Source organism: Carassius auratus, chromosome 22 (assembly GCF_003368295.1).
Source record: "Carassius auratus strain Wakin chromosome 22, ASM336829v1, whole genome shotgun sequence".
Lineage (NCBI taxonomy): Eukaryota > Metazoa > Chordata > Actinopteri > Cypriniformes > Cyprinidae > Carassius > Carassius auratus.
The window spans coordinates 14,849,308-14,899,918 of record NC_039264.1 but is presented as its reverse complement, the minus strand read 5'-3'; the positions used below and the strand labels follow the sequence as shown (position 1 = coordinate 14,899,918).

The following is a 50,611-nucleotide window of genomic DNA, read 5'->3' as shown; positions in this document are numbered from 1 at the left end:
TCAAAAGCTTGTCTCTCTATTAGAGAAAGCTGTTTCATTCAGTATTCAGTGCAAATCTTGCCAAACTGAAAGATGCTTATGCCTTATGAAATACAATGTTTTCTGCAATGCTGTAAGACAGTTTTATGTGTTAGAAGTTATATGCACAAAAACTTATGTTAGGACTTCAATGATCAAGATTGTCAGTTTACAGCTTTCTGAGTCCAGTAATGTTGAAATAGTGCCTCTGTTCAAATGAAGTGAAATCAAGCCCAAAATCTGCTCAAAAGCTTTTCTCTCTATTAGAGAAAGCTGTTTCATTCAGTATTCAGTGCAAATCTTGCCAAACTGAAACATGCTTATGCCTTATGAAATAACAATGTTTTCTGCAATGCTGTAAGACAGTTTTTAATGTGTTAGAAGTTATATGCACAAAAACTTATGTTAGGACTTCAATGATCAAGATTGTCAGTTTACAGCTTTCTGAGTCCAGTAATGTTGAAATAGTGCCTCTGTTCAAATGAAGTGAAATCTAGCCCAAATCTGCTCAAAAGCTTGTCTCTCTAATAGAGAAAGCTGTTTCATTCAGTATTCAGTGCAAATCTTGCCAAACTGAAAGATGCTTATGCCATATGAAATACAATGTTTGCTGCAATGCTGTAAGACAGTTTTTAATGTGTTAGAAGTTATATGCACAAAAACTTATGTTAGGACTTCAATGATCAAGATTGTCAGTTTACAGCTTTCTGAGTCCAGTAATGTTGAAATAGTGCCTCTGTTCAAATGAAGTGAAATATTCACTTCAGTGCAAATCTTGCCAAACTGAAACATGCTTATGCCTTATGAAATACAATGTTTCTGCAATGCTGTAAGACAGTTTTTAATGTGTTAGAAGTTATATGCACAAAAGCTTATGTTAGGACTTCAATGATCAAGATTGTCAGTTTACAGCTTTCTGAGTCCAGTAATGTTGAAATAGTGCCTCTGTTCAAATGAAGTGAAATCTAGCCCAAATCTGCTCAAAAGCTTGTCTCTCTAATAGAGAAAGATGTTTCATTCAGTATTCAGTGCAAATCTTGCCAAACTGAAAGATGCTTATGCCTTATGAAATACAATGTTTTCTGCAATGCTGTAAGACAGTTTTAATGTGTTAGAAGTTATATGCACAAAAACTTATGTTAGGACTTCAATGATCAAGATTGTCAGTTTACAGCTTTCTGAGTCCAGTAATGTTGAAATAGTGCCTCTGTTCAAATGAAGTGAAATCAAGCCCAAATCTGCTCAAAAGCTTTTCTCTCTATTAGAGAAAGCTGTTTCATTCAGTATTCAGTGCAAATCTTGCCAAACTGAAACATGCTTATGCCTTATGAAATACAATGTTTTCTGCAATGCTGTAAGACAGTTTTTAATGTGTTAGAAGTTATATGCACAAAAACTTATGTTAGGACTTCAATGATCAAGATTGTCAGTTTACAGCTTTCTGAGTCCAGTAATGTTGAAATAGTGCCTCTGTTCAAATGAAGTGAAATCTAGCCCAAATCTGCTCAAAAGCTTGTCTCTCTAATAGAGAAAGCTGTTTCATTCAGTATTCAGTGCAAATCTTGCCAAACTGAAAGATGCTTATGCCATATGAAATACAATGTTTGCTGCAATGCTGTAAGACAGTTTTTAATGTGTTAGAAGTTATATGCACAAAAACTTATGTTAGGACTTCAATGATCAAGATTGTCAGTTTACAGCTTTCTGAGTCCAGTAATGTTGAAATAGTGCCTCTGTTCAAATGAAGTGAAATCAAGCCCAAATCTGCTCAAAAGCTTTTCTCTCTATTAGAGAAAGCTGTTTCATTCAATATTCAGTGCAAATCCTGCCAAACTGAAAGATGCTTATGCCTTATGAACAACAATGTTTTCTGCAATGCTGTAAGACAGTTTTTAATGTGTTAGAAGTTATATGCATAAAAACTTATATTAGGACTTCAATGATCAAGATTGTCAGTTTACAGCTTTCTGAGTCCAGTAATGTTGAAATAGTGCCTCTGTTCAAATGAAGTTAAATCAAGCCCAAATCTGCTCAAAAGCTTTTCTCTCTATTAGAGAAAGCTGTTTCATTCAGTATTCAGTGCAAATCTTGCCAAACTGATAGATGCTTATGCCTTATGAAATACAATGTTTTCTGCAATGCTGTAAGACAGTTTTTAATGTGTTAGAAGTTATATGCACAAAAACTTATGTTAGGACTTCAATGATCAAGATTGTCAGTTTACAGCTTTCTGAGTCCAGTAATGTTGAAATAGTGCCTCTGTTCAAATGAAGTGAAATCAAGCCCAAATCTGCTCAAAAGCTTGTCTCTCTAATAGAGAAAGCTGTTTCATTCAGTATTCAGTGCAAATCTTGCCAAACTGAAAGATGCTTGTGCCTTATGAAATACAATGTTTTCTGCAATGCTGTAAGACAGTTTTTAATGTGTTAGAAGTTATATGCACAAAAACTTATGTTAGGACTTCAATGATCAAGATTGTCAGTTTACAGCTTTCTGAGTCCAGTAATGTTGAAATAGTGCCTCTGTTCAAATGAAGTGAAATCAAGCCCAAATCTGCTCAAAAGCTTTTCTCTCTATTAGAGAAAGCTGTTTCATTCAGTATTCAGTGCAAATCTTGCCAAACTGAAACATGCTTATGCCTTATGAAATACAATGTTTTCTGCAATGCTGTAAGACAGTTTTTAATGTGTTAGAAGTTATATGCACAAAAACTAATGTTAGGACTTCAATGATCAAGATTGTCAGTTTACAGCTTTCTGAGTCCAGTAATGTTGAAATAGTGCCTCTGTTCAAATGAAGTGAAATCTAGCCCAAATCTGCTCAAAAGCTTGTCTCTCTAATAGAGAAAGCTGTTTCATTCAGTATTCAGTGCAAATCTTGCCAAACTGAAAGATGCTTATGCCATATGAAATACAATGTTTGCTGCAATGCTGTAAGACAGTTTTTAATGTGTTAGAAGTTATATGCACAAAAACTTATGTTAGGACTTCAATGATCAAGATTGTCAGTTTACAGCTTTCTGAGTCCAGTAATGTTGAAATAGTGCCTCTGTTCAATTGAAGTGAAATCAAGCCCAAATCTGCTCAAAAGCTTTTCTCTCTATTAGAGAAAGCTGTTTCATTCAGTATTCAGTGCAAATCTTGCCAAACTGAAAGATGCTTATGCCATATGAAATACAATGTTTGCTGCAATGCTGTAAGACAGTTTTTAATGTGTTAGAAGTTATATGCACAAAAACTTATGTTAGGACTTCAATGATCAAGATTGTCAGTGTACAGCTTTCTGAGTCCAGTAATGTTGAAATAGTGCCTCTGTTCAAATGAAGTGAAATCTAGCCCAAATCTGCTCAAAAGCTTGTCTCTCTAATAGAGAAAGCTGTTTCATTCAGTATTCAGTGCAAATCTTGCCAAACTGAAAGATGCTTATGCCATATGAAATACAATGTTTGCTGCAATGCTGTAAGACAGTTTTTAATGTGTTAGAAGTTATATGCACAAAAACTTATGTTAGGACTTCAATGATCAAGATTGTCAGTTTACAGCTTTCTGAGTCCAGTAATGTTGAAATAGTGCCTCTGTTCAAATGAAGTGAAATCTAGCCCAAATCTGCTCAAAAGCTTGTCTCTCTAATAGAGAAAGCTGTTTCATTCAGTATTCAGTGCAAATCTTGCCAAACTGAAAGATGCTTATGCCTTATGAAATACAATGTTTTCTGCAGTGCTGTAAGACAGTTTTTAATGTGTTAGAAGTTATATGCACAAAAACTTATGTTAGGACTTCAATTATCAAGATTGTCAGTTTACAGCTTTCTGAGTCCAGTAATGTTGAAATTGTGCCTCTGTTCAAATGAAGTGAAATCAAGCCCAAATCTGCTCAAAAGCTTTTCTCTCTATTAGAGAAAGCTGTTTCATTCAATATTCAGTGCAAATCTTGCCAAACTGAAAGATGCTTATGCCTTATGAACAACAATGTTTTCTGCAATGCTGTAAGACAGTTTTTAATGTGTTAGAAGTTATATGCACAAAAACTTATGTTAGGACTTCAATGATCAAGATTGTCAGTTTACAGCTTTCTGAGTCCAGTAATGTTGAAATAGTGCCTCTGTTCAAATGAAGTGAAATCAAGCCCAAATCTGCTCAAAAGCTTTTTTCTCTATTAGAGAAAGCTGTTTCATTCAATATTCAGTGCAAATCTTGCCAAACTGAAAGATGCTTATGCCTTATGAACAACAATGTTTTCTGCAATGCTGTAAGACAGTTTTTAATGTGTTAGAAGTTATATGCACAAAAACTTATGTTAGGACTTCAAATGCTCAAGATTGTCAGTTTACCGGTTTCTGAGTCCAGTGATGTTGAAATAGTGCTTCTGTTCAAATGAAGTGAAATCTAGCCCAAATCTGCTCAAAAGCTTGTCTCTCTGTGAGTTAGAGCTGATTCATTCAATATTCAGTGCAAATCTTGCCAAACTGAAAGATGCTTATGCCTTATGAAATAAAATGTTTTCTGCAATGCTGTAAGACTGTTTTTAATGTGTTAGAAGTTATTTGCACAAAAACTAATGTTAGAGCTTCAATGCTCAAGATTGTCAGTTTACAGGTTTCTGAGTCCAGTAATGCTGAAATAGTGCTTCTGTTCAAATGAAGTGAAATCAAGCCCAAATCTGCTCAAAAGCTTGTCTCTCTGTGAGTTAGAGCTGATTCATTCAATATTCAGTGCAAATCTTGCCAAACTGAGAGATGCTTATGCCTTATGAAATAAAATGTTCTCTGCAATGCTGTAAGACAGTTTTTAATGTGTTAGAAGTTACATGCACAAAAACTAATGTTAAAGCTTCAGCAGAGCCATGTTCATTCCTCATCCCTAACAGGACTGATGTTCTTTGTGTTTTTGCTCTTCAGCTGTAAAACAAAAATATGTCTATTAACCAGGTTTAATTACTATTGCTGGTTAAACATATGAACTAAGACATGTAATTAAGTAAATTCACCAAAAGATTCAGGTTAGAGAATTAAATTAATATTGATTACAATTTTCTACAAACCTTACTTGGAGAGGGCTGATCATGACAAGAACTTGCTGAGCTTCACTAGTAGATGTTCAGTTGACAAAACTGAAAAAGGCCATCATGCAACCATCTGCTCGGTTTTTACCTTACAACAGAGCAAAAGACAATATGTAAGTGAGTGGATAGAGTAAATGAGATAAAGAAAAACAGGCAGAGAAAGGCAGAATCTTGTGTTTAAGTTTAATGCAATGAAAGGAAAGAAAGCTGTATCTTCAAGCTATATTGTTCTGAATTATTTTATACATGCAGCATGGTAGCAGGATTTCTGTAAGCAGTTTAAAGACTTCTTCACACCAAGGATGAGTCCATACCACAACTATTTAACATTTAATGACACAGATGAACAACATCATTGGAATATATTTTCCTGCTGATGAACAGTAAAAACAGCCAATCAGAATGCACCTGACTTTAAAAAGCTTGATCATTTAAAGTGGCAGACAACAATATCACTACAGTGTGTATAATAATAAACATAACCTTATCGCCTGCTGGTGTGGATGCTAAAATAGATATTGTAGTTACTATTCTTGGTGTGAACAGCATTAAATGATCTAATTTGGCCAAATTAACTGAAGATCTGATGTGTCACATGACAAGTTAAACCAGCATTTCCAGACTTGCTTTTAGACAGATGTGTTCAATTAAAATCAACATTGTAATAAAGGCTGTGAGGTGTGGACAGATACCATGTAGTGTCAGAATAGGTTAAGACAGCGCTAATAAAGAATACAGTGGACTTAATATAAACATTAGGATATAAACACTCTGACTACTTACAATGGGCACAGTCTGCATGAGAGTTGAGGCAATGGTCAATGACAGCACGATGTAGAGTACGCTTGTACAACATCATCTGAATTTGCTAAAGTTGTATGAATTACTACTACTTTGCACAGGGCTTGTACTAATGGGGTCATGGGGTATGTAAAAAAGTAAAAAAACATTTACTAAAGTTCTTTCGAGCTTTTGGTCTTCTCCGTTAACACACAAGTTAATCAAACTCATCCCTCTTCACAAACAAAAGGGGTTTGACAAGAGTTTGAAAGACCTTCCATTTTACATTTACATTTTATCCACAGCGACTTAAATTGCATTCTTGCCAACGAATTTTCTCCTAACATGCATTCCCTTCCTTTGGTCTTCCTTTTCAACTGAAATAAAGAAAAAGGAAAATTTTGTTGTTGGTTGTTTTAATACATGTATGTTTAGACAGTGTGTTAGAAATTATCTGTGAACAAAATATTTGAAAGGAAGGACTATAAGAAAGGTTATTAACACAAAGTAAGGATAAATTAATTAAAGTGAATCAGTTATAACTAAATGTCTTCAGCATTACCTGTGAAGTGTTGAACCTGTGAAGGACTTCAGCTTCCCTGATAACTTCAATTTCAGCATTGAGCTTAGTGTTCCCTGTTAATACTAGCAGCTTTTTGACAGAACTGATCAAAATCTGATTCTGAGCTTTGAAAATATGCCATGATGAACACGAGAAATGAAGTAAGAAAAATATGTGTGACTGAATTACGAATTATGATTATGAATTACTGTTCACTAAGAGAGCGAGAACTTCATAAAGAGCTGCTGGACACTGTGGACACTGAATTTTGTTGTTGTAGGAGATGTATGTGATATGAAGAAACTTCAAAACAGAAAAGAAAAAAACCCCCTCTGAATTACAATTACATTACAAAAAGGTATTAAAAGCATGGCAAATTATGTGTTTACTGTTACTTAACTAAATAGTACTCAATAAACACAGCTACTACAATAAATACAGTTGTTTATACAAATACCAAAGTAAAACTACAGTTAGGACAGGAGATACATGATATGTGTTGAGGTTACTTAGGTTTTATTACACTTGACATAGTTGAACGACATGTTACTATGGTAAAAACATTGTAAATGCGTGATCTTATACATGATCTCTTTCCATGACAGGCAAATTTCAAATGAATATCACAATGAAAGCTAACTTAATAATGCTGCCAGAGTCCGATTGAGTGATCTGAATGTCAATCAGGTTGAATAGGACAAACAGCGTCCAGTATCGATTAAAAAATAAATAAATAAAAAATATTATTCATAAACACGGGGTGATCGACTACTTTACGAGACAGATGGAAACTTTACGAGACAGATGGATTGGGCTCTCGCCTGAGCAATGGTGTGTAGCAGGTCCCCGGGGAGGCTTAAAGGCTCCCACTGAGGGACCATAGTTGCAGAGAATCATAATACAAAAATGGTGTACACATCCCAAACATCCGGATAGGACGCAGGTGCAAGACAACTGAATGATATAGACAAATATATGAGTGTGAAGTCTGCACACTGAAAATTAGTGCTCCAGAAGAATTTATTCAAGCAACGTTTTGACCCTCAGGTCTTCATCAGGCACAATATCAGTGTAAGGTGAATTCAACTGTAAATGGACACAGGTGATCACCTCAATTAGGCACACCCAAGAAATCATGTGACCTGAGGGTCGAAAAGTTGCTTGAATACATTTTGGAGCAGTGGTAAAAATCAGTGTTCAGACTTCACACTTCTTTACCAGTGGTTTTTAAACTGTGGGCCGCGGTGGTATTGCAGGTGGGCCACAAATTACTATTAAAAGAAATAATAATTTTGTAAATATATGTAAAAATGTCTAAGTCATAACATAAAATATATATATATAATTAAATAACAAAAAATTTATATTAAACCGTAACTATGCTTCCACTACACGAGCTCACTGATTAATATTTTTGCTGCATATGCTACAGAACAACAAATTCAAACATGCATAAATGGCTGTCAACAAGGTCAACATAAATGGCTGTCAACATGTTCCCTCCTGACTGCTTGCTCTTCTAACTGTCTACTCGCTGCCTAACTCTGGCTGGAACTTGTTTTGCCGTTTTGCTGAGCGGTGCCAGCCCGAGTTATTTTCGGTTCATTGTCAGTTCATTCTAGGGCTGTGCGATTAATAGAAATCATCATAAAATGACACTTTGAGTGTGCGCAATTTCTAAATTTAAATAAAGATATATATTAGAGCCCGACCGATATGGATTTTTGGTGGCCGATGCCGATATTAACTCGAAAAGAGCCGATTTTGAAAATAAACTGGATATTATACCCATTTCCTATAAACTGCACTTACACAACATTCAATAGCAAAATATCTGCCTGTTCTGTAAGTGGGCTGTATAAACCATTTTCCAGAAGGGATTTATGTTTAAAAAAAAGCCTTAGATTACAGTCTCAGTGACTAAACAATTGCACATCAAAAGTATATATTTTTTAATACTCAAAATCTGATTTTAAACATTTAACACTTTTACGTTCTTCCAGTTGATGCTGGTTTTAACAGTCTGTGTGTGTACTATAAATAAATTATAATACAAAAGATAAAGTATTTGCAGAAGTAGTCTCACACTTTGCTTCTACGGCATTCACCTTTTTCAGCCATCTGTAGGGCAGAAAGAGAGACAGAGAAAGAATAAGCATGTGTATTAATAATGTCACCATGTATCATAACTCATGTCATCATTAGAATTAGAATTATAATAAACAGGGATCTCCTACATAGTGCAAAAATGAGAAATATATATATATATATATGTATGACCTATTACCTACTTCTATTTAACCATATTATTACAACATTTTCCTGTTATGTCTGTAAAGCTGCTTTGAAACAATCTGTAAAAAAAAGAAAGAAAAAAGCGTGTGTTCAGCTCACATTTATTTACATGTCCCCTCTGGTTTAATCATTTCTGACACACCTACTGTAGTTATTGTAGCTACACTATATTAGCTCTCACAGACACATTCACAACGGACCTGTATATCTTCTCCTCTTCTCTTTGTGCAGTCTGAATCAAAACATCGTCATGCGCTGACGAACGTAAAGTTAGCCTACTGTTACCGGAAGATTACGGAATCAATTCGAAGTTGAATGGTTAACGTTAGTGTCATGAACACACCACTGTCAATTTTGAGAAGAACCACCTTCAAACAAGTTAATGCACTCTGTACATTCAATTCAATTCAATTCAAGTTTATTTGTATAGCACTTTTTACAAAACAAATCGTTACAAAGCAACTTTACAGAAAATTATGTTTCTACAATATTTAGTAGTAGCTAGTAGTTTGTGCACATTTGACAGGATTTTAGAAGAAATAATAATAATAATAATACAAGACGTAGTCAGCTAGACGATGAACTATCAATATTAATAATTGTTAGTTCTGTTTGTTGATTCAGGGTTAGCATCATCTGGGGTCCTCTGAGGGGTCAGCATCATCTCTTCTCAGGTTTTCTGGATCCAGACTGGAGCTTGTGTAAATCCTAGTTACCACAGGATGTGAATCCCGTGGCGAAACATAGAAACAAAATACAGACATCATTAGCATAGCTGCTGATCCAACAAAGTAAAATTAGTTTAACCCAAGCTAATGAATAAAAATGTACCTTTGATCAGATGCAACTACACTCACAATTAAAAAGATACATTATTTGAATGCTTGGCGAAAGAGATGTGTTTTTAATCTAGATTTAAACAGAGAGAGTGTGTCTGAACCCCGAACATTATCAGGAAGGCTATTCCAGAGTTTGGGAGCCAAATGTGAGAAAGCTCTACCTCCTTTAGTGGACTTTGCTATTCTAGGAACGACCAAAAGTCCAGCGTTTTTTGACCTTAGGGTGCGTGATTGGTTGTAAAGTGGTAGAAGGCTAGTTAGGTACGCAGGAGCTAAACCATTTAGGGCCTTATAGGTAAGTAATGATAATTTGTAACTGATAAGGAACTTAATATGTAGCCAGTGCAGAGACTGTAAAATTGGGGTAATATGATCATATTTTCTTGACCTGGTAAGGACTCTAGCTGCTGCATTTTGGACTACCTGTAGCTTGTTTATTGACGAAGCAGGACAACCACCTAGAAGTGCATAACAATAGTCCAGTCTAGAGGTCATGAATGCATGAACTAGCTTTTCTGCATCAGAAACATATAACATGTTTCGTAGCTTGGCAATGTTTCTAAGATGGAAGAATGCAGTTTTTGTAAATCGTTATTTGTACATAACTTCATAACTTCTAATCATTGACTGATTACACGTTCTCCCCTGCCACAGTTACGCGGTCATTATGTGGGAAACAATGCAGATATATTTAGAATATCTCATGTTTCTCATGTTTCATCGACCGTTATAAACGACGATGCCGATTTGAATGCAGTAAGCTCAAATCGGCCGATAATATCGGCCGGCCGATATATCGGTCGTGCTCTAATATATATATATATATATATATATATATATATACATGTATATATATATATATATATATATATATATATATATATATATATATATTTTTTTTAAATCATCGACCTGCTCTCTGTGCACGCGTTTGTGCTTCATGTGCGCTGCACACAAACATGCTATAATAAGTTTTGTGATTCTAAGCTACTTTAGTGATAAATCACAGGACAGCGCTGACAACTAGTTTCTGTGTTCCTCTGTGCACGCGATCTTCATAGCTACTGTTTATATGAGTGTTTGTGCCACAATGCAGCTGCACAAACATGGTAGCTCGATATAATAATACACATCCGTTAATCTAATCGCTTGAATGATCAGGGGGAGCACACTAGTCTACTTTATATAAAACACTGTCTTTGATTATCACTGTTTATTCAGAAGGCATATTTTCAGGAGGCATATTTTCAAACAACCAAAAAAGCAAATAGGCCTGGTCAATATTGAACATTGTAGCACTGTACATTGCAGTAACATGAATTCAGATAAAGCAAAAAAAAAAAAAAAAAAATATATATATATATATATATATATATATATATATATATATATATATATATATATATATATATATATATACATACATACATACATAAAACACTATACTGTAAACACAGAAAATGATGGCAATTGTGCATTTGTGGGCTCATGGATCCCGCCGTCTGTTGGCCTCAACGACATCGCAAGCAATGTCTTCTCCCGCTAGGCACCGGGGAAAATATCACCTTGCATGTCGAAACCATCCATGGATTGCTGTCACCTGAATGTTGTCACAGGTCTGTTCTATTGCCTGCAGAAGAGACATGCAGCATGTGGGTGGACTCTCTGCCCATCTTCCCTCACAGTCATGCCATGGTTGATGACATGGTCCACCAAAGTTGCTCTTATATCATCAGAAATAGGGGTCTGTGCATGGCCTCTTCATCCTCCTCCTCTTCATCTTCCTCCTCATCTTCCTCCTCCTCATCTTCCTCTTCATCCTCCTCATCTTCCTCCTCCTCCTCCTCATCCTCCTCCTCCTCCTCTTGCTCTCCCTCCATCCATGCCTGCAAAGTTCTTGAAATGGGTAAACTGAGGGATTTTTGTAGCTGGCTGATTGGTGTTCAGTTTTGCAAGTAAGTGTCTTCAGTTGTGTATTTGAGTGGTCAAAATTACCCAATGTGTTTTGTATTTTCGATACATGTGTTTTCCAAACGGCACCCTGAGTTTTCATTTTTGAACGAAGTGTCTTATGTATGAAATAGAGTATAGTATGCAGGACCAAGTGTGTTGCATAAAGGAGTAAGTGTGTTGCAGAATTGCAACTAGAGTGCAAAGCAGCGCTTTTGTTTAAGGTAAGGGTACATGTTTTTGAGGTATGGTAACAAAAGCTTCAAGTTGTGCTACTTTAGTCTAAGCATGGGTCTATAGTGTTCAAGCAATGGGCAAAAACTGTAATCATACCACGGATCCGTGATAGGTTTTGTGATCTGTCTCGCCACTAGTGTAGCAGTACTGATCGCTTTGAGGAGGGGATAAAAATAATTAAGCAGAGGAAGGGATACATTGACCAGAAAGTGGGAAATCCCACGCATCCAGCCAGCAGATTATTAAAAATAAAACTTTATTTTAACGGTTACTTGTTTTTAAAATTGTCATTTAAAATCTGTTAAAAACAGATATTTAGTGTATTCTGTTGATACAGATTTTCATTGTTAATTTATGTTACATATTTCAATAAAAAGTTTATTGTTGTAATTTTAATACATGGTTTCTGTAATAAAAAAAAAGTTAAAAGACTGCAAAATGTATTTGCAAAAACTGTAAAAAAAAAAAAAAAAAAATACATTTACATTGTACATTGTTGAGTTGGATCACTTAGTCAAGCTATATTTTAGACTTTCTTTCAGTAACAAATAAATACTATCAACTTAAGTTAATTATGACAGAATAATAATTAGCATACAAACCGTAAAGAGAATTTGCAAGCGGCTAGTTCTTTTTAGAATAAAAATTTGTCCAATTTGTGTGATGTAGGATATTCGCTTTTGTCCATCATGAAATGACAACCAGTGAACAAATGCAAGGTTATCGCTGGTTTTTCCCAAATGCACTCTGGCATATGGACAGCTATGATAAATTAAAACCATACGGCATTGCAATTAATGGCGTATAATGTAATGTGTTTATTTTCAAGATTGTATTTCAACTTGTACAGTGACTGTACATATTTGGACAGTTCCGAACCTTCTTCTGCATCCATGTTTAATAAATCCCTCCTAAAACGTGCTAGTTTACGCTTGTCAACATTGCATCCACGCCTCTTTTTGCCTCCAGCTAAGCCCCGCCCATCCGGAGACGTTGCAATGTTTACTAACTTTTAGGGGGTCTATTGGCAATAGGAGATATGATACATAAATTTTCGCCTAAATGCATTGTGGGTTTATTTTAACATGTTTGCGATTTGCGTTTTGAACTGTTTGTGTTTTTATCCCAGCAGCCATATCACCCTGGAGCCCAAGACCGGTTTCACACTGCAGCAAAGCAGGGCTGATCCTGGTCAGTACCTGGATGGGAGACCTCCTGAGAAAACTAGGTTGCTGCTGGAAGAGGTGCTAGTGAGGCCAGCAGGGGGTGCTCACCCTGAGGTCTGTATGGGTCCTAGTGCCCCAGTGTAGTGATGGGGACACTATACTGTCAACAAGCACCGTCCTTCGGATGAGACGTTAAACCGAGGTCCTGACACTCTGTTGTCAGTAAAAATCTCAGGATGTCTTTCAAAAAGAGTAGAGGTGTGACCTCGGCATCCTGGCTAAATTCACCCATAGGCCCCTGACCATCATGGCCTCCTAACAATCCCCATACCTGCTGATTGGCTTCATCACTCTGTCTCCTCTCCACCAGTAAGCTGGTGTGTGGTGGGTGTTCTGGTGCACTATGGCTGCCGTCGCATCATCCAGGTGGATGCTGCACATTGGTGGGGGATGAGGCGATACCCCCTGACTATGTAAGCGCTTTGAGTGTCTAGAAAAAGCGCTATATAAATGTAAGGAATTATTATTATTAAACTCTCCCAGATGTTCGAAATGTTTTGCTAAAAAGATATAGATTTTAGATGACTTCGAGACATGTACAGGTAGGGTTTTCACCCGTCTCATAAAGTAGTAGATCGTTTTTTTTCCAAATCGATACTGGATGCTGTTTTGTCCTCTTTAACCTGTTTGACGTTCAGATCATTCAGTCGGACTCCGCCAGCATTATAAAGTTAGTTTTCATTGTGATATTAGTTTAAAATTCGCCTGTGGTGGAAAGAGGTCATGTAAAAGTCATGCATTTACCATGTTTTTACCATAGTAACATGTCGCTCAACCATGTCACGTGTAATAAAACCTCAGTAACCACAACAAATATCATGTATCTCCCTTCGATTGAAGATTGAAACAACATAAGGGTAAGTTATTAATTACATAAATTTGCTATCTGGGTGAACTAACCCTTTAAAGGGTTAGTACACCCAAAAATCAAAATAATGTCATTAATAACTCACCCTCATGTTGTTCCAAACCCATAAGACCTCCATTTATCTTTGAAAAACATCATCAAAGTAATCCGTGTGACATCAGATGGTCAGTTAGAATTTGTTGAAGCATCGAAAATACATTTTGGTCCAAAAATAGCAAAAACTATGATTTTATTCAGCATGTCTTCTCTTCCATGTCTGTTGTGAGAGCGTTCACTGCAGTGTATGATATCCGGTTCATGAACGAATCACTCGATGAAACCGGATCTTCTTGAACCAGTTCACCAAATCAAACTGAATTGTTTGAAATGGTTTGCGTCTCGAGTAACCATTCATCCACAAATGACTTAAGCTTAAGCTTTTTTTAATGTGGCTGACACTCCCTCTGAGTTTAAACAAACCAATATCTCGGAGTAATTCATTTACTCAAACAGTACACTGACTGAACTGCTGTGAAGAGAGAACTGAAGATGAACATCGAGCCGAGCCAGATAACGAACAAATACCACTGTTACCATCAGGCAGTACCAGCAGACTGCAAGACAAGTTCCTTACACAGGCAATCAGACTGAACTGAACTTGTACCAGTAACACCACACACACACACACACACACACACACACATCAGCAGCCTCATCATATGCACTGCACTCTATCAGTTACGCTGACTGGACTCTGACTCACTATTATTCTTCACCCTGACATTCTGTTTGCACTAATTCATACCGTACTGCATTGCAAAGGTATATCTACAGTATATAGTGATTGTTGTTTATTATTTTTTTTTCCTTTTGTGCTCTCTGTATGTACAGTATAACATTGCACTATTGTTTCTTTTTCTACCTGTATTGAGCCCTTATGTGTACTGTGTATATTTTTAATACTGTATATTTGTTGCAAACATATTCAGTACTTGTGATACTGTCATGTTGCAGAGTTTGCACAAAAGCATTTCACTACATACACATATACATTTCACCACCATACTTGCATTCATGGTATTGTGATAATTATAGGTAAATGTATGCACATATATATGTGTAAATATATGTGTGCATATATGTACATATGTGTATAAATGTTTACATATATGTGTGCATATATGTACATATAATATAGGAAAACAGCCAATTTTATATATGTCACATATATTAAAAACCTATATCAAAACCTATATTGAAACATATATGTTTATATAGGTTTTTTTCCATGTGGGATGTTTCGAATAGATTGATTTTCATCCAGCTGTTTTTGTCATTGAGTATATTTATGGTTAGCTGTTGTTTTTGTCATTTAGTCTCAAGCTTGTACTTTGACCTGCACTTGTTATCAGACCCGGAAGACAGGAACAGGTTAGATTTCGTTGTAAAGTGAAATCCTACAAACTTCTTCCTGGTTCCATTGTAGCAACATGGAAAGAAACGTCTACATGATGAACCCTCAAAATACAGGTATCATATACTCTCTTAAAGTTTGTGATATGAAACTAAATTGTGAGGTGCAACATTAAATAATGACTAGTTCATTTATGAATGTAATAACTGCATGAGCAGCAGTTTCACTTTCATCTTCTGTCACAGAACTAAAGTAAATCTGTGTAAAACAAAATGTGTTCAGTGTTTAGAAGCAGGAACATTGTCTCTTTGAAGTGTTTTTGGTTTATGTTCACTTGACTTGATGCTGGAGCAGAATCATGCAGAACTGCTACATAAACTCTGAATGTAGAGATAAAAGTTCCATATCATGTGATTCAACATTTCAGATCGATTCAACTTCATTTATATAGTGTCGAAGCTGCTTTACAGAATTAAACGGGAAAATAGTGTCAATGCAAAAGTACAATAATTTAATACATTTAAATGTAATGGCATTCTTTCAGTCATTTGGATAATTGAGTTCAATCTGTTTTAAGTAATCCAGAATGTGTCTCATTTCTATCACATGAGTGTTATCAGAGTGTGTTTGTTCAGTGATTCACAGCAACAATTTCATGATTCAAGCTACTTTAGTTACACAGAAAACTGAACGACAAACAGCAGGCAGAAAAGCTACAGAACAGTGATGGACGAATGAACAGAGACTGTGATACTGTTTGAAAATCACTAACATCTCTTACAGGATGATGAACAGACTTACATCAAGAGTCTGAAGACTAAAGAAAGAGACCAGAATATCAACATGTCAACCTCTGAAACCACAGGTAAAAATCAAAATTATTCTAAAAGAACATCTTCATTCAATTCTGTCAATAAAAATTTAATTTCTTGAAGCACTTTATTTACATTCAGAAGCAGTGAACTTTTTTTAAATCAGTTAACTCTTTTGAAGTGAGTTTTTAGCAAAAATCAATTTTTAAAACCTAATATAACTTTTAAGTTTTTCTCACCATGAAAATAGCCAGAGAAGCTGGCGTGGAATTAAACACAAACATAAACAAACACATTTGCATATGTAATTAAAATGATCAAAATTATTTTCATCTCAACAAATTTTAAACATATTTATTCTGATGTCACTTCTAAGCATCCCAGACTGTCCCTTAGACCAGTTTTGCAGTTTTAATAATTTGTTCAAAGATGTTTTCTGTTAGGTAATGAAGGTCTTTTGTTTCATACAGTGGTTTTCATCCACAATCCTCCTCGTAGGAGAAAACAGAGCAAAGATGATCCTCCTCTGAGTAAGTGAAATTATGGACAATTTATCTCCATCAAAACACAAATTATTAAATGTATCTTCTGCTGCTGGATTCTGGTTATTTTGATCTGTGATGCTGGATTAAGATCAAGATCCTGGCATCATAACTTGTTCCATATCACATGTGTTACTGTATGATGTGAGGATTGTGGACACTGAATGTCTGATTTGACTGTTTGCAGTGAGGATTGTTGTTCTGGGTTCGAACATGTCAGAAAACAGTCTGGTGGGGAACTTCATCTTAGGATGAGCTGCGTTTGACAGTGAAGCTCCTCCAGATGTTGTTGAGAGAGTCAGAGGAAGACTGAAGGACAGAGATGTGATGGTCATCACCAGTCCTCAGCTTCTCCAGACGAACATCTCAGATCATCAGATCACACAGACAGTGAGAGAGTGAGTGTTTCTGTCTGATCCAGGACCTCATGGGATCGTTCTGCTCCTCAAACATGAGCCGTGTTCAGCAGAAGATCAGGAGCGTGTGGAGAAGGTGCTGGGATCTTTCTCTGAGTGGGTTTATCAACACACCATGGTGCTCACAACACAAGAGCCCACAGAAACCAGTGACATCCTACAGAACATCATTCAGAAATGTGGAAATAGACACTTCATTCTTCAGAGGAGCAGCTCTCCTGATGATCTTCTGCAGATGTTTGAGGACATTGTGAAGATGAATGATGGACTGTGTCTGGATTGCGCTGAAGGTTCACAGTATTTCACAATGGATGATATTGTGTGATGATACATGACGTTTGTGTAGGTACATTTTAGGTTCTCAGTTACAGAGTGTAAAAAGCTGAATCTGGTTGTCTGCGGGAGTGACAGGACATTGAAATCCTTCATATCAGATCTGATCCTGCATCAGACAGACAGAAGATCAGACGTGGAGCTTCATGTAATAGATCTTCCAGCTCTGATCCGTCTCTCAGAGGAGGAAGTGATGCGTCAGACTCACCGCTGTGTGTCTCTCTGTCATCCTGGAGTTCATGTGTTCATCCTCATCATTCCTGATGCTCCACTTAATAATGAAGACAAAGCAGAAATAGAGGAGATCCAGAGGATCTTCAGCTCAAGAATCAACAAACACATCATGATCCTCATAAAGCAGGATTCAGAGCATCAGACAGAAGAATTAAATGAAGAAACACAGTCTGTCATTGAGAGATTTGGAGGATTTTTTCATCGGCCTGAACACACAAGTGTCTGTGTTGATGGAGAAACTGGAGCAGATGGTTTAGGAAAATAGGGGTGTCTCTTTCTCCACAGAGACATTGATGGAGGCACAGATGGAAAAACTGCTGAAATTTGAAGAGATGAAAAAGAAAATTCAGTCACTAGAAACACATTTACCGTCACAAGGTAATGAGCAGTACATCAGTTTGGGCCTTGAACTACAGAGCATGTTTTAATTTAATTTAATTTAATTTAATTTAATTTAATTTAATTTAATTTAATTTAATTTAATTTAATTTAATTTTATTTTATTTTATTTTATTTTATTTTATTTTTAATTGCGGTAGAGTTTGATTAGAGCTTTATACATTTGTATTTTAGACAAAATAACTGCAAAATTCAACATTCTAAAGTCTGAAAATTCAAATATCCATTTAAAAATTCCAAAGTCAAAGCTCAGTGTTTAGTGTTCAGGAAATGATGACTATTACAAAAGTCAATCTGATAATTTTGGCCTGTCAATTAACTACTACTGGAGCAATGAAGCTAAACATTTTACTGCAATTTTACAATCTGAATCATTTGTGTTGTTAAAATAAATTCATGAAATACTACAAAATAATTCATTTTCAAAGATGTAAATCTCTGAAATGATCCATATTAAACATGCAGCTCATAGTGAATCTCATTCATACTGCTGCATATTTCCTCTGAAATATTTGCACTAAAATTTAAATTTTAAACTGTGCAGATATGAATTTGACAGAGCAACTGATGAAAATGTAGAAAAACACACTGATGTGTCTATGAACTGTGTGAATTATAGAGTAGCAGATAACAGTCCTCTTTTAAATTAAAATTAAATTAAATTAAATTTATGCATTTAGCAGACGCTTTTATCCAAAGCGACTTACAGTGTGTTCAGGCTATCAATTTTTACCTATCATGTGTTCCCGGGGGAATCAAATCCCAAACCTTGCGCTTGCTTGCTTGCTATTGCAATGCTCTATCAGTTGAGCTACAGGAACACTTCTTTTATGTTACAGAATCAAATTTTGTCTGGAAAAATAACTTTAGGCTGTAAAACTAATGCATTTCGTCTGTTACAGGTTCAGCAGAGAGAGAAAATGATCTGAGGATTGTGCTGCTGGGAAAAACTGGAGTCGGAAAAAGTGCATCTGGAAACACCATCTTAGGAAGAAAAGCATTTACAGCAGAAGCATCCCAAGTATCGATTACTAAAGAGTGTCAGAAAGAAACAGCTGAAATCAAGGGCAGACACATTACTGTGATCGACACTCCGGGACTGTTTGATACAGAACTCAGTAATGAAGAAAGACAGAGAGAAATCAGCAACAGCATCTCCATGATCCTGCCTGGACCACATGTGTTCATCATCGTGCTCAATTTAGGACAACGATTCACTAAAGAAGAAGCAACAGCTGTGGAGATCATCCAGGAGACGTTTGGAGAAAACTCTTTAATGTTCACCATGGTGCTCTTCACCAGAGGAGATGATCTGGACAACAAAACCATTGATCAGTTTCTGGAAAAACCTGGATCTGATTTGAATCATCTGATTGAAGCATGTGGAAACAGATACCATGTATTCAATAACAAAGAGACTGGAGACCGAACACAGGTGACTGATCTACTGCAGAAGATAGACGACATGCTGAAAGAGAATGGAGGGAGTTACTACTCATGTAAGATGTTCAGAGAGATTGAGAGAGAAATACAAGACAAACAGAAGAACATAATGATGGAGAAAGTGGAGCAAGTTAGAAGAGAAAAAGAAGAACTGATGAACAATCATAAAGAAGAGAAACAGATGATGAAGTTGAAGATGGAGGAAGAACAACGGAATCATGACAAAGAGGTAAAGAGGAGAGAAGAAGAATTTATAGAGAGAGAAGAACGATATAAAACACAAATAAAGGAGAAAGAGAGAGTGATGAAAGAGGAGATGAAGAGAGAACGAGAGGAATGGGAGAAACAGAAAGAAGAAGAGAGACAAAGAGCAAAAGAAGTTGAGAAAAGAGTAGAGCGAGATAAACAGATTTGTGATGAAGAAATTCAGAGACTGAAGATTGAAATGGAGAGAATAATCAGAGAGAAAGAGAGAATAGAAAGAGAGAGACGAGAACAAGTAGAGGATTCAGAGAAGAGACTGAAAGAAGAAAGGAAGATAAGAGAAGATGAACAGAAGACTCTTGAAGAACAGCATGAAGAAGAACTGAAGAGAAGACGAGTGGAATGGAGAGAAGAGTATGAAAGAGAGGAAGAGGAGAATAAGAAGAAGATCTGTTCTGAAACTGATCGTTTACTACAGGTGAGAAACATGAAGAGAACATATTAATGTTTAGACATCTCAACTTCAACATCTCTAGTTCAGTTTGCCAATTATTCGTTATTCATCTGAAATATTGTTATCTGAATAAGAATTTTCATGTATTTTAGATTCTAGAAAACATTCACTACACTTTTCTTTAATTCAGCATAATGTCACCTCATGTCAGTAATAAGTTTGATAAATAAAATATATATTTGTGGAGACAGTAATGCAGAAATGAACTGAACAATATATTATGATTGAGCTCAAAAGAAGAGGCCTTGATTATTATTATACACATAGATTTGCCAAAGCATTTCCTCTTTATTATATTTATGATTATATTCATATTTAATTATTGCATTAATAAATTCAGATATTTATTATAATATATTCATGATTAAATCATTTTAATATGTAAGTAAGGGCAGATGACATGACAAGACTATAAAAATAATTGTACTTATGTTTTTTTTTTTTTATTATTGTTTTTACACAGGGAGAAAACAAGGACATTGAACCAGCAGAAAAAATACAGAATCTATTTCACAGACTTCATCTTGAAGATAGGCAGCACAATAAACTGAGAGCTGCAGATGTTCTTCAGATAACTGAACATTCATTAAAGTCTCATGAGTCTTGTGCTGAAGAAGAGCTGATTCAGACGTTCCTACAGAAACTACTGATGAAGAACTACGGAGTGAGAAACATTCATGTTAGGGAATCCAAGAGACACAATCTCATACAGCAAAGACAATATCAATCACCTGAAGATGAGGGTGATATTTGCAATGAACTTTTCTTGTCTTATGAAGAAACCAGTCAGTCTGATCTCATTCACCCGATGGATGTCCAGATGGCTGTGTTTCATCATGCTGATGTTCTCCTGAAGCAGCTGATTGTCACTAAACTGTCCCAGTGTCAGTTCGCTCTTCCTCTGCTTGTTCCTGATCCAGACACATGACAGATTGAGTTTCCTCTCTGGACATTCAGACAAATCCACAAGAGCTGGAAGATCAGCAACACCAACAAGCCTATCTACAAGGCAGAGACTCCAATGGTGTTTTTCTTCAGGTTTGGCTCTGTGTCTTCATCAAAGTCTCAGCTGATGAACCGTCTGATCAATGAGATTCACAACACGTTCTTCCACAGGAACTGTCCCGGCAGCAGCAGATCCAGAGTCCTGATGGATGGAGTGGTGGAGATCTCCTGGTTCTGTCCATCTGGAAGAGACACAGATAAATTCACTGAGTGTGTAGCGTTCTGTAATCTACACGGTGATGCAGGAGATCATGAGAAACAGCTGGAGATCCTCACAGACATGAGCTCAGTCAATGTTGTTCTTCTGCCACGACATGACAGGAGTGATAGAAGTGCAGCAACGATACAAAACCTGTACAAGGATAGAAAGCCACTCATTTGTCTCTTTACTGAGGATCAATCTTCTGTAACTGAGATAAAGAAAGGAAAATACATGATCGGTCTGAAAGACAGAAATCAGTCGGAAGTATCTGAAGAACTCAGAAGAGCTATAAATGATTGTCTTTCAGAAACATCTTCCACTTTCAGACTTGAAGATCTGTCCAAACTCTCAGACATCAGAGTAGATGAGGATGAAGATGATGACTGCAGGAGAGGAAGAGAAGCAGCACAGCAGATGATGAGTTTACTGGAGAAAAAAGATCTGACAGAAATCAAAGAATTATTTCTGCCTCATCAGGGGAAACTGTGGCATCAGTGGAGTCAGAAGAACAGAGAACTACATCAACCTCGAGGAGATGAGACAGAAATGGACGTCCGTAGAAAACAAACAGAGATGATGATACGAGAGCAACAGCATAAATCTGACATTAGTGAGTTTATGAAGCTCTTTATTAAAGAAATGAACTCAAATACTGACCATAAAACGTTTTTCCTTCAATGGCTCAGAATCCTCCTGGATGAATATACATCAGTTGCTCTTTCTGCTCTATGTTACAAGTATGATGAAACATGGTCAACAGTCTTAGAACTGAAAGAGAATCATGATAAATATAAACAACTCTGGGTTGCACAAACAAATCTTAAGAGAATATCTAAGGATCTTCAAGCTGCAGTCTTTGGTGTGGAGCACATCATGAGGGAGATCAGTCAGATCTATGAATCATGTTCATTTGTAAAGAAGAACAAGAAAGACCTGAAAGACTTCTCTTCTCTCCCGAGTCTCGCAGCAGAGATGATGATCTCCGGATCTCCACTGGAGCTGATGGATGGAGATGCTGCTCATGTTCCTGTGATCTGGATCTCTGCTGTTCTAGATCAACTCATCCAGAAACTGGGAGACCAGAAAGTCTTTGTGCTGTCAGTTTTAGGGCTTCAAGGCTCTGGGAAATCCACAATGCTGAATGCCATGTTTGGACTTCAGTCTGCCGTCAGTGCTGGAAGAACAACCAGAGGAGCTTTCATGCAGCTGATCAGAGTCTCCAGTGAGATGAAAACACAGATGAGGTTTGATTATATTCTAGTTGTGAATACTGAGGGTCTTCGAGCTCTAGAACTGTTTGGAAGATCATTAAGACAGCATGACAATGAACTGGTCACATTTGTTGTTGGTCTTGGAAATCTGACCTTGACCAACATCTTTGGAGAAAACCCAAGTGAGATGCAGGGCATTCTTCAGATTGTTGTTCAGGCCTTCCTGAGGATGAAGAAGGTCCGACTAAATCCCAGCTGTGTGTTTGTGCATCAGAACGTCTCAGACGTCACAGCTGTAGAGAAAAACATGGAGAGAAGGAGACGTCTGCAGGAGACACTGGATGAGATGACTAAACTCGCTGCTAAAGAGGAAGTCTGTGTTGTTGAACGTTTCAGTGATGTCATTAGATTTGATGTTCAGAAAGATGTTAAGTATTTCTCTCAGCTCTGGGAGGGAAACCCACCTATGGCTCCACAAAACCCGTGCTACTGTGAGAACATTCAAGAACTGAAGAAGACTATTATATCTCATGCCTCAAAATCACATGGAATGATGCTAACACGTCTAAAAGATCGTATTAAAGATCTCTGGGAGGCTTTACTGAAGGAACGATTTGTGTTCAGCTCAAGATAAGCTCTGGAGATTTCAGCTCACAGGAAACTGGAGACAGAATACAGGAAGTGGTCCTGTAGTCTTCACAGAACCATGCTGGAAACTGAGAACAAACTACACAACCAAATAGAAAATGAAGAAATTCATGAGATTAAAGAAACGGATCTTCACAGAGAACTGAAGAAGACAAGTGAAGAAGTGGAACAATCATTGTCAGAATACTTTGAGAAAGACAGAGATAAAGATATACTGATTCAGTGGAAAACATCATTTGAAATCAAAATCAAAGATCTTCAGAAAAACATTGTGAGAGAAAAAAAGAGGAAATTAAATTAGATTCTTTAGCAGCGAGACCTGAAGAAGAAGACTGATACTCTGAGAACATAACATGAAAACACTCTCTGTGAAAAGATCAAAGAACTTACAATACAATACAATACAAAACAACTGATGAAGAAACACTGAAGAAAGAGTTTGATTTGTTCTGTGATCAGTGTGTGAAGATCATCAGCGACACTCCTCCATTCAGAACATGCACGTAATTTGCACGGATGTTGGGGTCATGACCCCCCCAAAAATCTGACCCAGCTAATATAACATTATATTGGTATTAATATAACATTATATTGGTATTACCCAACCCGCCTTTCTCTACCAAGTTTGTTCACTATTTTGTGCAGTCGCTGGGATGAATGGTTGGAGAAAGCCAACGGAAAGATGAAAAGGACACTGAAAGGCAGCCAGACAACTATTTTTCATTGTTTTTTGACACCAGCCAAAAAAAAAAGAAAAAAAAGAAAAGAAAAATCCTGACCAAATGGTTGTACCTGTTAAGTTAGCTCAGCGTTTCTCAAAGTGTGGGGAATAGAGACATGATTAACAGGTTTTGTGCCCATCTTTTTAATTCCTTTATTTATTGACCATACACTCAAAACAATACAAAGACACATTTAAATGTGAGCCTTATGTGCAACGTATTTTAGGTATGTATCTTAATAAAATACCTAAAAAAGAAAAAAAAAGAAAAACATTATTAGGAATTTACCATCTCCGGTTCAATTTGAGATTATTATTATTATTTATTTTATTTTTGCATGGAGTTTGCAAAGTGACAAAATGAATCAAAGCACAACTAAAGTTAACGTTAGTCCACACTTGTATTTTCTCAGTTTCTGAATTTGATGTTATCAGCAGCTAAATGCAAACACAATTTTTTATTTTTTACTACTTTTGAGTCTTATTTCATGCAAAGTGATAATATAATTGCACTCTTTTTAAAAGTTCATATTTCACGTGTAAAAAAACACTATTTCTCACACAATTCACTTATCTGTATACCGCTGTTTTCACTGTCATAAAAACGGGCTGATGACTTCCTTGTTCTATGAAGCCCCGCCTTCAGAAATACGTAACGAGTTCTGATTGGGCCAGCGGTTCCTGTGTTGTGATTCGGCAGCAGCTTAGAGCACGCGGCCCTCCTGGAAATGTGATTGGGCTAGTTTTGAGAAGCAATTGGGCAGGAGCATGTGCTGAAGATGTACTTATAATCACAGAAGCGTTTTTACTGACGAGATGGGCATGAAAATCGCTTTCGTTTTTTTCCACAGCCCTAACATCTAGTTAACAAAGCTAAACAGTGTTGCCCTTTGTGTAATAAGTTACAGAAACTGTTAAACGCACCAACTTAAATAATAAAATACACTTACCTGTTGTGGTCCATAAACAACGCCTTGTCCAGACAGAGAGGGAACTGCGCCATCTTTCAAGAATAATCTTTGTGCGAATCCGGCATTAAACTGATTGAGATTGAGGAAGATGTCCTCAGCAAAATGTGCTGCACATAGTTTTACATGTGGATTATAATTTTCGGGAACAGAGTTAAACATAAATTGTAACCATTAATCTCCAAGTACAGTGTCACTGGGAAGCCCAAACAAAGATGATTGGACTCAGAGATGAAAATAACAGCATTTCGACGACATGGCGACAAACACAAACACAGCTCTTACTCTTCTCCGACAGATGCGCAACAAGACCACGCCCCCTTTTTGTGAATTCATGTGGGTGGAGGTTAGTCAAAAAACTGTTTAAGTGACATCATTACTGCAGGAACTAGAGGGCTGTAGTCCAAACGGGTCGTTTTCTGTAGGTGAATTCTGTTAAATAAAATATCTCGCTTGGCATTGAACTTTGAGCTTTAGAATTTTACAGATTATTTATACTCTAACAACAACCTTACACACTAACTAAAGTTTATAACATGGGATCTTTAACATTTTGTTGGGGTGATTGTGGACAGGTTGGGCTTGTAACCCTTTCCTACCTCTGAAGTGAAGAATGGCAGAAAAAGTTTGAGAAACACTGAGTTAGCTGATGATTTGTTTTGTTGACTGGTCTTGGCTGGCTAGATGTTCATTTGCAAGTGTCCTATAGGTAAAGCCAGAGGGTGCCAGGGACTGTGTAGAATAACTTAAGTTGCTGTTTGCTCCAATACAGTCACCCGTTTTGGGGAGGATTGCATAATTAAATTATGCAAATTAGCATGTTACCTTTTACACAAGAAAATTATTCAACAAATAAATTAATGAATAAATATACCACAAATTTAACAGAGATCACTTCAAGAGTTTAATCAGAGATGAAGTCAGTCGGGACATCACTGATCAGTTCAGTGTCAGTGTTTTACGCAAGATGAAGGAGAACCAAGGTTGTAATCGTTAATGAAAATGAATGAAAAAACGAAGACTAGATGGGTAAAAAACATTGTCATTAACTGAAATAAAATAAAAAAACGCTACATTACACAAAAAAAAAAAAAAAAAAAACGATAACTAACTAAAACTGTAATGTGTGTTTGGCAAAAGTAACTAAAATAAAAGTATAGATTAAATGTCCTTAGTTTTCGTCTTTGTCAATGTCTTTCATAGATCATAACGTTCAGCTGCATCCCAGACAGCAAGCAGTTTCAGCCCAGATCCGGCCCACATGAAATCCATGCGGGACAGATGTGGGCCGGATCTGGGCCAAAACTGCTTGCTGTCTGGGATTTCCTTATCCCTGCGTCTATCACTCACGCGTCTCTCTCACTCACGCGCACACACACACATAGACACACACACACAGCCCTCCCCTCCGTGCACACCACATCTCCATGAGAACAATCAAGTGTTCGTCATTGAAAGCATATGTTCTTGAAAGGCTGGTATCTCGTGAACACCTGTACACAATCACACATTAAAAAGTGGTATAAAAATATTTATATTCTGAATATAATTTTTGTCACCCGAGAAGCGATTGCTATTTTAGAAAGTTAACTAGTCGCAAGTTTAAGGTAAATTGCACTTGAGTTATCGATGTCAAAACCCTTTATAAGCTGTGATTCAAATATTAAATAATGTCATGTGTTTACTTTTACACTGAATGTTTTCTGCTTTAATCCAGATGAGTAGGCTATTGTATAGGGTCAATTTATTATAGGGTGTGAAAATTGTACAGCTGTGGTATTGGTGTGAATTATTGCTTGACTGAAATAAAGCCCTCACTCTTATTACTTACTCTTTTGCACACTCACTCATGCACACACCCATGGCACACACACTAAAAAAATGAAAAGCTGTATTTAAAGGTTTTTTTTTGTATTTTTTTTTTCATGTTCTTTTCTCAGATTGAAACTCCCTGACAATCTGACAGAAATGTCTTGTTGTGGCTCAAAAATGGGTTGAATACATGCGGTTCATGTCTGTCTTCTTTAGTCTTAGTCTGTTTAGGTTTTTACTGGAACACATCACTTACACATTTTGCTCTTACTGCGGAGAGTCGAGACGGTTTACATATTTGTGCCCATATGTTAGGTCCCCAGCTTGTCTAGGGGTGTGGGACTAACAAAATATACCCAGGATGGAAAAACCAAAGATAACTCAAAACATGTCAAGTTCATGTATTTATTGATTTATTTAAGCCCTATATAAGGTAAATTACAAGAACAGAAGCTCAATAAAAACCATACAACACAATATACGGTGTTCACGGCTCCCACTGCGTTACTAAAACATCCGTGGAGATTGCCCACCGCTCACCACACCGACTTCCAGTTAATCAGGAACCTCGGTCCGACAGCTGCCTCCACAGAGTCCCTTGACAGACGGTAGTGGGAGAAAACTAAGATCAACGCCCAGCAGATCACGCTATAAACCAAACAGTAATCCACACAGTAGTTCACACAGAAGTTCAGGGTGAGCTCCACGGACTGTAACTAGTCTTTGCTAGTTCTTAATCTACTGAACATGTTCAAGAGAACAAAGATGGATCTACTAACTGTGTTCAAGAGAACAGAGGAGATTCTTAATTAATAAATTATGTCTAAATGAACCTTAACTTATGTTGAAAATATTTCCCACTGACCACTTTTGAACTAGTTTTTAACCTTGTAAGGAGGTTCTGTGAACGTCTAAATCTGACGTACAGAACACGTTCAAAAAACTTTCATTCTGGCTCCTCAGTGTACATCTTTTCATAGTTGACAAACCCTGTTAGCAATTCAGTTTGAGTAACTTATCCTCTCTCATTTATTTCTCTTTTGTCTGCAAAAGAGTGCCTTGAAAAAGGCATTTAGTAGATCAGCATCTAGATCCCGTGTATGCGCCGGCGACTGCTACAGTCATTTTCTTATTTTCGTTTAATATTCACTTTCAGTTTCATACATCAGAAATGTCCAACAAAACGCTACGCAGTGTTGCCAAATCTGCCTACTCAGTTGTTTTTCATGTCCGCTGGTTGAAGCAACCTCAATAACGTGATATTTTGCCCCTGGGATATGAATTTTACCAGGGTAACCCCGTCAAAACCTGTATTTTACTCCTGGAACGTGATTTTTAACCGGAAAACCTGGCAACCCTGGCAGCTAGACCCAGAGGACATGCTGTCACTGAACATCAAAATTTAATTGGCTGATGATTCTGTGATGATTCCGACCAATAGCAATAGAGAGCTTGCAGTATTTGTGGTTTCTAGATTGATACCGTCTTTCATGTCCGATGCCATCTATATACTATACTTATATTTTTGTACCAGACTTATTTCATATTTACAGTATTTTAAATAGCTGTATTTTGACGCCTAATATCTTTATAATGCATTGTATTACATGTCTGCACATCATAAGCCCCTCTGTTGATTTTTCATATTTGAGGCTGGTACCCATCATCAAATGCTAGTATTTTCATTCATGTGCTTATATTTATTCTGTTTTTTTTCTTTCTATTTTGTTTAGTTTATGCTTTTTTATGCATGCTGTCTGTTATTATCTGTCAGTATCTATCTATCATCATCAAGAACCAGCATGTGAATCTCAAAAAAAAAAAAAAAAAAAAAACTCCCATCACATATATATAAACGATTATGTAACCCACATTACTTGTAAGGCATTACCCCCAACAAGGGTCATATTTCTAGATAAATCTTAAATACAAAATGAATTGGATAATAAATATGCATTTCATATGGAATTAAAAAGCAAGCACTTTGAGTGTCTTGTTCATCATATCTCTTTCCATATAAAGCAGCAGAACTGAAATGATTAATGTTTATCAGCAGCACTGAGTGAGAATAAGGCTGTTCCACTCCGAGAGGTCATGTATCACCGTCTTGACTGCGCTCTCGCCTACATTCATGCAAATTCAGTGCATCTCAAACGAGCCTAATGTCAGCGAAGGGAACAGTGAACACTGTGTAATAGGACTTTTAATTTGTTGTGCTGCTGTTACGTCATAAAGGTTGCGCCTCGCTTCAGCGTGTGAAGAAAGGTTTGTGTTTTTAAGCGTTTAAACGCATGTTAAAGTCGATCAATCCCTTATGTTTGTTTTAAAAACAATGTTAAGCTTATTGCTAAATGTAACACTGCATTTTAGAGCATTCTGACGCAGCGAATATATCGACTTCGCGCAATATATGCACATGACCTCAAATTTATTTTGGTGATGCAATATATTGCCCATTACATTGCCTTAAAAAATAATGTCACCATGTTTTTTTTTTGCATTCCATTTGCGCCCGTGTCTTTTGCAGCTTTTACAAAACATGTTGAGTTTTTGCTAAATATAACACTGCAGTGATTTATCTTGCGTTAATGCACGTATTCTTATTTGTTTATTTATTTATTTCTTAGTGAGTAAAGCGCATCCGCACACGTTGAACAGATAAATCGCTTCTAATTTCTCAGCATATATGTTTCCTAAAGTGATCTGATTCAGCGCTCGCATTGCTGCTCGCTGAAAACACAGTGAGGAACACAAACATTAACGTGTAATGACGGGCAACTTTTAACAAACCACAACGGGTGTCGTGGACATTGCAAATATATAAAAACATAGCTTTCAATATAAATAATGTAAATAAATTTGACAAAGACATATTCGGTTTTTATTTTAATTTTTCCATTCACACCGTTATTGTTGACTGACTCCTGTTGTTCTAGGAAAATGAAAATTATGTCATTAATAACTCACCCTTATGTAGGTATGTGACAAAAAAAAAATCAATACTAGAAAATTAATATATAATCATAACCATATGATAGATAATAAAAATAACTTTAAAATGATTTTTAAATGATTAAAATCGGATAATTATTAAGAAAGTTATGGAATTTTTAAATTCGGAAATTAGGGGTCATTTTGTACCTAATTATAACAATAAAACAGTGAAAAACTGTGACCTCTTCCGCTTGATTAAACACTTCAAAATATCATAACATCCTCATTTCTTGGTCCATTTGCATAATTCAAACACCACAGTGTAGATAATAAATTGCCCAACAAGATTAAGATGACCTCTTTTTAAAAGGTAAATATAATAAATTTATTATTTCTAATTAACCACTAATTAATGAATAATCAATCCACACATATATTTCCACATGAAATCAAAATAATCAGCCTTTTAAAAATATATCATATTATATCAAAAGTATATTATATTTATTTATTTTTAAGTATATGATATTTAGATTTCAAAAAGTAATATACCCTTATGTATATTAGTCTGTTCATGTAAGCCTACAAGTACTACAGACTTTTTTTTTTTTTTTTGCTGATTTAATTTACTTTTGAAAAAAAATCTTACAAACATTTCAGCCCATGTGTGCTGTATTATTCTGCACAGAGTTGGTAAAATTTAATTATTTTCACAATGTTTGTAAGAATAATACAGCACACATGGGCTGAAATGTTTGTAAAATTCGGCTAATCAGCTTGCCATAAACGGCATTGACCTAGCAGGCAGCTAGAAGCACAGTTGTTCCTAAACAAATACATAACCATCCATGGTATTTATTTATATGTTTGACAAAATCATGCCAATAATGTAATCTAGAGATTCCAAACCTTCGTTTTGTATGATTTCTTTGAAAAATACTGCACGGATTGATGAAAACTGAGAGAAGTTTTGGAAGCCAATATGATTGAATGGCCGATTCTGCTTTTGACAACAACGTCACTTGCGGATCGTAAAAAAACACATGAGAATGTTACAATCCATCCCAAACTTCACCTAATTCAAGTTAAATGTATATTCTATCAAAAGTATTGGGTTTGAAACAAAAAAAATGATCGCCTTCATAGCGGATTTTGATGGCAAACACGAGAGAAATGTTGCTTCGCTTATAACTTTCTTCTTACGGCAGACAACTTGGAAATTTGAACATGAGAATCAATGTGAGGACGTCATTTACGTTACTAGTATATGGGCTTTAGAGGTATTCACAAAGCAAAGATAAGAAAGATTTCCTAAGTCACCGACGCGTCTGGCGCTGATTACCTGCTGGGAACACAGCCGCGGGGGAACAAAGCGCTCGTGCGTATATAGGTCAGATTGTCACATACCTACCTTATGCTGTTCCAAACATGTAAGACCTCCTTTTATCTTTGGAACACAGTTTAAAGTATTTTAGATTTAGTCCAAGAGCTCTCAGTCCCTCCATTGATGCTGTGTGTACGGTCTACTGTCCATGTCCAGAAAGGTAAGAAAAACATCATCAAAGTAGTCCATGTGACATCAGAGGGTCCGTTAGAATATTTTGAAGCATCGAAAATATATTTTAGTCCAAAAATAGCAAAAACGACGACTTTATTCATCATTGTCTTCTCTTCCATGTCTGTGTGAGAGAAAGTTCAAATCAAAGCAGTCTGGATATCCGGTTCACAAACAAATCATTCAGTTCACCAAATCGAACTGAATCGTTTTAAACGGTTCGCATCTCTAATACGCATTAGTCCACAAATGACTTAAGCTGTTAACTTTTTTTAATGTGGCTGACAATCCCTCTGAGTTCAAACAAACCAATATCCCGGAGTAATTCATGTACTCAAACAGTACACTGACTGAACTGCTGTGAAGAGAGAACTGAAGATGAACACCGAGCCAAGCCAGATAATGAGCAAAACACTGACTTGTTCACGAGTGAAGAACTGTTTCTGTCAGACGCGTCCGATTCGTGAACCGAGGAGCTGTTGATACTGTGCATGTGTGATTCAACACGTGAAGCAGACCGACACACAGAGCGTCTGAACTGAACTGATTCTTTTGGTGATTGATTCTGAACTGAATCTGTGCTAGTGTTATGAGCGCGGGTAAACCAAAGGCTTGAATCAAGGGCAATCATCGCAAATGACGCCATTACGTCGAGCACAAAAGAACTAACTAATATTGAATCGAACTGTCCGAAAGAACTACTGGTGATCCGAACACCGATGTAACCGGTTCTTCACTTGTAAACAAGTCAATGTTTTGTTCGTTATCTGGCTCGGCTCGGTGTTCATCACGGCAGTTCAGTCAGTGTACTGTTTGAGTGCATTGATTACTCCGGGATATTGGTTTGTTTGAACTCAGAGGGAGTGTCAGCCACATTAAAAAAAAAGTTAACATCTTAAGTCATTTGTGGATTAATACGTATTAGAGATGCAAACTGTTTAAAACGATTCAGTTCGATTTGGTGAACTGAATGATTAGTTCGCGAACCGGATATCCAGACTGCTTTGATTTGAACTCTCTCTCACAACAGACATGGAAGAGAAGACTAAGCTGAATAAAGTCGTCGTTTTTGCTATTTTTGGACCAAAATGTATTTTCGATGCTTCAACAAATTCTAACTGACCCTCTGATGTCACATGGACTACTTTGATGATGTTTTTCTTATCTTTCTGGACATGGACAGTATACCGTACACACAGCTTCAATGGAGGGACTGAGAGCTCTCAGACTAAATCTAAAATATCTTAAACTGTGTTCAGAAGATAAACAGAGGTCTTACATGTTTGGAACAGCATAAGGGTGAGTTATTAATGACATAATTTTCAATTTTGGGCGAACTAACCCTTTAAGAGATTTAGTGCTTTGTGTGTTTTTTTTTTCTGTTAATAATTCTCATCTTACTCCTCTGACAGAGTGTCCAAACAGGCAGAAACTACCAGACTGAAATCTACTATATTATAAAGAGGATGTTGGTTAAAAAGGAGAGCGAAGACATACAGATTGACGAAGCATTTAGAGTGCAACATGAAGCGGCTGAAGAACAAACAGGTCAGTTTCATTCTCAGTGGAGCTCAGGCCTGATAGAAATGTTGTCCTTTTCAGAAATTATTATTATATTTTGAGCGTATTTGTATGACCTGGAGATGTCTTGATATCACATGATTAATTTGCTTGTTAGGTGTGTTTGATTGAGCTTTGAGGTAATTTATTTGACAGAATCAGCTAAATATAACCCAAGTACACTGAAATTAGCACAAAACTGTGTTAGGAATGGCATACTGCATACTGTGAATAGTATGTGATATTTGATGTTTTATGCATCTGAAGACACTGTATGGACGTTTCAAACGCGTGCGTGAAATGGACATAGGGAATATTAATTATAAATGTAACACTTGTATATTTAACTACAAATTATCACTGTGTTTCTAAAAATAATATCGCTAGTAGGACATAAATTCTACTTTAATCTCTACGTCACCTTTATCTTTAAAGCGCTTTATACAGTAGCCTAGGATACTGATTGTTTTAATGATATATTTCATTAATAATAATATTGCAGCAATATATAAATAAAATAATATTTAAATTCTGCAAACAGAATTAAATTCTGCTGTAAAGCAGCTCTAAAAAGAAACTGAGTGTATAATGACAAATAGACCAATTTAGTTGGCAGAGAATTACATAAACTCCGCCCACTAATACCTGGCTGCGATAACTGCACTGTTAGGGACACAGTGCCACTATACAATCAACCTGAAACCCATGCTTCTCCTTTACCCATCACATACCAGCAGGGCCAGATTAACACTTTGTTGTACCCTGGGCAACAATATTCAAGGGCCCCATCACCACGCCCCCGGGATCACCATAATATGGTCATATACAGAATATATTACTGTAATATACAAATTCTAACTGTCATCAGGTGTATTTTGATTTACAAATATTTAAATGCTCATAGAACTACAAATGCACTACTATGTACCCTATCGAAGACATTCACTCACATATGATGCTATGAAAACAAAACTCATCAGCCTTTGTATAATCTGGTAAAATTGACCCACTACATTGAGAGGGAGGGAAATATCCTCCATTTTCACAAAAATGAATAAAGAAGCAACCACTTTCAAACCATTGTTTATTTAACAACATTTATTCCCAATAGAAATATATTGAGTTGATAGAGCTATAACAGAAGACCACAGACAACACATCAAGAAACATTTTGGTCCTCAGCTCATTTTAAGCAGAAATCACCCTGACAGGGTGACCCTGTTTCCCCAGAATTCAACAAGGCAATCAAGTTATTAGTCCAACATAAACAATTTGAAATCTGCCAGTTATCCCTCCACAACAATTTACAGCATTTTAATGAAGCTGGCACCTCAAGGAAAAAGCTTATTTAAACATTTTAGTGCTACATAAACATTTTAGAAATCTGTCAATTTCTCTGAAGAAGACAAGACAGAAATAAATGCTACATAATCTGGCAAAACACACAATTTAAGTCCTAAATAATGACGAAGTGCATGTTTGAATTTGAAATGCTCTTCGCTCTCTGGGCTGTAAACGTAAGCTGGCGGTGTAGAAAAGTCCTGGCTAGCTGAGTTGTCCTCGTCGTTGACGGAAGCTGACTTAACAGGACTGTCAGCAACATTAACAGGAGTGAATAAATTACCTATTTTAGGTATATACTTTAAATTTTCTGCGTTTCTGATGTCCTTTCTTTTTTTAATTTCTGCTTCGCGCTCCCACTTAGCTTCTCCATGTCAGATTTTTTTTCTGTTGTAGCAACGCCTGACGTAACCCGCTCGGCATAACATTTGACCCACCTCATGCGGACTGACCAATGAGGAGAGGGTCTTAACTTGAGGCCCTCTCTTCATTGGTCAGTCCGCATGAGACTGACTCTCAGCCGCTCTCAACTCACGTTCAAAGTCATAGGCACATTAGGCAGCGCAACGTCTCTTCTGTGCAGCGCGCAAAAGCCCGTGTTGACAGTTTGTTTGATATAAAGCGGGAGATTACTAGATACAGTATATTGCTCGTGCCCTTGCTGCCCTGGGCCCTTTAGAGGTCTTGGGCCCCTGGGCAATTACCCAGTTGCCCTTATGGTTAATCCGGCCCTGCATACCAGAACAGAAAGGCATTTATTTTCAAAAAAAAAAATAAAGTAAATATTAGAAAAGTAAAAATTAATAAGTCAAGTCTGCTTTATTGTCAGTTCTTCCACATGAACAGTACATACATACAAAGAATTGAAATTTCTTTACTCTCAGACCCTCGGTGCACACAGATAACACTAACAGTAGAGCCTAAAAATCTAGATCAAATATGAAATATAAGAAACGGCTATACAATAATGGAATATAAAAAAGACACATAATGAAATTACAAATAAAGTTAAAGGTCACGTTTTTCGTGTTTTTTTGAAGCTTTGATTGTGTTTACAGTGTGCAATATAACGTTCATGTTTCGCGTGTAAAAAAACTCAGTATTTTTCACACAATTCACCTCTCTGTATACCGCTGTTTTCATTGTCATAAAAACGGGCTGATGACTTCCTTGTTCTATGAAGTCCCTCCTTCAGAAATACGTAACGAGTTCTGATTGTGCCAGCGGTTCCTGTGTTGTGATTCGGCAGCAGCTTTGCCCTCCTGGAAATGCGATTGGGCTAGTTTTGAGAAGTGGGCAGGATTTGTTTTGAAAACCTGTCAATGCTTATCTGAACCCACGTGCTGAAGATGTACTTCTAATCACGGAACGCCTTTACTAGCGAGATGCGCATGAAAATCGCATTAGTTTTTTTGCACAGAAAATGTTGTGGTCCATAAACAATGCCTTCTCTAGACAAAGAGGGAACTGCTCCATCTTTCAAGAATAATCTTTGTGTGAATCCGGCATTAAACTTATTGAGATTGAGGAAGCTGTCCTCAGCAAAATGAGCTGCTTGAAATTTCCATGTGGATGACCGTTCTGTCTACTGTCCCGAGCGTCATTCACACTAGCCTCTGGCAATCTGGCAGTCCTATTTGTCTAGCCCTGGAAGGGCGCCTCAAGAGGTAAAGACCAGGGGCCCCTTATAGTCTTAATGCGGCCCTGTGTACACACACAAACACACATATATACACACAGACATACATACATATAAACCTTGCTACATGTATTGCATCAGGCTAACCAAAACCTGTCAGTGCACTTGCATATCATTGCTCTTTTGTTGGTTTTGTTTGCTTCTATTGTCCTCATTTGTAACTCACTTTGGATAAAAGCATCTGCAAAATGACTTAATGTTATGTAATGCAATGCAAATGAATGATCTTTTACTTTCTCATTTTGACCAAAAATGACATTCTCCTCTAAGTTTATATTGCTTTAAGAATGGAAAAATGCAAGTGATCGCAATGACGCCCCTTCTGACCCATGGGGATTAAGCAGTGGCGGAGCCAGAATGTTTTCATAGGGGTGTCCAGGGATGGGCCAGCAACCAGTCTGGGGTGGCACAGAAATCTTCATTATTTCAATATAAAAATGTGATTGACTATAAAGTATTGGACTGTTTTAGTGCCTAAAACACAATTGAGTACAACTAATTTCTACTTAACTGTAATCGAGAGATATGTGATTTAGATCAAGTAATACTGGGTGAATAATGACTATTTTTTTTGTATTATTCCCCACCTTCAGGTATTTTAATAAAAGGCGCTCATTATAGTTTAATTGCTCACTCAGCTATTCAAAACTCCCAAATGCTTGCTCTTCAACATTGCATACTCATGTATGAGGCATGCAGGTAGTGTTAAAAATGTGAAAAGGGCCGGAAGTCCACAGATAAATGCCATAAATATAAAATGGCCACCCCCTAGCTCCGCTCCTGGTGTTAAGCAAACTTATTTTTTGCTTAATTGATTTAATACAAGCCAAAGTGCCTTCAAATATTTGTAGCCATTTGAAATTAGAGGCATCATTGCTTTTTAATTATTATTCAAACAAAGATGTTACACACATACTGCATGAGAAATTGTATTGATTAAAATAAGATTGTGTAACATTGAGATTTTAAGCAAAAACTGAATGGTCAGACTACAGATTTGGGAAATTGTTACGTGGCACCTGCACAAAACTAAACTAGCGTATGGACTGAATAAAAATACACACTTATAGAACAGCAGCGATAGAGCATTTTCTCTGTTTACAGCTGAACATAAAGCAGCGCCGTGCTTATAGAAATAACTTTATATGGAAAAAAACACCTTCTAATCTTTCCAGAAGACAGATCCATTCTAGCATGTGCATATTAAACTGTCCTTCCTATATTTCATGCATTGTGAACACTTTGTCTACTTATTTTTTTTGTTGGCACGTCTGTCTCTCTTCTTTGTATCTTTATTAAGTGCATTCAGTCTCTGGCTTGTGTTATCTCTGGCTTGTCATCCTTTTTACCAGTGTTTGAAAGAGTACTGGAAATGTTTTACTTAAGTAAAAAGTACTGGTGTCAAAACAGTACTTAAGTAAAAGTACAAAGTACTCCTCTCAAAAACTACTCGAAATACTAGTTACTTTTTAGCTGGTAATATTTAATTAATTTACAAAATAATGTTCATATCAAAGATCAATGCAGATAATAGCTACTTTGAACAAAAAACACTTTTATCTTATTGACAATATATGTGAATTACTGGTCATGATACAGGAATTTCTAACTTCAGTACCTTAAAATTTCAAAGTTAAACGTTAACATCATAATAACAGTTTTTAAACATCATTGCATTTAAATAATATGAAGTATCCTTGTTCCTGTAGCTCAAGTGGTAGAGCATTGTGTTAGCAGCACAAGGATGTGGGGTCGATTCACAGGGAACACACGTTAGGTAAAAAATGTTAGCTTGAATGCACTGTAAGTCACTTTGGATAAAAGTGTCTGCTAAATGCATAAAAAAAGAAAAAAAAGAAACTGATCCTAAACCAAAAAACACATAACAAAAATATTGGCTATTTTTTTATAAGCGTTATAAAACATTAACCGTTAAAACAAAACCGCGACTAGCCGCACCTTAGTTTTTAAACGCAAGCTAGGCCTACTGCATACATGAACCAAACGATTAATTAGCGAATAACTTTACCATTAAATAAACACAGAGAACTTTGAAAATACGCTAATTAAAAATACAAAAAAAAAAAACAATAGAATGCTTTCTAAAAAATCTAACAGATTTCACATTCACAGCTTAACAGGCTATTGCAAAAAAGAAATATATATATATATATATATATATATATATATATATATATCTATCTATATATATATATATATATATATATATCTATATATATATATATATATATATATCTATATCAATTAGGCCTACTAGATAAATTTTATGTAGGAGTGGGATCTGAGCTGATAATGGTTTTTGGCTAACGCTTCTGTGCGCTGGCGTCCTCCCACAGGTTAAGAGATTTTAAACAAACACTGTTAATACACTTGCAGTTAAAAAGAAACAATACACATGTTATGCTATAAAAGTGTGCACATTGAGAGAAATAAACAGCAGTCCATGCACACAATTTCTTTATCTTCAGCAAACACTGCTAATACACACATACAGTACAGACCAAAAGTTTGGGCACACCTCATTCAAAGAGTTTTCTTTATTTTCATGACTATGAAAATTGTAGATTCACACTGAAGGCATCAAAACTATGAATTAACACATGTGGAATTATATATGGAATTATATACATAACAAACAAGTGTGAAACAACTGAAAATATGTCATATTGTAGGTTCTTCAAAGTAGCCACCTTTAGCTTTGATTACTGCTTTGCACACTCTTGGCATTCACTTGATGAGCTTCAAGAGGTAGTCACCTGAAATGGTCTTCAACAGTCTTGAAGGAGTTCCCCGAGAGATGCTTAGCACTTGTTGGCCCTTTTGCCTTCTGTCTGCAGTCCAGCTCACCCCTAAACCATCTGGATTGGTTTCAGGTCCGGTGACTGTGGAGGCCAGGTCATCTGGCGCAGCACTCCATCACTCTCCTTCTTGCTCAAATAGCCCTTGATGCCTTCACTGTGGCTCTACAATTTTCATAGTCATGAAAATAAAGAAAACTCTTTGAATGAAGGTGTGTCCAAACTTTTGCTCTGTACTGTACATTTGTTAATAGTTAATAAAATGAAAACATGCCTGCTTTAATGTTAGTGAATAAAATGAAATGATTCACTCGCGAGCCTCTGCTCATCACGGCAGTACCTGGATCAGGGTGAGCTGCGTCTCGAGCCAATGAAGTCACTTCCAGGGAGTCATGTACACGCCACGTCCCTTGACTCTACCCCCACGTCAAAACATTGCCACAAAGCGAGACACAAAGAAACGTGAAGCGCAAAGGGAAAACGGTATCGCAAACTCAAACTAGACCGACACGCAAAATAAAAGCAGCGTTTCAAATATTTAAATAGATATGGCCATGGAAAATATGTATTGCAAAATCATTGCATGCTTTCGAGCGGTTTCTTTTTTTTATTTTTTTAACTGTTTATTTTGATATTTTCTTACCATATACAGAAGAAAAAAAGAACAAGAGAACATAGTAAAAAAAAAAAAAAAAGAAAAAAAAAAACACCTTCAAATCCATATTATACATACAATCCATATTAATCAATACATGTTATTGCTTGCCAAACATATCCTAAATAATCTTTAAGGGGAGACCAATCATTTACAAAAATATCCAGGGTTCCATCCAGTACATTATGCAGTCTTTCGTATGGTAACAGTGACAAAAGTTTTTCACTCCACAGAGTTACAGTAGGAGGGTGTTCTTTAATCCAAGTATGGAAAGGCGAGCAGCATAAAGCATTATAGATATTGTTTTTGTTTCCAGTACACAATTGTTTACACCAAGAATACACACTCTGGGATCCAGTGGCACTTTAATCCCAAAAGATCTTTCAATTTCCTGAACAACCGAAGACCAGAATGATGCAATTAAAGGACAGGTCCATATTAAGTGGAAATAAGTTCCGGTTTCCCTTTTACACTTCAAACAAAATTTTGTACATGCGTCATATTTACTTCGAATTAAAGGAGTCACATGCAACTTGTTAATAATTTTATATTGTACTTCATATGATTTGTTTGATATGGAAATTTGTCTTGCATGATCTAATACTTTGCTCCATATCTGGTCTTCCAGTATAACACCAAAATCAAGTTCCCAACTTTGTTTAATATTTATTAAACCTTTATTATTTGCTGTAACTTGATCATAAATATATGTAATTGCTTTACTTTTCAGTGCAGCTGTCTTTAATAAAATACTATCGAGCACATTCATTTTCCCACCTTGTTTATAATAGTCGATAGAATTAAGGTAACCTTTCATTTGTAAATATCGAAAGAAATATTAAACTCATGCTGTAATTGTTCGAAAGACTTAAGAGCATTGTCTGCGTAAACATCTAATATTCTTGTGATACCAGCTTCTCTCCACTCATAAAAAACCAGCATCGATACAGGTATATCTAAAATCTGGGTTATTAGCAATGGGAGCCAACAATGAGTACTTATCAAGCCCAAAATATTTACGAACAACACTGAGAGATTTGCAGATATTTTTCAATATAAAATTTTTCTTAATCTTGGCATATATTTTTGTGAAATATATAAACGGAAGGTGTTCTAACTGAACCTTATCCAGACCTATACCTTCCAAATCTGGAAAGCAAAAAAAAAACTTTTTTTAATCCACTCTGCCATAAATTTTAGTTGTGCAGCCCAATGATAGAATTTAAAATTTGGGATGTCAAGTCCTCCTTTTTTAATTGGTATTTGAAGCTTTTGAAATTCCATCCTTGGCCTTTTGTTATTCCACACAAATGCTCCTATCGCACTGTGTATTTTTGTAAATATTTTGGATGGAATATAAATAAGCAGCATTTGGATAATATACAACAGGAGAGGGAGAACATTCATCTTAATTATGGATATACGGTCCAATAGAGATAATGAAAGATTAGTCCATCTTAGAAGATCAGTTTTTATTTTTGCGATTACAGGTAAAAGATTGTTTTATCAGTTTTGAAAGATCTGCACTAAAATATATACCAAGATATTTAAATCCTTTTGTGATCACTTTAAAAGGGTGATAGCTTAATGTGTTTATTCTATCGCCAAGCGGGAAAGCTAAGGATTTTTCATAATTTTCTTTTATATCCTGAAAGCCTACTGAAGTTTTCAATCATTTTTATTAGTAAAGGGATAGATTTGGAAGGATTCTTCAAAAATAAAAGTACATCATCGGCATAAAGTGATATCTTGTGGGAACTGCGCTAGACTGTCACATCTTAATAAAGCCTGTTTGATCGCTAGAAACTAATTCATGTATCACATTATTTAAACGCATTGCCAAGACACTTGCTAAAATCTTAGAATCTGTATTTTGAGCGGTTTCATTTTTGCAATTTTTTATTTTTGTTTGCAAAACTAAATTGTTTTTTCTCCCAATACTTTTTCTTTTGCAATTCTTTATTTTGTTTTCAAAAAGCACATTTATTTTTCTCAATACTTACATTTTTGTTTGAAAAACGTTTTTTTTTGCGTATATGTGCGCCATTATTTTGACTCCATACTCCAAGATAAAATGTATCTTGTAGACCTAATTGTTTACTGTTTGTACCGAAGTTCTTGAATAATTGTCTAAAATTATGCATACTAATAACAATTATTTTAATAATCACATTAGGTTAATTAAAATGTACTGAGTATATTAATCTAACTTTTGCAAAAACATAGCCTTCCTAAAATGCAAAAACTGAAGAAGCGTATTTTCTTTCACTTTATTTCCATGAAAATAGCTGCCGTTGTTGTGTAATAGAACATTCAAAACAGGCTCAATAAAACACAAACGCACACGAGATGAAATATGCGTGGATCTTTACAAAATACACATATTATAAAGCATGTGAAAAGCACACACAAGATAAAATGCACTTAAAGAACACTTGGATTATGGACTGGGTTGAGCGAGTGGAGTTGAATCTTCAGAAAGGTGCTCAGCGCTCTTAAGGAATTATTACCACTCTACTCCGCTCACATGCTCTGGGGGGAATGCTCAGAATAAAACGTTTTTGTCAGTGACAAATGAGAATTGTTTCCAGATGTCTGACTTGCCTTGCTTTGGTTTTGTCAAGTAAACAGCCGCTTTAATTTTCTTCTCAACTTCTTGTGTTGACTCCATTTATACCACACACCACCGTTCCCCGCAGGTCTCAGCAAAGGTAAAACCGCCCACTCCCACGAGATTTGCATTGGGTCCCGTGGGAGCCCAAATCCAATGCAGCCCCTCTAGTTCGTTTCTCCAAACTTTGAGTCAGATCTTCAAAACATTCTGCAGTGGCGGCTTTTCCCGGTTCAGATATCAGGGCTTTTATTGGTCGGTTTAGGTCCAGGTATCTGGCTACTGAAATGCTATCAAAGGTTTGAATGTCAGTTCAAATTGTAAGTGTACTGAGTAATGAACTATGATTGAAAAGTAACAAAATAGATTTTTTTGCTTAATTTGTACTTAAGTACAAGCAAAAGAACAACTTTAAAAAAATACTCAAAGTACAAGTACCTGACAAAATAACTTCATTACAGTAACGTGAGTAGTTGTAATTGTTTAACTTCACTGCTTTTTACAGATGGATTATTTTCTACACCAATTACATTTTTGGAAGTTGTTGTAATGCAGTTGTGTGTGCCATTCCAATACAGAGATCAGCCAAAGCAAACACAAAAATGACTAGTTCTGATTTATGTCCGGTTGACTGGTGCATCTCAGTTTCACAGCATAGTAGTTACAGGTCTGGGGTGACCTACTCCTGGAGGCCCACTGTCCTGCAAAGTTTATCTTTAACCCCAGTTAAACACAACTGCACTAGAAAATCAATGTCTTCTGGCAACTTTGGAAACTTCAAGACATTGTGTATCGAGCTAAGTTGCAGCTAAACTCTTTTAGACACCGGTCGTCCAATAAATGCAAATAAACTGAGGTTAACATTATTTTTTTTTCCTCTTTAGACCTAATGGCACTGAAAGAGGAGAGGGAAGTACTCCATGAAATTGACGTAAAAGATCAAAATGAGGATCTTCTTGATTTCACAACTGGAGAAAAATCTTTTTGTTTTTCACAGACTGAAAGGTCCTCCACTCGAAAAACAGCTCAAACAAGAGGTAAAAAAGGTGATTTTACGTGTTTTAAGTTTGGACAGAGTTTCAATCAAAAAGTAAAACCTCAAGTCCATTTGAGAACTGGAAAGAGGCATTTCGCTTGCCAACAATGTGGTATAAGATTCACTCTAAAAGGAAGCTGGAACAGGCACATGAGAATTCACACGGGAGAAAAGCCTTTCACCTGTCAACGATGTGGAGAGAGTTTTGCTCTGCATAGAAATCTTAAGGTCCACATGAGAATTCACAATGGAGAAAAGCCTTACACATGCATTCAGTGTGGAAAGAGTTTCAATAAAGAGGGAAACCTTAAAGTCCACATGAGAATTCACACTGGGGAGAAGCCTTATTCATGCCTTCACTGTGGAAAGAGTTTCAGTAATCAAGGAAACCTTAGTGTCCACATGAGAATTCATACAGGCGAAAAGCCTTTCACATGCCCTCAGTGTGGAAAGAGTTTCACTCAAAAAGTACGTTTTGAAGCACACATAAGAATTCACACTGGAGAGAAGCCTTTCACCTGCCAACAGTGTGGAAAGAGTTTCAATCAACATCGAACCTTGAAAGACCACATGAGAATTCACACTGGAGAGAAGCCGTTCACCTGTCAACAGTGTGGAAAGAGTTTCACTCAAAAGGGAACCTTTAACAGGCATAGGAGAGTTCACACCGGAGAAAAGCCTTACACTTGCCAGCAATGTGGAAAGAGTTTCAGTCAACGTCGAACCATAAAAAGCCACATGAGAATTCACACTGGAGAGAAGCCTTTCACCTGCCAACAGTGTGGAAAGAGTTTCTGTCAACGTCGATCCTTAGAAAACCACATGAGAATCCACACCGGAGAAAAGCCTTTCACCTGCCAACTGTGTGGAAAAAAATTCTATCAACATCGATACTTAAAAGAACACATGATAGTACACACTGGAGAAAGGCCTTTCTCTTGCCAACAGTGTGGAAAGAGTTTCTATCAACATCGAATCTTAAAAAACCACATGAGAGTTCACACTGTAGAGAGTCCTTTAACCTACCAACAGTGTGAAAAGAGTTTTGATCAACGGCAAAACTTAAAAAAACACACGAGAGTTCCCACTGAAGAGAAGACTTTCCCCTGCCAACAGTGTGGAAGAAGTTTCAACAGAAAAGGAAACCTTAATGTCCACATGAGAATTCATACTGGTGAAAAGCCTTATACATGCCCTCAGTGTGAAAAGTGTTTCACTCAAAAAGTTTGCTTTGAAGCACACATAAGAATACACACTGGAGAGAAGCCTTTCAGCTGCCAAATGTGTGGAGAGAGTTTCAATCAGCATCGAACTTTAAAAGACCACATGAAGGTTCATACTGGAGAAAAGCCGTTCACATGCCCACAGTGTGGAAAGAGTTTCACTCAAAAAGGAACCTTTAACAGGCATAAGAGGGTTCACACCGGAGAAAAGCCTTACACCTGCCAACAGTGTGGAAAGAGTTTCAGTCAACGTCGAACCATCAAAGACCACATGAAAATTCACACCGGAGAGAAGTCTTTTACCTGCTAATAGTATGGAAAATGTTTCAATCAACATCGAGCCTTGAAAGACCACATGAGAATTCACACTGGAGAGAAGCCATTCACCTGCCAACAGTGTGGAAAGAGTTTCACTCAAAAGGGAACCTTTAACAGGCATAAGAGGGTTCACACCGGAGAAAAGCCTTACACCTGCCAACAGTGTGGAAAGAGTTTCAGTCAACGTCGAACCATCAAAGACCACATGAAAATTCACACCGGAGAGAAGTCTTTTACCTGCTAATAGTATGGAAAATGTTTCAATCAACATCGAGCCTTGAAAGACCACATGAGAATTCACACTGGAGAGAAGCCATTCACCTGCCAACAGTGTGGAAAGAGTTTCACTCAAAAGGGAACCTTTAACAGGCATAAGAGGGTTCACACCGGAGAAAAGCCTTACACCTGCCAACAGTGTGGAAAGAGTTTCAGTCAACGTCGAACCATCAAAGACCACATGAAAATTCACACCGGAGAGAAGTCTTTTACCTGCTAATAGTATGGAAAATGTTTCAATCAACATCGAGCCTTGAAAGACCACATGAGAATTCACACTGGAGAGAAGCCATTCACCTGCCAACAGTGTGGAAAGAGTTTCACTCAAAAGGGAACCTTTAACAGGCATAGGAGAAGTTCACACAGGAGAAAAGCCTTACACTTGCCAACACTTTGGAAAGAGTTTTCATCAACGTCAAAACCCCCCCACCCCAAAAAAACACATAATAATACACACTGGAGAGAAGCCTTTCACCTTCCAAATGAGTGGAGAGAGTTTCTATCAACATCGTACTTTAAAAGACCAAATGAAAGTTCACACCGGAGAGAAGCATTTCACCTTCTAACAGTGTGGAAAGAGTTTTTGTCAATGTCGAACCATCAAAAGCACATGAAAATTCACATCGGAGAGAAGTTTTTCACCTGCTAACAGTGTGGAAAGAGTTTCTGTCAATGTCGAACCATCAAAACCACATGAAAGTTAACACCGGAGAGAAGCTTTTCACATTCTAACAGTGTGGAAAGAGTTTCTGTCAGCATTGCACCCCAGAGAACCACATTAGAGGTCACATCAAAGAAATCCTTAAACCTGCCAACAGTGTGAAAATAATTTGTATCAACATCGATCCTTAAAAAAAGACATGACTGTACACACCGTAGAAAGGCCTTTCTCTTGCCAACAGTGTGGAAAGAGTTTCTATCAATATTGAACCTTAAAAAAAACCGATAGTTCACACTGGAGAGACTCTTTTAACCTATCAACAGTGTGGAAGATGTTTCAACAGAAAATTAAACCTTAATGTCCACATGAAAATTCATATTGGTCAAAAGCCTTATACATGTCCTCAGCGTGGAAAGTGTTTCACTCAATTCACAAGTTCACGCTTGCATATAATCAGATGAAGTATGGTAATACATATTTGGCGTGCTCTCCGGGGAAGGGCACAGAGCTCGGGAATAGCCCGAACCTAGAGTACCCCCCCAAATAAGTGTAATATAAACTCGAAGTAAGGAGATTGGGCGAAGGAGGGATGCTGATAAACCGCCTAATAGAGGTAAGTCAGCTGCATTTATACTATGTTGTTGATTAACTTGCATGCGGTCCACCTGTGCTAATTAACCCTAAGTATCTGACACACTCCTCCCGAAATTTGTTAATAAATCACCATAAAGTTTGCGTTGAATTCCACATAAAAATACACCCTGAAAAGAAGCCTTTCACCCTCAACATTCAACATTGAACTTTAAAAGACCACATGAGGGTTCATACTGTTCACCTGCCAACAGTGTGGAAAGACTTTAACAGGCATAAGAGGGTTCACGCCAGAGAAAAGCCTAACACCTGCCAACAGTGTGGAAAGTGTTTGTCAACGTTGAACCATGAAAGACCACATGAGAGTTCACACCAGAGAGAAGCCTTTTACCTGCCTATATAATATGAAAAATGTTTCACCCAGCGGAAAAACATACACCTGTCAACATTGTGAGAGTTTTGCTCAACACTGAAACCTTCCACATGAACTCCACATGAGAATTCACACTGAAGAGAGTCTATTGAGCTACCGGTTTCTACCGAAACTGAATTATTAATCATTTGGGTCATAGGAGGTTTTTGGGCCCTGATGATGTTTTGACATTTGTGCTTTATTTTAGTTTTTAATTGGTGTTTACACTGTATTCAGTGCAAACTCTGTTACAGTATTGTGTGTAGCATTTTTTTTTTTTTGATTTTTAGTTTTGTTTTGAGAAAACATCTAAATGTGGTTAATGAAAAAAAGTTATTAATTTGTAAGTCACTAAAATAAGCCTGTACATGCATCCTGAAAATACTTTAGAGAATTTGATCCTGTAGCCAATGGTTTTTAGTACAAATGTGGTGAAAATCATCCTGCTCTATAAAGCAATATTCGTTCCCCAAAATGATTCATATAAAACAGTATCTTGTAATAGTATTGTAATAAACTATTTTGTGATGTCAGTAATGAAGCTTATTTCACCTTGATCATGTAGAATATCCATCCTGTGTAGATGAACTTACTGATGTTGGTACGATTTTAAAAACAAATAAATACAAGTTTGAACAGGCATTCTTCAATACAGTACTTTACAGTCAACACTTGTCTAAACAATTTTAAACTGACATTCATCATGTTACAGAATAAACTTTCATATTGCATTTTTAGTGTATGCTTTTTCCTTACAATGTGCTACATTTATCAGTTCAGTGTAGAGATGAGCCCAGATCCAAGGGCATAAATCAACTTACAAACTTCATGAAACTTTTTTTATCCTGCCAATTCCATTGAACGAATGATCGTGCATTGATAAATGTGGGGGCTGCTAAAAAACAGACTGTGTCAAAGCAGCTTTACCATGCCAAACAGAAAAATAGTTTGTCAATAATGCAAGAGGACAATAGCATACATTTTTTTTTACTGGTTTGGAACGACATGGGGATAATATCTTGATCACAAAGTTCTTTCAGTTGTGCAATATTTTGTATACAAGAAAGAAAATTTAAACTTTGGCTATTATTAAGTTTAGTGTACAGTTTTTTTTTTCTTCCATAAAATCAGAAATAGTTTTAATGTCTTCAAATATATACTGTTTATATACTGTTAACGTCATTGCCAAATTCTGATAGATATTAACCAATTCAGATTGTAATTCAATTAACTTAAGTATTAAGTATTCTGTCTTGAATACATTTTTCCCCCTTTTGGTAGGACTGGGCGATATATCTAACGATATGATCATGCGCATCTAGTTAGTAAATCTGGTTCCGTGATTACTGCTAAATCGCCATCACCTGCTTATAATTGGAGCGGCATTTAATATACAGAGCCATAGATCACTGACAAGCTACGCAATATTGCGTTCATTATCGAAGGCGATTCATCTGGGATAATGAAACCCTGCCCCCCTGAAAAGAACCAGTGAACCATTTTTTTTTCAACTGGTTTATGGAATCGAACCGCCCAAAAGAACCGGTTCACGGAAAAGAATCTAACTTCCCATCACTAGTGTTTCATTCATACTCAAAGCCAGAGTGCGCTCTTGCGCAGAAAGTCATATCAGGAAATTCTAAATATGGGCAAAAGCATCGAGCTATCGCTGTGTATTAAAAACAATGTTTTCACAGAAAAACAGAAACTTTTGGAAACACAAAGACATCAAGCATACAAAATCTCATAAACAACAAAGTGCAATGTGAGTACAAATCTGTAAAATTGAAAATAAATACAACATAAGTGCTGTGGTGGCTGCTGTGTATGGAAGCATATGGGTAGCATTATTCAATTTAGGATGTAATATGCAAAATGACAATGCAATATGTAAAATGGCAATGCATTTCTGTATTTACATTTACATTTTCCAATACATTTGTGCAACGTTTGGTGCAAAATGAAAATTAAATTACATAAGTTTAATTTGCCATTTCATACACCAGTTTTAATATGTAAAATGAATATTAATTTTAACGCTTTATAAGTTTCCACATTAAAATTAAAATGTATTACAGAAATGATTAGATATGTCTAACATGTTCAAGCAAAAACTGTGGCAAAATGATCATTTAAATGCTATTTTTCTTAAATGAATTAACACTCACAGTCAAGACACTTACGATTGCATTTTCATTCTATGTCCCGCAATGAATGTAGCAAAATTAAATGTGCACATTGAAAATGCATTCCGAGCCGATCACATCCCTTCCCCCTCCCGCCCTGTCAATCACTGCGTGAACAAGGGCGGGGCTTAAAGAAGGTCAAGAGACTCAAGTGAGAGAAAATGGACAAGACAGTTGGCCCGTGTACGTTTTGATCATTTCAGTTTATGGCTTCAGTATTTCACTCACACTTGTGGGCGGAGCTGAAACGCTTCTTTCATCTGATTGGTCGAATCGCTCCGCCTTCAGCTCGGTCTTTTTATTCTTTCAGGCAGAATAAGAGTCAGTGCGAGTGAAGCACTGTAATGTCTGAAACCACCGCTCACTGTTAATTAGCATAATGTTTGAATCAGATGTAGCTGGGCACATAATTTGTGCTGCTGCGACCTGCAAGAGACCCCGTTAAATTATTGTATGAATATTGTCCCACTGATAAATACAGTGCAAATAGTTCTGTCTCCTTGGATAACAGTGAAATGGAAATAAATATAGTTAAATTTATTAAATTAAATTAAATAGGATTTTTTGGGAAGGTAAATATGGCCAGTTATACAAGCAACATGAGTCAGATGAGTCTGAAGATCTGAGCTGAATTGGGTGAAACATTTAAGTTCTAGTCTGTGTCAATTAGTCTCATAATAAATAATAATAATAATGTTAACTGTGTTTTTCGGTATAAGTTGCATCAGTCCAAAAATACGTCATGACGAGGAAAAAAAACATAAATCGCACTGGACTATAAGTCGCATTTATTCGGGACCAAGAGAAAACATTACCGTCTACAGCCGCGAGAGGGCACGCTGGGGTAGGCTACAGGAGCACTGAGCAGCATGAGCACTGAGCATAGAGCTAATTTTACTATTTTTATTTAGAAATTTAACTATATTCATTTTTACAATTATTTATTGTAAAACACACACATACCTAGTGCCTTATGACTTAAAAGATGAGAGTGGTAAATGTTACAGACATGGAACTGTTTAGTCTATTATTGATTTATTCACTTTTATCTAAAGAGAGAGAACTATTTGCACTGTATTTATCAGTGGGACAATATTCATACAATACTACAACCTAGACAGCACGGATTATGTGCCCAGCTACATCTGATTCAAACATTATGCTAATTAACAGTGAGCGGTGGTTTCAGACATTACAGTGCTTCACTCGCACTGACTCTTATTCTGCCTGAAAGAATAAAAAGACCGAGCTGAAGGCGGAGCGATTCGACCAATCAGATGAAAGCAGCGTTTCATCTCCGCCCACAAGTGTGAGTGAAATATTGAAGCCATAAACCGAAATGACAAAACGTACACGGACCATCTGTCTTGTCCATGTTCTCTCACTTGAATCCTCTTCTTGAGATTTGAGTCTCTGACCTTCTGTAAGCCCCGCCTTGTTCACACAGTGATTGACAGGGCGGGAGGGGGCGGAGATGTGATCGGCTCGGAATGCATTTTCAATGTGCACATTGAATTTTGCTACATTCATTGCGGGTCATTGAATGAAAATGCAATCGTAAGTGTCTTGACTGTGAGTGTTAATGCATTTAGGAAAAATAGAATTTAAATGATCATTTTGCCACAGTTTTTGCTTGAACATGTTAGACATATCTAATCATTTCTGTAATACATTTTCATTTTAATTTTGCAACTTATAAAACGTTAAAAGTAATATTCATTTTACATATCAAAACTGGTGTAGGAAATGGCAAATGAAAATTATGTAATTTAATTTTCATTTTCATTTTGCACCAAACGTTGCACAAATGTATTGGAAAATGTAAATGAAAATACAGAAATGCATTGCCATTTTACATATTGCATTGTAATTTTGCATATTACATCCCAAATTGAATAATCCTACCCATATGCTTCCATAGCTGTGTGTCACATGACGAGCACCCCTCAACTCGTGCCCCCTCCAAAAAAATGAGTGCATGACGCCCCTGAAAGAGAGAATCGTTTTTGGATTCAGTTGACTCTGAGTTTCTGTTGCTCCAT

The 50,611-nt window shown here is 36.6% G+C and overlaps 2 pseudogenes; both read left to right on the top strand.

Moving 5' to 3' along the window:
* The first annotated feature begins 15,263 nt into the window (after positions 1 to 15,263).
* LOC113039799 (protein CROWDED NUCLEI 2-like) lies at positions 15,264 to 21,078 on the top strand (annotated as a pseudogene).
* A 7,780-nt stretch (positions 21,079 to 28,858) lies between these two features.
* On the top strand, positions 28,859 to 47,114 carry LOC113039791 (oocyte zinc finger protein XlCOF6-like; annotated as a pseudogene).
* Positions 47,115 to 50,611: the final 3,497 nt, after the last annotated feature.